Genomic DNA, 72,089 nt, shown 5'->3' with positions numbered 1-72,089 from the left:
ATTCATAAAACTCACTATTTTTATCAAATTTCTTTTATATGTCCGTTTGGTCCAAGAATAAACGACATAATGTTGTTAAATGAATATACAATCTTTATTTTTAGTTACTTTTTTTACTTATTCTACCTCCAATGTTTTTCTTATTCGTTTGATTGCACATAGATTTATTTACATACATATTTGACATTTTAACATATTTTCTGTTGTCGAAATCTCCCGGGAGGGAGAACTATTCTTTAAACAATAAGAATCTGAATTTACAAGTTTCTTCAAAATCATCTTACAATCTGAATATTCATCAAAAGAAACAGACAGATGAACAGGCATTGTTCTACTTTTTAAAGGCGTAGCTTTTCTATAATTAGGATTGGTCCGTCTGTTTGGACCTGCAGGATTATACCTGGAACCTGAAATGGACTTGAACACCTGTATTTAATACAAGGATGTACTACTGGAGGTTATTTTAGTATTTTGGTAAGATAAAATGCTTTGTTTAAGTCAAAACATATTTTTGCTTTTTTCCTGGATGACCCTGCCAGGTTTGCTGGCATCCTGTGCCCGCCAGGATAAAAAAGATCTAACTCTCAGTTATGTGTTATACCCTTACTTAAAAAGTCACGCAGTTTGGGCTTTTTATCTTTCACACACAGAAAATGATATAGAAAAAACCGGAGAGGGGGGGGGGCGTTCAACGAATTAGAAAGCTCAGAAACTTTATAATAGTTACCAGAAAGTCCATACGTCCATTTTTTACTTTTTTGACATGAACTTTTTTTATATTAAAATTATCCGATTCATCTATTTTTGGTATATTGATTCCTATTACAACAAGGTACAATGTTATAAGAGAAGCATATCCATAAACAAGTCCAAAAATGTATGTATGTCCCTAAAATTTATGCAATAAATTCCGCTTATTCAGTTCTGACAATCTATAATCTTAATCTTAACTTTAAGACATACATAACAAGGATGACAACATCCATAAAAGCAAAGCTCTGAAACGGTTGGACAAATGAACATTAACACTTGTAGAGTGTCAGAACTGAATAATATGAATGAAAATGTATAAAAGTCGAAACAAAATTGTAAGTAAATTTGTAGAAAAACTGCCTAAATACAGTATATTGTTTAAGGTCATACTTCAATTTTTAAGACTTTATAACATTGTTTTTTGTTGTCTTAGGAATCAGTATTCCAAAAATCAGATTAAAATCACCAAAAATTAGTTGTTAAAATCAACGTGTTTAAAATGGACGTACGGACATTTTGATAATAATTATAGAGTTGGTATGCTTTTTAAATTGTACCCAACTACTACAGGAATCACCATACAAAGTTTGGAATATATAGGACAATTTAAACCTGTTTAAATTGTCCAAAAAAAAGGTAACTGTTTGTGACATATCTAATTATAGAAAAAATCGCTTTTAAAATATATACCTTAGCTTATTTTTGACTCAATACCTTATCAATCAATTAATATTAAAAGTTAAAGCTTGAAAAAAATGATATCAACACTTGCTGAAATTTATTGGGTGTGGAACTAATTTCTACAAATAAAATTTTGATAAGAAATTATCAAAAATTTTAAAAGCAAAGCTTTTCTATAATTAGGGTCATTCTGTTCGTACGTCCGTTAAAGTTAGCTCTGTTTGTTAATTTAAGCAGGTTAGAATTGTTTTTCAAATTCCTAAAACAGTTAGGTACGACTTAGAAAGGGCAGCAACTCTATAATCGTCACCAGAAAATACGCCCCTAGAGACATCTAAGGGCACTTGAAGTTGGGTAAGTTGGGTAAGTAACTCCCCATTTTCAATTTTAGTTTTAAAGAACTGAATTTTTTAAATTTTTTTGGTGGGGGGGTTATTTTTTCTAGAGGCAAGTTCTCTTGGGAGGGTGGTGGTACCCTTCCCAAAAATAGTTGAAAACCTTCCCAGGACGTATGATAAGCTACCCTGTAAAGGATAACAATATCGGTTCAGCGGTTAGCGTGATTCTCCGATACAGACAGACAGATAGACAAACAGATTGACATCAAGTTACTTTACTATAAGTATAACAACCGACTGGTTTTACTCAACTGAAACTAAATTTAAAATCCAAGATGAAAGGGGACAATGGGCTGTTTATTACACTAGTCCCCAAAGTTTAAAAATATGTGTTATTACTCGTTGGCTTAAGAACTTAAGATAATTTTAAATGATTGGTTCATAAAGTTAAGTGTTCAAACGTTTTAACCACTATTTTTTATCTACAGAAGGGGTAATATTCTGTATCATCCTTGGGGATGTACATCAATTTATCGGCCATTGTCTTATCCCTTTAGATTGCTGATAAAAATGATTGTTATTGGACTAAATCGTCGCTATTCTATTATTTGTAAAATATGAAAGGAAGTATAATTCTTATCAATTATAATTTTATTCATATTTTTTAATTCTCTCTATGTCTCTTTCTCTCTCTCTCTCTCTCTCTCTCTCTCTCTCTCTCTCTCTCTCTCTCTCTCACACACACATGCACACACACATTCTCTTTCAACCATTCTCTCTAATCACTCTTTATTTATCGATCTATCTCTCTTTCTTTCTTTCTCTTTCTCTCTCTCTCTCTCTCTCTCTCTCTCTCTCTCTCTCTCTCTCTCTCTCTCTCTCTCTCTCTCTCTCTCCCTCTTTCTCTCTCTCTTTATCTTAATCTCTCTAATCACTCTCTATTTATTTATCTATCTCTCTTTCTCTCTCTCTCTCGCTCTCACTCTCTCTCTCTCTCTCCCTCTTTCTCTCTCTCTTTCTCTTAATCTCTCTAATCACTCTCTATTTATATATCTATCTCTCTTTCTCTCTCTTTCTCTTAATCTCTTTAATCACTCTCTATTTATTTATCTATCTCTTTCTCGCATTCTCTCTTTCTTTCTCTCTCTCTCTCTCTCTCTCTCTCTCTCTTTCTCTGTCTCATACTCGCGTACACTAAACCCAGGAATAAGGTATAACCAACAAGCGAAATAAATCTAAAATAATATTTGGGGGGCAGATGTAAAGGTTGTCAAGATATGTTGGCCCCCAAACAGCTAAAATAGACGTTTATATTTCGTGTTTTTTTTTCAATTAATTTCTCAGTTTGCATAAGCTGACACAGACAAAATTGCTGCAAGATCGTGTCAAAAATCATCAATGTGACGTCATAAAAATGAGGGATTTTTTTAGGGGCTTTCTTTCCCACTTCTCTTCTCATCTCTCTCATTTTTATGACGTCACATGGTTGATTTTTTTTACATAAGTGGTTTGTTGGCTGCTATGGCCGCAACATTGTCTTACATGGATCAATTTTACTAAGGTTCAAGTTTTCTAAAAATCCGCGTTACTTTTTGCGGCTTAATCAACAGTGAGAGAAAGAGGGGACAATGGGCTGTTTATTACACTAGTCCTCAAAACTTTCACAATAACGTTTTCTTATTTGTTGGCTTGACAACTTTGGGATTGGTTCTTTCATTAAGTTTGGTCTTCTAACGTTTCAACAACTAATTTTAATGTACAGAAGGGGTAATTTTGTATATTATCATTTAGGATGTACATCAAAATTCCCTTATCCCTTTAGATCCCTGGCTTAATCAACAGCGTGACTGAGGCTTCTCTGAGCCGTGCAACTAATTGTGGCTGCCGAGCCCTGCTACTTGCTTTGCCAACATTTCTATAAATGGCAGCTGAGCAGCCCATATAGCGTTACAGATAGATAGATAGATAGATAGATAGATAGATAGATAGATAGATAGATAGATGCTGAGCAACCCATATAGCGTTACAGACTGACAGACAAAGTGTTCTACAAAGTAGCTTCTTGTATCCTTATAATAAAGTAACAGGATGTCTGTTTTCGCTAACCGCTGAACCGATCGGGCTCTCCTTAACAGGTTAGCTTCTCATAGGTCCCGGGAAGGTTTATAACTATTTTGGGGGAGGTAACCACCACCCTGCAAAAAGAAATCACAAAAAAATCGAAATTTTTTTACTACGCAGAGACTTGAGCGCAATATAGATAGCTATTGTATTATTTTTAAAAGAAACCAAATATTTAAATTGCCACTAGAGGCCTCTAGGGGCATAGCTTTTTACATTTAGAATGTGTCCGTGTGTACGTCCGACTGTCCCTTTGTAATAAACAGCTGTTTTTTTCTTATTTTAGGATTGTCATTTCAATTTTGACTTTGCATGATGATTCCTGTAACAGTTGGGTACGATTTATAAATAACCAGAATTAATCTGTTTGGGGAGATTCTCCTTCGGTCAACCCTTTAATTTCACGGCCTTTATCTGAAAGTTCTAACTGAACATTGTCATTAGTTGCACCTGATTGTGAGCCTAGACATTCCCACTAATCTCAATTTTATTTACAGGGTTCTAGAAAAGATAAGACAATGGCCGATAAATTCATGTACATATCCAACAATGATAAACAAAATTACTCCTTCTGTAGATTAAAATTAGTGGTTGAAAAGCTAGTACACTCAACTTAAATTTGAATTAAAAATTTAATCAAAAGTCTCAAAAGTTGTTAGGGTAACAAATAAGAAAACGTTGATATAAAACTTTGGGGACTAGTGTAATAAACAGCTCAATGTCCTTTCACTCCCTAAGACAAAATTGTCACTGAGATTTCTAAATAAGGTTCAGTGTAACTTGTCAGTCCATTCGTAACGGATAGCTTTTTTTGTTAATTTAGGTATGTTAGAATTGTCCTATCGATTTCAAACTATACATGACATTCCTGAATTAGTTAGGTACGATTTAGAAAGCGTAGCAACTCTATAATCGTTACCAGAATGTCCGTAAGTCCATTTTAAACATGTTTTTTTTTACTTTTTTAACAACAATTTTGATGATAATCTTTATAGTGCTCGGTGTAAAATTTTTTTAATTAAAATTATTCAATCTTCAGTTAACAAACAATCAAATCTTTGACCCTTACAAATCCACAAACTCTAGTTTTTTCAATGTCATTTTTTAAGATAAGATAGAGAGTTGTGACTTCGTGACTTTTCAATTTTAGTAATTATACGTTGGAAAGAGTTGATTTTACAAGGATATATACAAAAATAAAGAAACTATATTTTTTTTAGGTCAGCTGCTAGAATCTTGCCTTCTTATATTACAGGGCTCATTTTATTCTGGGCTTATGTCTAATTAAGATCTGAAATTATGTTCTGTCAATACGACATTTACTCCCTCAAATCTCTGTCTATGTGTTTGTACCGAAGGATGAGATCTTAGCCGCTGAAGGATAGCTTCTTATAGGTCCTGGAAAGATTTTTATCTATTCAGAAATTGTCCCTAGAAAAATGACCCCACTTTTTTTCCTTTAAAATTAAGTTGAAAGTGGGGGAGGTTAACTTCCCCCTACCTCAGGGGACGTAGGCACTAGTCTTTATATAGAAGTAAAGGGACCTTGATATCCAATTAACTGGTATGGTTCTATCTATCTTGTTATAGGACCAGAGAGGGTTTAAAACTATTTTTGGCTCAATACCAGCTGAGTATCCACGTGGATATTCAGCTACTATTGGGGTCATTTTTGGATACTCAGCTACCATTGGGAAAATGTGTGGATATTCAACTACCATTGGGAGAAAATAAGTTTTAAAAAATTATTTTTGATTTTGTAACAAAGTTATTGATATATAATCTTATAAAATTAACTTATATTAGTAGCGCAGCATTTATATAAATAACAAAGAAATAAATTTAGCAGGTAATGACAATAAATATTGTTTTTGTCCTTAAATAACTATTAACTAAATATCAAAAAAGTGTTTTCTTTTTATAATTTATTAAAATAATGAACAAAAGTGAGTTGCAATCACTGTAAGTCATACAGACGAACGGACATACCCTAATAGAATAGCAGCTGCGCCTATATTAAACTTAATGGGAGGAGCGTATTATGCAATAAGTGTGACATGATTTAATAAAGGGGGTGGGATTTCAAGGAAGATTTTACTTTTTAATCCGGAAACATTAAATCTTTGAGAAAGTTAGGCTCTTCTATACTTAAAGTTAAAGTTGGTCTAGATTGGTCTGTCTAGAATGGTTAGCTTTTTTGTAAATTTATAAATGTTAGAATTGTCCTATTAAAAGGTACAATTTAGAAAGCGTAGCAACTCTATAATAGAAAGTCCGTAGGTTCCTTTTAAACATGTTGCCTTTTTAACAATAATTTTTTCATCTAATATAACAAATGGAAGCAAAGTTTTTCTACATTTCTAAGGTATTGTATCAACTCTATAAAATCGTGGGATTTTTTGTCCATATAAAACAATGGATTATTTACCCTGTAGATTGCTCATTTTTAAAAGCGAAGCTTTTCTATAAGCGCTGCAAAGACACCTCGCAGTTCAACAACCCTGAAGGGTTAAGCCATCCACTCGTGACACAGCTGCTCAGTGTTCATAATTTATAAACATGTAATCTTATATTTAAAATGTATGTGAATATAGGAGTGGACGTAATATTCAATACAGCCCTGAGCTGGTCATACTTAAACTTATTATTATGTATAATAAATAAACTGATAAAAATATACTACATTCCTGAAATCCTAAAATGTAATTTAATAGATATAATATATATATATTGCATTCTATTTCAGCCAGAAATTATTATTATAAACTGCAATCTTTTTCAGGAAGAAACCATAGTAAAACTATTGTAAACCTTATCAGTAACTCGCCCTAGTTGTATGCACCTTAGGAAATAAATCTTATCTTATCTTATCTTATCTAATAAGGGTTTTTCGTTGGTTTAGACATTTTAGAATTTTTGTTGTCGAATTCAAACTTGGCATTATGATTCCTGTAAAGCACATTTTAAAAAACAATCATTTTGGTGTATAATATGTATAGATTTGATAAAAGATTGATGAAAAAAATTGTTTTTTATAATTGTTAAAAAATGTTTTTTTTTTGTTTTTGTTACCTACCTTCATGGATAGCTAGACATCCAGGGACTCTGATTTTTTTTCTGCCACCTAGGATCCTTGAATCAACCAACGGACCAAAATTGGAAATCACTATTTTGATTCTTGTATGAAATAAATAAATCAAAAAGTAACACAAATAATTTAATTTCAAACATATATATAAATACATGGATTTAAAAAATTTCCAAGATTTTTAATCTTAAAACATTTTTAATAGCTGTTTGTTTTATTAGTATCGAAGCTACTCAATAATTTGGATGTTTGTCTGTAGAAAATTGTAGGTATACAAGACTTTGATGCCATTTCACTGAGGCGTAGATGCGGCTGGTTTAATCATGTCATTTTTTAATATATCTTACTATAGATATTTACATAGTTATTCCATTTTTTTAACGTGAAGTCACTGAGTGAGCCACTTTTTAAGTCGTTTTAAATGCGAAGCTTTCCTATAATTAGGGTAGGCCCGTCCATCCAAAAAGGATAGCTTTTTTCGTTAATTTAGACATGTTATAATTGTCCTATTGATTTCAAACTTTGTACATAAGTTATGTAGGATTTAGAAAGCATAGCAACTCTATAAACGTTACCAGTTATTCAGTTCTGACACAAGTGTTAATGTTCATTTGTCCTACTATTTCAGTGCTTCGCCTTTAATGGATGTTGCCATCCATGTTTTACCTAAACATATAATTTGATGAAGATTTTTCAAGTATTAAACATGTAAAAAAAAATCCGCTTAATAAAAAGAGAAAAATCCGTGAACTTTAAAGATTAAATTTTAGTTTTTATTGGCATCTGAAGAATGAAAATGTAATAAGCATCAACTAAGGTAAAATATTTAATAAATAAACAAGGATGACAACATCCATTAAAGCAAAGATCAACAAATTGTCGGGCAAATGAACTGCAAACAATTATAGAGTGACAGCCAGGGAGGGAGGAGACATTGGACTGTAAATTATACTGGTCCCAAAAAACATTTTTGTCTCTTTTTACACGTTTGGGACTTGATTTGTTTGTATACAAACTAGCATTGTCTAAACTTTTCAACCATTAATTTTAAAACCCACAGAATTGATAATTTTGTTAATTTGCCATCATAGTAATCTTATTTTATCGCCAATTTTCTTATAAGATCCAAATGGACAGCGCCTACAATTTAAACTAACCAAACAGGAATGTAAAGGGATAAGACAATGACCGATAAATTAATGTACAACCCCAATGATTATATACAAAATTACTCCTTCTTTAGATTACAATTTGTGGTTAAAACGTTAGGACACTCAATTTTAAAATTTCATGAAAGTCCCTAATGTTGTTGAGCCAACGAATAAAAACATTATTCAAAGCTTTGGGGACTAGTGTAATAAACAGCCCAATGTTCCCTTTCTCCCTACTAACTAACAGTATTTAAATTTTTCAACCAATTATTTTGATCTTAATTAGAGGTAATTTTATTTTAAGAAACATCCTGTTTGTCTGAAACCTTTAAACATTCCATTAAAATCTGAAAAAAAGATGTTATCAGAAAGTCCATGTGGTCATTTTAATCTTTTATTTCATTGAAATAATTGTACTATTTATTTGATTTCTGAAATGGCGAATGGCATCCTTATATGTAATCAAGTATTAAGCATACTGTATTTGAATTTGTATATATCTATATGAATCTATATTTTCTCCAAGATTTTCTATACCACTATATTTACCCACTAAAATCCATGTCGTCCTTGGAAGTCATACAGCGATTTTTTATGGGAGAATGGTGGTATTCTCTAATAGAAAAGTTATAAACTTTCCCAGGACCCAATAAAAGCTACATTGTAAAGGAGAACCATTTTGGTTCAGTGATTAGCGAGATCCTTAGATACAGACAAACAAACACACACAGACTCTATTCTGCATTTATATACGGATTTTACTTTCTTTCTATCACACTTCTCTATAATATACTAGAGGCTACACCTCTAGAAGCCTTTAGTGGCTCTTAGGAAGTTGACTCACTCTGCTTTATATTTTAGTTTTTAAAAAAGGAAATTTTTTATGGGAGAGTTGTGTAACTCACCCAAAGTTTAATTTTTCAAATTGTAGATTTTTTTGGTTGCAGAATAATGATTTTGTGTAATAATGTGTATTGTAATCCTATTATAAAACTAACAGGATGTTTGTCTGTGTATATAACTTTAGATCCTGCTAAATGCTAAAATTATGTCTTTTTTACTGTGTATTCACTATTTACTCAGTTTTGCAACAAATTTATAAACAATTTCTTTTAGACTTAGAAATTAACGTTCTGATTATTATGTTTAAACCTTTATTAGGACCTTGATTACCAGTTGCTTCTGACAGTAGGATTTTTACCTGTAACATCCAAGTATGTAAAGATGCCCATCTGGCAGTAATAATCAAAACTCGATCATCTGCTGCCACACAGCTAAACATTATAGTTTTGCTTTATTACTGACTAGCGGCACCTCCTAGAAGCCTCTAGGGGCACTTGAAGAGGGAAGAGCTGAATTTGATAACGCAATTTATTATTTTAGATTTTAAAAGAAAAAGTAAAATATAAATTTTTTTTTGGGGGGGGGAAGTTGCCCCCCCCCCCAGACTTTTAATTTTAGTTTAAAAAAATGTTTTCTCTTCGAAGGGTGGTGGTACCCTCTCCCAAAATAGTTATAAACCTTCCAGAGACCTATAATAAGCTACCCTGTTTAGGAGCGCCCGATCGGTTTAGCGGTTAGCAAGATCATTTGGTACACACAGACAATCAGACAGTCAGACATCCTGTTACTTTATTATAAGGAGAACATTCATTGAGTATTTTCATATCTTTTAAATTGATATATTCCAATGATAAAGTATGCACTACTAACATTAGTTGAGTACACACTTGAAATCTATTTAACCCTTGCCGCACCTTAATCGGTCAATGCCCCCCCCCTCCACTATTATCTCAATTCCTATTAGAGCTAGAGGGCTAAAAGTTTTTGTGCAAGTCCCCTATTTGATAATGAATTTCCGACCTTAAGTAAGTCAAAGTCAATTTTCACTTTCTTCACCCTTTTATTTAACAACCTTTGTTTTTAGGTCGTTTTTTACTTAAAAATTTCAAATGGCAGTAATTTTCTTATTTTTGAAGCTAGAAGAACAATTTTTTTTGCAATAAATTGCTCTTTATCTTTCACACACAGAAAATGAGATAAAAAAAAACGGAGTACGAAGCCCCCCCCCCTTACCGTTAAGGGTTAAAAGAGAGAGAGAGAACAAAGCCACTCTACAAGGCACTTCCATTCCACAATATTCCACTAATAAAGTATGCACTACAACGTTTGTTGAGAATCTTCATTGATTCTTATAATCAAATCAATATAAACACTTAAAACATCAAAAAAGCCTAAAACCATATTAATGTTTGAATATTAAAATATAACATCATTAAGGTATATTATCCAGGACCCTTATTAAACAAAAAAACTTTACCACTTTTTGAAATCTTAAATTTTCTATAAATAGAGTCTGGCCACAACTAAGGGTGAGCTCTTATCAACTTAAAACTTTGCAGGATGATTCTTGTAACAGTTAGGTACGATTTAAAAAGATAGCAACTCTATGAGCATTACCAGAAAGACCCAAAGTTCATTTAAACCATGCAGATCTTTTTAATTTATCTGATTTTTTAATATTGATTCCCAGAACAACAAGGTATAATATCTAAAGCTAAGCATATCCATAATCAAGTCCTAAAAATGTCCCTAAACAGTATATAAATATGTATTTAATAATTTAATAAAATTTTTTAGGCATAAAAAATAATATTCTGCTTATTAACCCTTACAGATCGGGCCCCTATTCCCACCTTAATAGATCGGTCATATTGACCCCCCCCCTCTATCTCGGCTCCTGTTACAGTTAGAGACATAAAAATTTTTTCTGGTGGTTTATGTGTATTTTTAGAGAAAATTACTATTTCTAGTCATGGCGGTCAGACCGCTCCTTAGCCGCTTTTTAGCGGCCAGCAGCTAAATATTAAAACAGCTGTAGAGCGGCCAATTTTGCAGCTAGGATGACCAAATTTTAGGACGACCTTTTATTTTTCATAACAAAAAAATTACTTTTTCAGATCATCGCCGAAAAACGGCAAATAACGGAAACCGCTATTTTCGGCGGTTACGGCGGTAAAACGGCGGTTGGCGGCACCAATTAATATTTTTATCTGTTGACTGTTGCTCTAGGATTTACCAAAAAAAATTTTAGGCCTCTAGCTGTAATAGAAGCCACGATATTCATGATATATGTCTGTAGTAAAAGCCGGACAAAAATCGGTCATAAAGTCGGTCAGGGAGCGGTCAAACGGTCATAACACCACTTTTCTCAGAAGGTCATTGATATCTAAGTATTCACCAAAAAAATTTTAGGTTTCTACCTTATAAACAAAAGTCATAATGTAGAAATTAAGATTTATTTAGAATTTTTTTCTAAATTTGGTTCCACCTAACCAACTTTGACCGGATGCCACGACCGACACAGACCAGATATCCTTATAAGATCAACTCTTGCCGACGTGTAATTACTAAACTTTAAAAGTCATGAAGTCACAACTCTCTATCTTACCTACAAAAAAAATGACATTGAAAAAACAGAGGGGGGGGGTCAATATGACCCTCCTCCCCGATCTGTAAGGGTTAAGTTCTGACACTCAAGTATGTATGCTTATTTGAAATAACCTCTATCTTTAGAGCTTTGCTTTTATGGATATTGTCATCCTAGTTATAATAGGATAGAAATGGCAATTCAACATTAGAGTACCAGCACTAAATATAACAATACAATATCTAACAAATCATATTATGAGTCAAGGATTGATTATATCCATAAAATTTTAGAATATAAAAAACATCTTTCTAAGACTTAAGTTAAAATACCTCTTTAAGACTTGTAAATTAAGTAAATTAAAAGTAGCTAAGCTAGTAAACAAAATCAAAATGATAAGTAAAAAACTTTAAAATCTAAATATTCTTGTTTTGAAAATCATGAATCATACAATAATCATTTTTTATATAAAAAAAGGCACAATATTTTAAAATAATAAAGCATTGTAGGTAATCATTCTGTTAACCCAAAGCTGTTCTGTTCTGAAATAATTGTTATATTAATAAATCAAAATTTTATTTGAATTAATAACAGATATAAGATATAAACAGATAGACTGGAAATATTCATTCATAGATAAAAAGAAGCTAAAAATTAGAAAGATTTTTTTTGTCTGTTTATTGAGATTTTTTGATTAGATATTTTGATATTTGAGGCAGATAAGCAAATATATATATATAAAGATATGTTAAGATGAATAAATATATTTATAGATAGAAAGATAAACATCTTCTGCTTTATACATTTTAATAGTTATAGATTTAGAATTAAGGATTATATTCTGAATAGTTTATGAGATAATAAGCAATACAAATAGCAATTACTAGATGTATATACAGATAAGATATAAATAGATAGATAGATATACAGGTATGTTGGTATAAAAAATTAATTGACTTCTTTTTTAAAATTTATTTCACAAATAAGGAGTGCATCTGTGCTCCCAAGAGAAAGCAAATATATCTGACTCTTTAGTTTTGTTAATAAACCTTATTATTACAATGATTTATTTAATTGTTTTACCTTGTTGTAAGTAAGACTAACAATTACGGTTACACTTTCCTCCTGAAAAAATTAATTTTAAATCATTTGATTTTTTTTATTGACTCCCAAGATTTATGCATAAAAGTTATTTTTTTTTATGGGAGAGGACATAAAAAAACAAAGCAAGACTTAAATGATAAACTGTAATAGCCTAAAACCATCCTAATGTTAAGTTTTCCTAAATTTTGTAACTAAACTTATTTAGTAGTTTTGGGACGAACCAAAACACCTTACAACTTTATATAATAATAGGAAGAAATTAGTTAATGACAATAATGATTTTCATTCTGATTTATACAGAAATATATATTACTCAAGGGTATTAGATGTTTTTTAATGTAAAAAGTCTGTTAGTTTTACATAACTCTCAATTTTATGGTTTCCATATATAGAAAACTATATTTGCATAAATTTTCCATGAAATAGAAAGATATTTCAAAACTGATTAATTGGGCTTGTGAAAAAACCGTTTCAGCAGCTGATGTCAAAAAAGGTCTGTTTTTTTTTTGACAGAGTTATAGCCAAATTCATGTAATGTTCTAATCGAACATTTAAAAACTACCAGACTTTAATACAAGAATAAAGACTATAGTATATATATATTTAATATCAAAATTTTTATATTGGTTTTGACTCTAATCCAAAGATTTACTTGATATAATTAACCAATAGAAAGAATTCATTAAAAGCCAAATGAAATGTTAGAATAACTACACTTATAAATATAGAATTATTAATTAAGCTTACCATGTTCTCTAAGTATTTCTGCTGTTTCTTCATGTTTTATAGCTAGAGCCCAATCTAGAGGTGTCCAACCTATGATATTTATTATTATTTAATGTATAGATGATTACCCTGTCAAACTTTGTTTATCATATGTGCGTACAGTCATAATGTCATTAGAATATTGTTAATATATCATGATATTGCATAGTTTTATAGAGAGAGAGAGAGAGAGAGAGAGAGATAGATAGAGGTAAATAGAGAGAGAGAGAGAAAGAGAAAGAGAGAGATAGATTGATGGTCCTGTGATGGTTTCAGGCTATTTTCTTGAGTGTGGCCGGGACACCCCAAACCCCCAAAAAAACAAAAAAAATCCCCTTCCATCCTTTTGCTGATGCATGTGATAAAGGCATTGGTGCTGCACCACCACTTTTTTTCTTTTTTTTTAAATCATCTCTTGTGGCAAAGCCCATAGAGGCTAGGGGCGGAGCCGCTAGTTCATTATAAAGAAAAATAAATGGATAGAGAGATATAATATACAGAAAGATAATAAGATAAATGGATAGATAATTAAACAGTTAAATAGCAATTAGAACTATTAATGAACTAAATAAGATGATAATACTTATTGCAACGTCAATATTTACATGAAATATATTATAGATACAATATATGGTATAATAATATTATGTAACTAACCTTCATTATCTTTAATGTTGACATCGGCTCCATATTCTAGAAGTAGTTTGACTACTTCTGTGTTTCCATTTCTTGCTGCAACCATAAGACTTGTCATTCCTAGATATAAATATATTAGTTATATTATATATTCTTTATCTCAGAGTAGAGTTATAGATTTACAGAGATTGGTGTACAGAGATATATGTTCAGACTATATATACATAGATAGATAGATAGAATAAACTAAAGATACAAATATAGTATAATTAAATTATGTAACTAACCATCTTTATTCATATGGTTCACATTGGCTCCATATTTTAAAAGCAGTCTGACTGTTTCTGTCTTTCCATACCATGCTGCCCTCATAAGACTTGTCATTCCTAGATATAAATATATTAGTTACTTTATATATTCTTTAGTTCAGAGTACAGTTATAGATATACAGAGAGAGGTGTGCAGAGATATATAGATATATATATACAGATAGAATGTACTAAAGATATACTAAATATATAGTAAAATGATATTATGTAACTTACCCTTATTATCTTTATGGTTCACATCGGCTCCATATTCTAGAAGTATTCTGACTACTCCTATGTTTCTATACCCTGCTGCAACCATAAGACTTGTCCTTCCTAGATATAAATATATTAGTTACATTATATATTCTTTAGTGCAGAGTACAGTTATAGATATACAGAGATGTGTACGGATAGATAGATAAATATATGATTATATAGATGGATAGATAAAATATACAAAAGATACAAATATAGTATAATAATATTATGTAACTAACCATCATTATCTTTATGGTTGACATCAGCTCCATGTTCTAGGAGTATTCTGATTACTTCTGGGTATCCATTCTCTACTGCATACATAAGACTTGTCTCACCTAGATATAAACATATTAGTTACATTATATATTCTTTAGTTCAGAGTATACCCTAGTCATCTCAAAACGTGTAAGTAAGCAATTAACATTTTTTTTGGCTTACTTAAATGTGCCATTGTGCTATTTTTGTGGTAAATTACTGATAAGCCATAAAAATACTAATTGCTTACTTATATCAGCATTCAACAACAATTTGGTCTTACTTGTGTGATAAAAGAGGGTGGAGTAAATAAATACTCAGTCATTTACAGTAAAAGTGGCTTATATAAGTTAAAGTGAAGAAAAAGAAGGAGGAGTAATAACTAATCCCTTCCTTCCTGTAAGCAAATTTATGAAAAAAAGAGAAGCTTTGGCTGATATAAGCCAAATAAGCAACAAATGTGATTGATTGCTTATAAGTAATTTATCAAAAAATTGGATTATTTGGTATATAAGCCAAATAAGCAATAAATGTAATTAATTGCTTATAAGTAATTTATCAAAAAATTGCACGATTTGGTATATAAGCCATATAAGCATTTATTGTGATTGATTGCTTATAAGTAATTTATCAAACAATTGCATGATTTGGTATATAAGCCAAATTAGCATTTATTGTGATTGATTGCTTATAAGTAATTTATCAAAAAATTGCATAATTTCGTATATAAGCCAAATAAGCATTTATTGTGATTGATTGCTATTAAGTAATTTATCAAAAAATTGCATGATTTAGTATATAAGCCAAATAGGCAATAATTTTCATTGATTGCTTGTAAGTAATTTATAAGAAAAATTGTATGATTTGGTATATAAGCCAAATAAGCATTTATTGTGATTGATTGCTTGTAAGTGATTTATGAAAAAATAGCATGATTTGGTACACAAAACAAATAAGCATTTATTTTAGTTAATTGCTTAAAAGTAATTTACCAAAAAATAGCATGATTTGGTATTTAAGCCAAATAAGCAATAATTTTCATTGATTACTTATAAGTAATTTATCAAAAAATTGCATGATTTGGTATTTAAGCCAAATAAGCATTTATTGTGATTGATTGCTTATAAGTAATCTATCAAAAAATTGCATGATTTGGTATAGAAGCCAAACAAGCATTTATTGCGATTGATTGCTTATAAGTAATTTAACAAAAAATAGTATGATTTAGTATATAAGCCAAATAAGCATTAAATGTTATGGATTGCTTGTAAGTAATTTATGAAAAAATAGCATTATTTGGTATATAAGCCAAATAAGCAATAATTTTCATTGATTACTTATAAGTAATTTATCAAAAGATTGCATGATTTGGTATATAAGCCAAATAAGCAATTATTTTCATTGATTGCTTATAAGTAATTTACCAAAAAATAGTATTATTTGGTGTGTAAGCCAAATCAGCAATAATTTTCATTGATTGCTTACAGGTAATTTATCTAAAATAGCATGATTTGGTATGTAAGCCAAATAAGCAATAATTTTCATTGATTGCTTACTGGTAATTTATCAAAAGATAGCATGATTAGGTATGTAAGCCAAATAAGCAATAACTTTTATTGATTGCTTACAAGTAATTTATCATAAAATAGAATGATTCGGTATATAAGCCAAAAAAGCAATCATTTTCATTGATTGCTTATAACTAATTTACCAATTTACTTGTAAGCAATCAATGAAGTTATTGTTTACTAGTGGCTATGCTCCTAGAGGCATCTAGGGGCACTTGAGAAGAGGAGTTGAATCTCAAAACCATAAAATGTTTTATATTAGTTTATTTTTGTTTATTTCTCTAAGGAGAAACTGATTGGTTCAGTGATAAGTGAGATCCTTCTGAACTTGTTCTTATGCCCTAGAAGCCTAAAAGGGTACTCGAGTATATGGGAGGGGGGGTGGTCATTAACCCTCCATTTATGATAATGTAGATACCCTTCCTGAAACATTCTCTGTACCTATACGAACCATCACAATTAATTAAGACAACCATATTGGTTCAGCGGTTAGCAAGATCCTTCATTAGATACAGACATACAGACATCCTGTTACTTTTAAAATAAGGTAATAGCAAGCCTAAATTATCGTGAATGAAGAAACATCCACCAAATATTTACATCACGCCTATTAACATTCTTAATACTGCTTTTGTTTAATTTCTTCAAAACAATGAGATATGGTAAACTGATAGCTAGCTGGATAGATGGATATATTAAAACAGGGAACTATAGGGATAAGATGATGGTTGATAAATTTATGTATATCCCCAATGATGATACACAAAATTACCCTTTCAGTGGATTAGTAGTTGAAACATTTGAACACCCAACTTAATGATCTAAACAATCAAAATCACAAAGTCCCCAAAGTTGTTAAGCCAACGTATAAGAAAACGTTATTATAAAAATTTTGGGACTAGTGTAATAATTTTGGGAGAGTACTTCAACCCTCCAAAGAAAAATTGCCTTAGAAAAAAATGAATCCTCCTCAAAAAAGTTTCTACTTTTTAAAACTGAAATTTGGGTGTGATTCACTATCTTCCCCTTTTTCTACGGGCAGAATGGTGGTGGTAACCTCCCTCCAAATAGATATAAACCTTCCCAGGACCTATGATAAGTTACCATGAAAAGGAGAAGTATATTGGTTCAGGGATTAGCAAGATCCTATAAAACAAACAGACACACACATACATAAATATCCATTTACTTATAAGGATTTGGTTTATATACCAAATAAAATTTTTTTTTAATAAATTACTTGCAAGCAAACACTCAAAAATTTTGTTTATTTTGCTTAAATACCGAAGCATACTATTTTTGATAAATTACTTGTAAGCAATAAATGAAAATCATTGCTTATTTGACTTATATACCAAATCATGCTATTTTTGATAAATTACTTGTAAGCAATTAATGAAAATTATTGCTTATTTGGCTTACATACCAAATCATACTATTTTTTTTATAAATTACTTGTAAGCAATCAATGAAAATTATTGCTTATTTGGCTTACATACCAAATCGTGCTATTTTTTGATAAATTACCTGTAAGCAATAAATGAAAATTATTGCTTATTTGGCTTACATACCAAATAATACTATGTTTTGGTAAATTACTTATAAGCAATCAATGAAAATCATTGCTTATTTGACTTATTTACCAAATCATGCAATTTTTTGATAAATTACTTATAAGTAATCAATGAAAATTATTGCTTAATTGGCTTATATACCAAATCATGCTATTTTTTCATAAATTACTTACTAGCAATCAATAACATTTAATGCTTTTTTGGCTTATATACCAAATCATGCAATTTTTTGATAAATTACTTATAAGCAATCAATCACATTTGTTGCTTATTTTGCTTATATCAGCCAAATCTTCTCTTTTTTTCATAGTATTTATTTACTCCACCCTCTTTTATCTCACAAGTAAGACCAAATTGTTGTTGAATGCTGATATAAGTAAGCAATTAGTATTTTTATGGCTTATCAGTAATTTACCACCAAATTATGCTATTTTTTTGATAAATTACTTGTAAGTAATCAATGACCATCATTGCTTATCTAGCTTATATACCAAATCATGCTATTCTTTTGATAAATTACTTGTAAGCAATTAATGAAAGTTATTGCTTATTTGGCTTACATATCAATCATACTATTTTTAGATAAAGCAATTTTAAGCAATTTAAGATACTTTTAAGATACTTTTTCGTGGGTCTTACTGTTTAAGAATCATTTTTTGTAGCTAGAAAGTGCTAAATACTTCATTTTAATCGCCTTTAATTGCTTTATAATATACAGATAATAATTTGGTTGTTTTAGAACAGTTGACTAAAAAATCGAGGTTTTGTGATAAAAGCACTTTTGTTGTAACTCCAAAAGTATATTTTTTCCCCAAAATTTTTGGCTGTAAAAAAGCTTTATATATTCATATAACATCCACTAAAATTTGACTTATGGTATATTATTCATAACATCACCAGAAGGAAATAAATTTTAGATAAAAAAGTTTACAATTCATTTTTTACACTGCTATGCATCGTTCAACGCCCGTCCCCTATTATCTCAGTACCTATTTGAGCTAGAGGGATAAATTTTTTTGTGCATGTCCCCTGTGTTATGATGAATTTCCGAACTTAACTAAGTCAAAGTCAATTTTTGCTTCCTTCACCCTTTTATTTAACAACCTTTGTTTTTAGGTCCTTGTTTACTTAAAAATTTCAAACAGCTGTAATTTTTTTATTTTGAAGCTAGAAGAAAATGATTTTGCAGAAAATGTTTTTCTTTATGTAAATTTTATATTTGAAATATCAAAGTAAAAATTTCAGAGGCCGCAGCTGTACTTGGCAGCTGCCAGCCGCCGCCGTCGGCGGGAAAACGGCGGCGGATCTTTATGAAATTTTAATACATTATGTAGACATGTAAGAAAAGCTTAAGTTTAAAATTTAAAGTCTCTAAGTCAAAAATTGCGGCCACAGGAGCCTTTTAAAGATTTCTAGAGAACTGGAGAATCAGGACCTGCGGGATTATACCTGGAACCTGAAATTGACACCTGTATCTAATATGAGGATGTATTACTAGAGAATACTTAGTATTTTGGTAAGATAAAATGCTTTGTTTAAGTCAAAAAAATATTTTTGCTCTTTACCTTGATGACCCTGCCAGGTTTGCTGGCATCTGTGCCTGCCAGGATGGAGACATTCAAAAAATTCCAACTCTCAGTTATGTGTCATACCCATACTTAAAAAGTCACCCAGTTTGGGCTCTTTATCTTTAACACACAGAAAATGAGATAGAACCCCCCCCCCCCCAACCGTAAAGGGTTAATTATGGGAATGTTGTCAAAAAGTTTCAGCCTTTTACCTTTTATAGGAGCTGAGAAAATCACGTTTCCCCCACTTTGTGACTGACAGACGGACGAACATTTTGAATTATAGAGTAGCTTCGCTCTACTAAGAATTATAGAGTAGCTTTGCTCTACTACTAATAATAAGATTAAAACTGGTTTAATGATTTTATGATTTTTTAATATGGTGGTGGAAAATTTTCTTTACGATGCTATCCTTATTTTTTTTAATATTGCTGAGAACCGGTTCTAATCCATCCAATACTAATCGGTTTCGAAGCCATACTGGAAATTGTGAATTTTTTTAAACAAAGCTTTTCTATAATTTGTGTCGGTACGTCCGTTCTTACACCGATATCGATTTAAAACTTTGGATTATTATAAGGTACCAGAATGATTGTTCATACATCAATGTTGATTTTTTAACCTTTTCGACAAAAAAAAATTATTCATCCTGTTCATTTTTTTGGAATACTAATTCCTGTTACAACTAGGTACAATGTTATAAGCATCTTTATAAACATGTCCTAACAATGTAAGATGTCCTGGAGCAGTATCATGTTTATTCAGTTATGCCACTCTTATACAATTGTTAATATTCATTTCAGAGCTTCGATTTTATGGATGTTGTTTCTCTGATATTTATCAGGTACCTGATGGGATAAAACAATGGCCGATAAGTTGATGTACATCTCCATTGATAATTCACAAAATTATGACTTCTGTAGATTACAATAAGAAGTTGAAACTTCTGGACTCTCAACTTAATAAACCAACCAATCAAAGTTTAATAAAAGTCCATTATCTGTCCCATTTTATTAAAGTCAGAATTTAGTTCATAACATTTTTCGTCCATTGTTCCATCCCTGTAGATATATGTATATACCAATATATATTCAAAATCAGTTTTTTTATATTGGACACCAGTTGTTTCCAGTATGGCTTCGTAACCGATTAATATCCGCTGGATTGGAACCGGTTCTCAGCAATGTATAGCATCTTGTTACATTACAGACGAATGAATATTAAATTGGTTATGTAATCGGTATATTCCTGCATTTTACTTCCAATTTACTATATTTATAACTAGCGGCTGTGCCTGAGCTAGGACCTTTGCCTTCATCTAACAATTTCTTAGATTATCATTATCTTATATTTTTATATCTTATTTATTATTTATCTTTTATTGACCTGTACCCTTTGTGTGCCATTGTATTTATTTGAAATTGGCATTGCCCTGTATTCCATTAAATCACGGATATCAAGGGATAAGGCATTGGATGATAAATAGATATACAATCCCAATAATGAAAAAAATAACACTTTTGGAAAATTCAAATTATAGGTTGAAAAGTTTTGAACATACCAATCAAATTTCAATAAAAATACCTAGAGTGTTTAGGCCAACAAACGTGGTTAAAAACTTTGGGTACTAGGGCAATTTACAGTTCAATAAAAAGCTTTACAGTAAAGGAGAACTATATCAGTTCAGATGTTAGCGAGATCCTTTGCTACAGAAAGACAGACAAAGACCCTGTTACTTTATTTATGACCCCTCATTGTCCCCAATTAGTTTTTTGAAAATTTAAAATAAATTCTAGGGGCGATTTCTCTTGGATGGATTTCTATGAGAAGCTACCCTGTAAAGGAGAACCATATTGTTTTAGCGGTTAGCGAGATCCTTCAGTACAGACAGATCAACCGCAAGTAAATAATCCTATTATATAAAGTAGTAAGCATTTTTTGTTTGTCCCGAAGGATCTCGCTAACCGCTGAACTCAAATATAAAATGGGATGAGGTCGACTTTCCCCCTCCTACCTTAAGTGCCCCTAGAGGCTTCTAAGGGCGTAGCCGCTAGTAAAAATATAAAACATAGAGCAATATAAAAAAAGAATAGATATTATCGATATACAAAATAGAAAGTTTTTTTTTCTGTAGCAAAGGAGTTCTTTTACCGCTGAACCGATATGGTTCTCTGTATGTATATCTGTCTGTCTGTCTATACCAAAGGATCTTGCTAACCACTGAACCAATATGGTTCTCCTTTACAGTGAAGCTTCCTAAAGGTCCTGAGATGGTTTTAGGCTATTTTATTTTTATTACTTATAATAAAATAACAGGGTCTTTATCTGTATGTATGTCTGTCTGTCTGTCTATACTGAAGGATCTCGGTAACCGTTACCGATATAGTTCACCTTTACATGGTAGTTTCCTATTGGTCCTGATATGGTTTTAGGCTACTGTATTTGTATTCCTTATAATAAAGTAACAGAAATTCTGTCTGTATGTATGTATGTCTCTAAGGATCTTGATAACCCCTGAATCAATATGGTTCTTCTTTACTGTGGAGATTCCTATAGATCCTCAGGTGGTTTTAGGCCACTTTTTTTATTCCTTATGATAAAGTAAAAGTTTCTAATCCAAACACTTCTATATAAAACCCCCGCCTATTTCCTATATTTGTTAAGTATTATAACAAGAAAATGTTAATAACAAAATTTTTAGCTTATAAAAAATGTAAAAAGGTTTGTGTCAAATCGTTTTCAAAAATATACAAATAACGGACAGATTGACGGACTATATGTAGAAAGATACAATTTATAAACTTTGAAATAAATACATTCAACCCCGAGATGACTATATAAAACTGTTTTTAGTAGCAAAGCTACTCTATAATTCACTTTGTCCATCCGTCCGTCAGTCAGTCCGTCAGTCCGTAACGCTATGGGGGAAATGGGATTTACTCAGCTCCTATTAAAGATAGAATGCTGAAATTTTTTGACAATATTCCTATCAATAAGGAGCACAATTAAGTATAAAACATCGATGGCGGTAGGACCGCTTTTTAGCAGGTTTTAGGCTATTTGTGTATTTTTCACATTTTTCTCAATATCTTCTGTGTTTATGGTGCGATTTTCAAAATTTTTTAAGTTATAGATATCTAAATAAAATTTACAGTCCTTTAAAGAAACAAACTATGACGGTCAGACTGCCTTTAAGCAGGTTTTAGGCTATTTTTGTATTTTTCACATTTTTCTCCATATCTTTGGTGTTTATGTTCCGATTTCCAAAATTTTTTTAGTTATAGATATCAAAATTAAATTTTCTGTCCTTTAAAGAAAACAACTATGACGGTCAGACTTCCTTTTTGCAAGTTTTTGGCTATTTTTAAATTTTTCCATTTTTTTATGTATATAGTGCAATTTTCAAATTTTTTTAAGTTAAGGATTTAAAAATTAAATTTCCTGTCGATTTAAGAAAACAAGCATGGCGGTCAGACTGCTTTTTAGCAGGTTTTTGCTATTTTTATATGTTTTACATAATTCCTCATATCTTTGATGTTTTTGGTCCAATTTTAAAGAAACAAACTATGACGGTCAGACTGCCTTTAAGCAGGTTTTAGGCTATTTTTGTATTTTTCACATTTTTCTCCATATCTTTGGTGTTTATGGTATGATTTCCAAAATTTTTTCAGTTATACATATCAAAATTAAATTTCCTGTTGTTTAAAGAAAACAACCATGACGGTCAGACTTCCTTTTTGCAAGTTTTTGGCTATTTTTAAATTTTTCCATTTTTTTATGTATATAGTGCAATTTTCAAATTTTTTTAAGTTAAGGATTTAAAAATTAAAATTCCTGTCGATTTAAGAAAACAAGCATGGCGGTCAGACTGCTTTTTAGCAGGTTTTTGCTATTTTTATATGTTTTACATAATTCCTCATATCTTTGGTGTTTTTGGTCCAATTTTAAAACTTTTTTGGGATATCAGTATCAAAATAATTTTTCCAATTGTTATGAGCATCTTTTATGTTATTTACTTTGATTGTCATCATTATACAAAATAAAACAGGGTTTTGTGTTTATTTTCTCCAATAAATCAATTAATTTTAAATCTACTTGTACGTATTACCACCTATGATTTTATTTTTTGTGCTTCGCTACTTATGGATGTTGTCATCCTTGTTAATATTACATTTTACATTTTTAAATTCATATAAAACTGGATATATTACAATATGATACATGATTTTTCAGTATAGCTTAGAACCGGTTCTAATCCAGCGGATATTAATCTGTTTCGAAGCCATACCGGAAAATCAATTAAGTTACAAACTCATGACAGACAAAGACGTGAATTGTAAAGTAGCTTCGCTCTTAATTATTGTTTTAGTTATTATTTGTTACTAGAGAGAAAAGAGAGGGGACTATGTACCCAAAGTTTTTAAATTGACCAAAGGGCGACGTGGTTATTACGGAGGGAAGGGTCAATAGACTGTATATATTACACTAGTCCCCAAAGTTATATAATAACATTTTCTAATTCGTCGACTTAACAACTTTTATGACTTTTACTAAATTTTGATTAGTTTATTAAGTTCAAACGTTTCAACCACCAATTTACAGAAGGAATAATTTTGTAAGTTATTATTAGAGATATACATCAATTTATCAGCCATTGTGCTATCCCTTTTCAATCCTAATATTTCATAATTTTTATTTGTTTGCTTTGTTTTTGTAAATGCATCTATCCTTGTTTTCTTTTCCCGACGACAAATGTTTTTTTTACAAAACCTCATGTATGTGAAAAAATATAATATGTGTTAAACTTTCTCTGGGAAGGAGGGGACAAAGTGTTTTTTTCGTCGTATTTTTTAAATAGCACTTAAGTTATTTTAGTTTAGGTTAGGTGATTGCCCTGCAGGGTTAGACAATTAGCCCTGCAGCGTTAGAGCCCCCCACAGGGGATAGAAGTAGGAGAATAGCTACTAAAAAAATACGAAGAAACGCCCCTTAAGGGGCGTTGCCATGAAAGGGGCTATACCCAATTTCCTAGTTAAAACGAAATTTCCAGTATGGCTTTGAAATCGATTAATATTTGCTGGATTAGAACCGGTTCTCAGCCACACTGAAAAATACCTAAAACCAATTTTCTAAGCTTGGGCACCGCGGGTTGAAGAAAACTGGTTTTAATCTTAATTTTTCATTCTGATATCCGCGGAAAGCTGTCTATAATACGATGCAATAAATAATTATATTCTTTCTTTTACACTTACATGGAAACTTTACAGTATACTGGTAGTAATATGATTTTTTAATATTCATGAAAAATTGTCTGTAATACACTGCTATACATATTTTTTAGTATATCTAATAACCGGTTCTAATCCAGCGGATATTAATCGGTTTTGAAGCCATACTGAAAATGGATTTATTAATATTTAAAAGCAAAGCTTCTCTACAATTAGGTTTGGTTCGTACGTCCATATTGGTTAGCTCTTTTTGTTAATTTAAACTGGTTAGAATTGTCCTGTCGATCTAAAACTATGCACTGTAACACTACAATCAAGTCCTAAAAATGTAAGAATCTACAATACAAAGTAGAACGATGTCTGTCTGTCTGTCTGTCCGTCCGTCCGTCTGTCCGTCCGTCCGTCCGTCCGTCCGTCCGTCCGTTCCTTAAGATCTCGGTAACCGCTGAACCGATCAGATTCTACTCTTCAGGGAATATACCTACTGGTCCTGTAGTGGTTTTAGGCTATTTTCTTGGGGAGTGGGACACCCCCAACCCCCCAAAAAACAAAAAATCCCCCCCATTTTTTTTGTAGGGGATTTCCTTGGTCCTTTTTTTGTAGGGGATTTCCTTGGTCCTTTTACGTATTTCGTCCAAATTTTTTTTATCACCACTTGGGGCAAAACCCCTAGAGGCTAGGTGCGAAGTCGCTAGTGTCCTTAAATAGTATCATGCTCCTTTCATAGCTTTGATTTTATAGGTTTGTCATCCATGTTTCTTTGATATTTATCAGGGATCCAATGGGATAAGACAATGGCCGATAAATTGATGTACATAAATTTTGATAACTTTAAGGATTTTGATTAGTTGGTTTCAAACTTATTTTGCCCAAACTTCAATCAATTCAATTAACGATTTAAATCCACATAAGAGGTAATTTTATTTATCATCATTGTCTAATCTCTTAAGATCCCTGAATTATACACTACTCTTAAAAATGGGATTCTCCTTCAATTTTTAAGTAATCATCTAGGGTTGTGAGGCGAAAAAAAAGAAATTATGAAACTTTGGGAACTGGTGTAATAAACAGCTAAATGTCCCATCCCTCCCTGAAAAAAAACTCGTTCATTGGTCAGCTAAAAACTTTAAAACTGTAGAATTAGATCTAAATGTTATGTTTTGATATAGTTTAATATTAGATTCAATTGACTTTTATTGTCCTATCTCTCTCTGAAAACATAAAATTCTTTGTAAAACCAAAGTTGGTAGTGCTAGCACAATGAAAGATTAATCATACTATTGCATTATTGCAAAGAGCGGGTATAGTCCCTTTCGAGGCAATGCACCTTAAGGGGCAATTCTTCGTAATTTTTCACAGTAGCTTTACTCCTATTTCTAGCTCCTGCGGGGACTCTAACCCTGCGGGGCCAATTGCCTAAACCTGTGGGGCAATCACCTAACCAATTATAACCTAACCTTACCTAAAATATCCTTTAAAGAGCCATTTTTTAAATACGACGCATCGCCCCTTAAGGGGCGTTGCCACGAAAGGGACTATTCCCCAAAGAGCTGTAGATTAGATTAACTATGGAAAAATGGCGAAGGACAATGAAATATTAATTATCATTAACCAAGCAAATGTTGCACTATGTTTTAAGTAAAATAGGTATTGTTATTAACTTAACTTTGTCCCCTCCTTCCCAGAGAAAGTTTAACACATATTATATTTTTTCACATACATGAGGTTTTGTAAAAAAAACATTTGTCGTCGGGAAAAGAAAACAAGGATAGATGCATTTACAAAAACAAAGCAAACAAATAAAAATTATGAAATATTAGGATTGAAAAGGGATAGCACAATGGCCGATAAATTGATGTATATCTCTAATAATAACTTACAAAATTATTCCTTCTGTAAATTGGTGGTTGAAACATTTGAACTTAATAAACTAATCAAAATTTAGTAAAAGTCATAAAAGTTGTTAAGTCGACGAATTAGAAAATGTTATTATATAACTTTGGGGACTAGTGTAATATATACAGTCTATTGACCCTTCCCTCCGTAATAACCACGTCGCCCTTTGGTCAATTTAAAAACTTTGGGTACATAGTCCCCTCTCTTTTCTCTCTAGTAACAAATAATAACTAAAACAATAATTAAGAGCGAAGCTACTTTACAATTCACGTCTTTGTCTGTCATGAGTTTGTAACTTAATTGATTTTCCGGTATGGCTTCAAAACAGATTAATATCCGCTGGATTAGAACCGGTTCTAAGCTATACTGAAAAATCATGTATCATATTGTAATATATCCAGTTTTATATGAATTTAAAAATGTAAAATGTAATATTAACAAGGATGACAACATCCATAAGTAGCGAAGCACAAAAAATAAAATCATAGGTGGTAATACGTACAAGTAGATTTAAAATTAATTGATTTATTGGAGAAAATAAACACAAAACCCTGTTTTATTTTGTATAATGATGACAATCAAAGTAAATAACATAAAAGATGCTCATAACAATTGGGAAAAATTATTTTGATACTGATATCCCAAAAAAGTTTTAAAATTGGACCAAAAACACCAAAGATATGAGGAATTATGTAAAACATATAAAAATAGCAAAAACCTGCTAAAAAGCAGTCTGACCGCCATGCTTGTTTTCTTAAATCGACAGGAAATTTAATTTTTAAATCCTTAACTTAAAAAAATTTGAAAATTGCACTATATACATAAAAAAATGGAAAAATTTAAAAATAGCCAAAAACTTGCAAAAAGGAAGTCTGACCGTCATGGTTGTTTTCTTTAACCCTTAACGGTCGGGGGGGGGGGGGCTTTGAACGCCCCCCCATCCGATTTTTTCTATCTCATTTTCTGTGTGTGAAAGATAAAGAGCCCAAACTGCTTGACTTTTTAAGTATGGGTATGACACATAACTGAGAGTTGGAATTTTTTGAGGATGCCAGCAAACCTGGCAGGGTCATCCAGGTAAAGAGCAAAAATATTTTTTTGATTAAAACAAAGCATTTTATCATACCAAAATACTAAAAAATCCTCTATTAGTACATCCTTATATAAAATACAGGTGTTCAAGTCACTTTTAGGTTCCAGGTATGATCCTGCAGGTCCTGATCCTCCAGGTCTCCAGAAATCTTTAAAAGTCTCCTGTGGCCGCAATTTTTGACTTAGAGACTTCAAATTTTAAACTTAAGCTTTTCTGACATGTCTACATAACGTATTAAAATTTCATGAAGATCCGCCGCCGTTTTCCCGCCGACCGCCGACTGCGGCGGCTGGCAGCTGCCAAGTACAGATGCGGCCGCTGAAATTTATATTTTGATATTTCAAATGTAAAATTTACATAAAGTTAAACATTTTTTGAAAAAAAATTTTTCTTCTAGCTTCAAAAATAAGAAAATTACAGCCGTTTGAAATTTATAAGTAAAAAAAGACCTAAAAACAAAGGTTGTTAAATAAAAGGGTGAAGGAAGCGAAAATTGACTTAGACTTATTAAAGGTCGGAAATTCATTATCAATCAAGGGACTTGCACAAAAAAATGTAGCCCTCTAGCTCTAATAGGAACTGAGATAAAAAGGGGGGGCGTTGAACGCCCCCCCCCCCCGACCGATTAAGGTGCGGCTAGGGGCCCGACTGTAAAGGGTTAAACAACAGGAAATTTTATTTTGATATGTATAACTGAAAAAATTTTGGAAATCATACCATAAACACCAAAGATATGGAGAAAAATGTGAAAAATACAAAAATAGCCAAAAACCTGCTTAAAGGCAGTCTGACCGTCATAGTTTGTTTCTTTAAAATTGGACCAAAAACACCAAAGATATGAGGAATTATGTAAAACATATAAAAATAGCAAAAACCTGCTAAAAAGCAGTCTGACCGCCATGCTTGTTTTCTTAAATCGACAGGAAATTTAATTTTTAAATCCTTAACTTAAAAAAATTTGAAAATTGCACTATATACATAAAAAAATGGAAAAATTTAAAAATAGCCAAAAACTTGCAAAAAGGAAGTCTGACCGTCATAGTTGTTTTCTTTAAAGGACAGAAAATTTAATTTTGATATCTATAACTAAAAAAATTGGAAATCGGAACATAAACACCAAAGATATGGAGAAAAATGTGAAAAATACAAAAATAGCCTAAAACCTGCTTAAAGGCAGTCTGACCGTCATAGTTTGTTTCTTTAAAGGACTGTAAATTTTATTTAGATATCTATAACTTAAAAAATTTTAAAATCGCACCATAAACACAGAAGATATTGAGAAAAATGTGAAAAATACACAAATAGCCTAAAACCTGCTAAAAAGCGGTCCTACCGCCATCTATGTTTTATACTTAATTGTGCTCCTTATTGATGGGAATATTGTCAAAAAATTTCAGCATTCTATCTTTAATAGGAGCTGAGTAAATCCCATTTCCCCCATAGCGTTACGGACTGACGGACTGACGGACTGACTGACGGACGGACGGACAAAGTGAATTATAGAGTAGTTTCGCTACTAAAAACAGTTTTATATAGTCATCTCGGGGTTGAATGTATTTATTTCAAAGTTTATAAATTGTATCTTTCTACATATAGTCCGTCAATCTGTCCGTTATTTGTATATTTTTGAAAACGATTTGACACAAACCTTTTTACATTTTTTATAAGCTAAAAATTTTGTTATTAACATTTTCTTGTTATAATACTTAACAAATATAGGAAATGGGCGGGGGTTTTATATAGAAGTGTTTGGATTAGAAACTTAAATAATAATCAAAACTTTTTTTTATTTATGTGATGAATATCTTTGAGCATGGGAGGTGTCATTAGACCATAAATTACACTGGTACCCAAAGTTTTATAACAATTATTGGGGGCGGATAGTAGGATCCTTAGTAACAGACAGACAGAGAGACACACATAGATCCTGTTACTTTATTAAAAAAAAAGGATATAGAGCAGGGTTATACAATCTATGATCAAATAAATAATATTTTTTTATAACATCGTATTATAGTCAGCTTTCTGCGGATATAAATATGTACAATTATTACCACCATTTTTTTATGTTTAATCTTTTGATTGTACATTTTATATTCATAGAAAACTGACTATAATAATTTTTCAGTATGGCTGAGAACTGGTTCTAATCCAACAGATATTTATCGGTTTCGAAGCGAAACTAAACATATTTTTCCAGTATGGCTTCGAATTCAATTGATTTCTGCGGGATAAAAAACGGTTTTAAGTGAGACTAAAATTTATGTTTATCACCCCTAGGGATCTAAAGGGATAAGACGATAGCCGATAAATTGAAGTACACCTTCTGTAATTTACCATTAGTGGTTGAAAAGTTTAGACACCATACACCAATCTAACCAAACAAAATTCATTAAAAGTCCCCAAAGTTGTTAAGCAAACAAAATGAAAACATTATTATAAAACTTCGGGAATGAGGGGGGACAATTGGCTGTTTATTACACTAGTCCCCAAAGTTTTACGATAATGTTTTTTTATTCGCTCTCTTAACAACTTTGTTGACTTTTGCTAAATTTTGGTTGGTTGGTTTCACCACTACCATACTTAATAACCTAACCATTCAAAATCTAATAAATGCCCCCAAAGTTATTAAGCCAGCGAATAAGAAAATGTCATTGTAAAATTTTGGGGACTAGTGTAATAAACAGCCCATTGTCCCTTACTTACTTAATAACCTAACCAAAAATTAAAAATTAAAAATTCAGTAAAAATCCCCAAAGTTCTTAAGTTAACGAATAAGAAAACGTTATTATAAGACTTTGGGAACTAGCAGAGAGAGAGAGGGAGGGAAGATTGTGCTGTTTAATACAAAGGTTAAAATAGCGTTTTCTTATGTGATGGCCTAACAACTTTGGGGACTACAGAAGGGGAATTTTGTGTGTCATCATTGGGAATGTACATCAATTTATCAGCCATTGTTTTATCTCTAAAGATCCCTATATTTTGATATAATTTCAGTATTTTAATTGAGTATTTAGTCAAATTTAGTTTAAAGTAAAAACAAGAATAACATTATAGACAGATTTCCGCGTATAGAGGAATGCTATTGGAGCTATGTAACTTTAAAAATAATCGTTTTTTTCCCCGCTTTCAACTGTTGAATTAAGGGATCTAAAGGGATAGGACAATGGATGATACATTAATATATATCTTCAATGATTATAAACTACCCCTCATTAATTGTAATTTTATTGAGTAAAACGTTTGCACATTGCAAGTAAATTAAAGTGTACACAAAGCTGGGAAAAAGTTGATATATGTCACTGATTAATGTTTTTTAAGAGTACTTTTTTGAGAATTAAGTCTTAAATACTTCCCATTTAAAAATAAATCAAACTTTAAAAAAACGAATTTATTCCCTTGAAAACATCGTTGTATTTTGAGTTTTATTATACAGCACCCCCAAAAATTTTTTCATTTTACCCCCCCCTCATTTAAAATTTACCCCCAACCATTTAGGAGAGGGTATTTACCCCTCCCCCAAACAATTTTGGGGGGGGTAAATTACCCCCCCAAAAAAAAAAATCTCTGATAAAAAAAAATCTGACTATCTGTCTATTTTTTACTCTATCCATTTTTCTGTCTGTCTATCCATCTGTCTTGAAGTCTTTCTAACTGTCCATCTGTTTGCATATCCATCTGTATGTCCATCTATCTATTTGTCCATCTGTCTGTCCGTCTATCTATTTGTATTTAAACTGTTTTTCTGTCTGTCTGTTAGTCTTCTGTTAAGATTAATTATTTTTTAAGTAGTGCAACAATAACAATTTACACCTTTGTAAACAAAGATAATTATATCAATAAGTAGCACAAAAAAACATTCTATACTTTTTAAACAAAAATAATTATTTTATAAGTAGCACAAAATAACATTCTATACTTTCTTTAACAAGAATGATTATTTTATAAGTAGCGCAGCAATAGCAAGGTATACAATAAGTAGAACAAAATAACATTCTATACTTTCTTAAACAAGAACAATTATTTTATAAGTAGAGCAAAAATACCAAGCTATACCTTCCAATACAAGAATAATTAGAATATAAGTAGGGCAACATAACAAGAATACCCTCTTAAACAAGAATATTAACCCTAATAAATTGGGGGTAGGGGGGGGGGGGGGTTGCTATCTGTTTGAAAGTATATCTAAATGTCTGTTGATTTGTCTGTCTACATTTACATCTGTCTGTTTGACTGTCTGTCCATCTGTCTGTTTATCTTTCTGTGTAAGGTAAATAAATCCTTTTTTTAATTTTTAGAAGAAAAGGCATCAAGTTTTCAATTCCACCAATTCAAAATATTTTTTCAATGCTTTCATGTTATTTTGTCTGGTTTTTGGGACATTTGTCTGTCTGTTTGTTTGTTAGTTTGTTCATTATGTTTATTAGGGTGGGTTCATATTGGCAATTTATCTGACACCAAAGCAGGAACTAGAACTTGATTTTTATAACTACAATACACCTCTGGATTTTTTTTATTCATCTTAAGTCATTTTAAGTCTAAAAACTGTTGGTTACCACACATTCAATTGAATAGCTATTTGTGAATTGCCATAAGCTCTAGTTTTTGGATACGTAAGAACTATTCCTGAGCTAAGTTTAGTATAGGAGCTATATGGTAAAATGTTCCACCTTACTTAAAACTTTTCAACTTTTTTCTCACATTTTCAATATAGCTCCTAAACTACAAATAGCTGAAAAAACTGATATTCAAGGCACAATAATAATCAAAATGTTTAAAAGTTTCCTTATAAAAGTTCTACCCTAAATTAAAATACTTTTTTTGAAATTTATTCAGGTTTATTAACAAACAGGCATTGGAATATTATTTGTCTCTATATTTGATATATTTTATTAGTATTTATTGTTATTAAATGTTGATAAAAATTTTTTAATTGTTTAATTGGAAATTGTTAAGAAATATTTTTATGTAATCCTATTTAGTACATTTGAATATATTTTGTTTGTCTGTAATTATTTTTCATTAGATTACTTCAGTGAAGAACATAAACTTATCACCTGAAAAAATAATAGGGTGCATTTAGAATCACTTTAAAAATAGATTGTTGTTTTTTTATTCAGTCTGTTGTTAGAGTGGTTTTGCTGGAACTCCTATAGACTTCATTTAATCAGAAACATCAAATTAATTTGTATCAACTTGAATACATTTTCATCAGAGTCTTTTGTATTATAAATAAATATATAAAATAATTTTTAAAAATGTTTGAGCAAGTTTATGTGAGGTTTTAGTAGCTCAAAAGAAAGGTAAGTAAACATAAGATAGCTGGTTTTCAAGCACATATTTCACAGTAAAAAGGTTGAATTAAAAAAAGCATAAAATAAATAAATGGATGACTTAAGTAAGCAATCAACCCCAAAAATGGCTTATTTAAGTAAGGATTTTGCAACAAAAATGGATGATTTAAGTTAGTACTCAACCTCAAAAATGGCTTATTTAAGTAAGGATTTTGTAGCAAAAATGGATGATTTAAGTAAGCAATCAACCCTAAAAATGGCTTATTTAAGTAAGGATTTTGCAACAAAAATGGATGATTTAAGTAAGCACTCAACCCCAAAAATGGCTTATGTAAGTAAGGGTTTTGCAACAAAAAAGGATGATTTAAGTAAGCAATCAACCTCAAAAATGGCTTATTTAAGTAAGGATTTTGCAACAAAAATGGATGATTTAAGTAAGTACTCAACCCCAAAAATGTCTTATTTAAGTAAGGATTTTGCAACAAAAATGGATGATTTAAGTAAGCAATCAACCCCAAAAATGGCTTATTTAAGTAAGGATTTTGCAACAAAAATGGATGATTTAAGTAAGTGCTCAACCCCAAAAATGGCTTATTTAAGTAAGAATTTTGTAGCAAAAATGGATGATTTAAGTAAGTAATCAACCCCAAAAATGGCTTAATTAAGTAAGGATTTTGCAACAAAAATGGATGATTTAAGTAAGTAATCAACCCCAAAAATGGCTTATTTAAGTAAGGATTTTGTAGCAAAAATGGATGATTTAAGTAAGCAATCAACCCCAAAAATGACTTATTTAAGTAAGGATTTTGCATCAAAAATGGATGATTTAAGTAAGTAATCAACCCCAAAAATGGCTTATTTAAGTAAGGGTTTTGCAGCAAAAATGGAGGATTTTAGTAAGCAATCAACCCCAAAAATGGCTTGTTTAAGTAAGGATTTTGTAGCGAAAAAGGACAATATAAGTAGGACATTAATCACAAAAATGGCTTGTTTAAGTAAGGATTTTGTAGCAAAAATGGAAGATATAAGTAGGACATTAATCACAAAATGGCTTGTTTAAGTAAGGATTTTGTAGCAATAATGGAAGATATAAGTAGGACATCAATCACAAAAATGGCTTGTTTAAGTAAGGATTTTGTAGCAAAAATGGAAGATATAAGTAAGCAATCAACTACAAATATAGCCTAAATGGCTGAGAAGGGATTAAATTTTGAGGAAAAATAATCCAGATTAAAATCTTAATCTGTAAGACATTTACATCAAAAGCGTCCGATTTGGCTGATTCTTATCAGCCACCCTTATTTTTGGGGATTTTCAGGGGTTTATAGGGCAATAATAGTTCTTCAACACACCCCACCCGAAGACGTGTTAGGTAAGAAAAAACCCCCCGTAGAAACGGTTTACACAGGATGTACTGGGACCTCATGGTGGTTTCAGAACATGCTTTCCCTAAATTGAGTTAGTAGCTTCCCATAGTAGAAAATTTTAAAATTACTTTTAGTGATCAATTTTTACTTTTATTTTTAGACTACCTTCACCTAACCTGCTTTATTGTCTTATTTTGCCTTTCATTTTTATTATGCAAATTCGCTCACATTACAGTTGAAATGACAGATATTGGAGCTTTCTAAAAAGGTCTCTAACATTTTTCTAGCTGTAATACTTTTTGATATATCTTATTTTAAAGTTTTGTTGTAAAATCTTCTTTTATACAGCCAAAAGTTGAAATATAATATTAGTTATTTTAGAGAAAATTACAAGTATCTTCATCTAAATCTCTCTAATATTGCTCCAAATTGACCAAATTGGACAGTTAAGGTGCCTAAAACCATCTACATTCAATGGAAAATCCAAATACATACTTTTTGAGACTATATAAGCCAACAGGAGCATACTGAAGTGATTTTTAATAATGCTAAAGGAAAAAATATTTCCTATTTTCTTTAAATAAATTGAAATATAATCAACTTTAGCAAGGATTTTAAGGTAAGTCATGGTGTATAAAGTTGTCACTTTGTAATTAGAAAGCCAATAAAACACAATCATGTGATATTTTGAACAAATAGAAACATATCATAAGAAAAATAGACATAATCATAGAAAATAAACCAAAAATTGGTTAGAAATTTAAGCATTTCCAAGCAGTTTACAAATGTAATCTACTAATTCTAGTAATTTTTTCTAAGAATAGTTTATTGGCCTTTTAAATTTCTTATAACCTTATGAAACAAAATAATTTTTTGACACCTTAACAAAGAAAACATAGTAATTAAAAGACTTTCATAAATGATCTCATATATGATAAAAGACACAATTTATTCTTAGGCCACATTTTTTTTTGTTAATATACACTATTAGGTACTTTAAACTAGTACTGTGATTTGTAAAATCATAAATCATAATTAATTAGGAGTTTCTATTAACTAAAAACACCTTTTACATTATTAAAAATGACTTAAAAGTGATTTATAATTAAAATTAAATTACATTTGTTTTTTTGATATTACATTTTAGCGTTCTCCAGTTGACTTACAAAGTCTCAAAAAGTGTGGATTTGGATTGTCCATTGAATGTAGATAGTTTTAGGCACCTTAACTGTCCAATTTGGTCAATTTGGAGCAATATTAGAGAAATTTAAATGAAGATACTTGTAATTTACTCTAAAATAACTAATTTTATATTTCAACATTTTGCTGTGTAAAAGATGATTTTCAGCAATACTTTGAAATAAGATATCTCAAAAAGTATTTGAGCTAGAAAAATGTTAGAGACCTTTTTAGAAAGCTGCAATATCTGTCATTTTAACTGTAATGTGAGCGAATTTGCATGATAAAAATGAAAGGCAAAATAAGACAATAAAGCAGGTTAGGTGATAGTAGTCTAGAACTAAAAGAAAAATTTGATCACCAAAAGTAATTTTAAAATTTTCTACTATGGGAAGCTACTAACTCAATTTAGGGAAAGCATGTTCTGAAACCACCATGAGGTCCCAGTACATCCTGTGTAAACCGTTTCTGCGGGGGGTTTTTTCTAACATAACACGCCTTCGGGTGAGGTGTGTCAAGTAAGCAATTAACCTAAAAAATGGCTCGTTAGTCCGACATTTCCGATTTAAGTAAGCCACTTTTGTTGTAAAGTGCGGACTTTCCCGATGTGAGCACGTCCTACTTAAATCTGACAAAAATGCTTATATAAGCACAAAAAAAGGTAAATTGCTGAGACAGAGATTACTAGGGATAGTTATAGTTATACACAGAGAAAATGTTGAGAGATCGATATAGATAGATAGATAGATAGATAGATAGATAGATAGATAGATAGATAGATAGATAGATAGATAGATAGATAGATAGATAGATAGATAGATAGATAGATAGATAGATAGATAGATAGATAGATAGATAGATAGATAGATAGATAGATAGATAGATAGATAGATAGATAGATAGATAGATATATAGATAGATAGATAGATAGATAGATAGATAGATATATAGATAGATAGATAGATAGATAGATAGAAAATAGATAGATAGATGCTACGTTTAGTTAGGGAGCTATGTGTTGAAATGCCCCAATTGACTTAAAACTTGACTTGAGAGTAAATTTTGGGACATTTTACCACCTATCACAGTGGGATCTTTTGCCAAAAAACGGGACATTAAGGGTAGACAAAAGTAAACATCAATAAAAAAGCTTGTATTTGACGAAATGATGTAATTTCTTTTGCTTTAACTCAAAAATAACATAAATTTTGCTCCTGTTAACTTCTAATGTGCATTTGGTAAGTACGTCTGGCGGTTTTGGAGGAGCGAAGCTACCCTATTTTTAAAAAATCTATAAACCTTCATAACTTTAGTTAGGATAGGAATATTTTAACAAAATAAACGTCTATGTAAATATTTCTTCAATGCAAACAATGTTTGTGAACATGAATATAGCGTCAGGTGCACCCAGTTCGAGTCCCGGCATTTTTAGGTAGGTCCAGTATAAGTAAAATAGGACACTAATAAGGCATGTTTTCTAATGTTTTTTTTTACAGATATAAACAACAATAACATAATTTTCAAAACACTTTTGATTTTGTGTTAATACCTTTATTCTAAGTCTAGCTATCTTCATTTAAAGTTTGTATAAGAATATAAACATAATTGCTCATATTATATTCTCTCTCAAATGTATATTTCTCTCTCTCTCTCTCAGACGCATATATAATGTTTTTGCAATATTATAATTAATCCCAGAATTTGAATTTCTGCTGAACCAAAACCAGTTAGAAATACAATTTTTTTCAGAACACATGAAATTTAGCAAATTTAATTGCTAAAATAAAAGTATTTATAAGTCATCTTTTTTTAAGGACTCCTTGTTCCCTTAAATGTCCATTAAAACCGCGAGAACGGCAAAAATCGTTAAAAATCACACCTACGGCGGCAAATAACGGCGAAACGGTTGGCCGGAGACAAATAATGCATAGGTAAAGAAAGTTTCACCTCAAAAAGTTAGAAAACATTGCAGAGATGACTTTGGGCTCTAAAATGACTCCTTCCCCCTCTAACGAGGGAAAATTTCAAATTAACAAGAACGAAATTGTTCAAACCATGCAATGTAAAATGCTCAATTACTCAAAAACGGCCGGCAGGCCCCAGGTTATGAAAACTGTTTTAAACACAATACATGTTGCATATTAATATTATAATTGCAAAACCCGGGGCATCCTGGCCGTTTTTGGGTAAAATGGAGAAAACTGATTTTTTGGGGTTAAAAATCTTAATATTTTTGGTGAAATTTTCTCACAAAATGTCAATTTACACCACCAAAAAAATATTTTTTTAAAATTTTTCTTTAATTAGACATTGGTACAGGTATCTGAAAAGTACCTCAATCAAAAATTATTTTCATAAGATAAACATAAATGTATTTTTTGTTTCTTTGAAAAAATTGTGTAAAAAAATCTGGAAAATCATCAAAACTGAAAAGAAATTTTTCACTACCTTTTTAAAAATGGCATAAATCCGCCAAAAATGAATATTTTTTAAAAATTTCTTTTCTAGCTGTCTACTTACAGCCATTATTAATTCCTAGGATAGATAAAAGTCGATTTTAAATTTTTTGGATGTCCCACTGGATCCCACTGTGTATTATCTAGATTATTTGTACATAGGAACCGTTCTTATATTTCAAAAAATAGATTTTATAGCAGATCTAACAGTATGCGTAACATTTTTCTACTGTTAACACAACTTGCGCAATTTTTTTTTTTGATAATAATCTCTAATATTTATGTAATTTCATAGCGGTTCTAACGGTATGCTTAACACTATTATCACAAGCTGCGCAATTTTTATTTTTAAAATGTCCGCATTTTTTTTCACACCCTGTAGATAGATAGATAATAATTGAAAGGTAGATGGATAGATAGGTAGATAAACAAATTTAAATTGTCACATTATTTAATAGATAATGAATATGATTTTAACTAATCTTAATGTAACAGCTTCTGTGACTGCAATTTCTTTACTCTGTCTAATAAATATTACCTTCATCGTCAGTTTGATTAACAGAGAAATTACCAGATTTCAATATATTCTCTACTGCAAAAATGTCTCCAAGTTCTGATGCTGCAAACAAAGCTGTAAAAAAATTATTATATTAATAGCCAGGCTGTAATAAGGAATGCTTTATTTAAAGTTACATCAGTCTTTAGTACATTACAATCTTTATGAAATTAAGGAGGAAAACATGAATTGGAACAGATTTCTAAATATTGTTGAATGTTAATTTATACATTATTACTTTAAATATGTCAATGTTCATTTGTTGCATCCTGGCACACCCCACCCGAAGGCGTGTTAGGTTAGAAAAAAAACCTGCAGAAACGGTTTACACAGGATGTACTGGGACCTTATGGTGAGTTCAGAACATGCTTTCTCTAAATTGAGTTAGTACCTTCCCATAGTAGAAAATTTTAAAATTACTTTTGGTGATCAAATTTTACTTTTATTTTTAGACCACCTTCACCTAACCTGCTTTATTGTCTTATTTTCCCTTTCATGTTTATCATGCAAATTCGCTCACATTACAGTTGAAATGACAGATATTGGAGTTTTCTAAAAAGGTCTCTAACATTTTTCTATCTCTAATACTTTTTGAGATATCTTATTTCAAAGTATTGTTGTAAAAACATCTTTTACACAGCAAAAAGTTGAAATAAAAAATTAGTTATTTTAGAGAAAATTTCAAGTATCTTCATGTAAATCTCTCTAATATTGCTCCAAATTGACCAAATTGGACAGTTAAGGTGCCTAAAACTATCTACATTCAATGGACAATCCAATTCCACACTTTTAAAGACTTTATAAGTCAACAGGAGCATGATGAAGTGAATTTTAAAAATGCTAAAGGAAAAAATATTTGCAGTTAATTTAAATAAATTAAATTTAATTGACTTTAGCAAGGATTTTAAGATAAGTTATGGTGTATAAAGTTGTCACTTTGTAATGAGAAAGCCAATAAAACACAATCATATGATATTTTGAACCAATAGAAACATATCTTAAGAAAAATAGACATAATCATTGAAAATAAACAAAAAAATTGTTAGAATTTTAAGCATTTCCAAGCAGGTTACAAATGTAATCTACTAATTCTAGTAATTTTTTCTAAGAATAGTTGATTGGCCTTTTAAATTTTTTATAACCTTATGAAACAAAATTAGTTTTTGCCAATTTAAATAAGAAATCATAGTATTTTAAAGACTTTCATGGATGATCTTATATATAATAAAAGAAACAATTTATTCTTAAGCCACATTTTTTTTTGTTAATATACACTATTAGGTACTCTAAACTAATACTGAGATTTTTAAAAATAATAAGTCATAATCAATTATGAGTTTCTTGTACCTTAAAACACATTTTACATTATTAAAAATGCCTTAAAAGTGATTTATAATTAAACTTAAATTACATTTGTTTCTTTGATATTACATTTTAGCCTTCTCCTGTTGACTTATAAAGTCTCAAAAAGTGTGGATTTGGATTGTCTATTGAATGTAGATAGTTTTAACTGTCCAATTTAGTCAATTTGGAGCAAAATTAGAAAGATTTGCATTAAGATACTTGTAATTTTCTCTAAAATAGCTAATTTTTTATTTCAACTTTTTGCTGTGTAAAAGATCATTTTACAACAATACTTTACAACAATACAACAATACTTTACGGGGGGGGGGGGGGGTTTCTAACCTAACACGCCTTCGGGTGGGGTGTGCTGGTATATTTTTATTTTCCGTCCATATTTATTAAGAAAAATTTATCAAATTTATCAAGAAAAAGGTTTATTTATCAAAGTTTTATTATTGAATGTTTACCTCCTGTCTTGTAGTTTACTTCAGATGCTAAGAAATAAATAATTAATTATTTAATTTTGCTTCAAAATCTATTAAGATTGCTTTTTCTTATATGTGTGTGCTTTAAAATAATTTCAAATAAAATATTTTTTTTTATAAAAATAGTCATATACCTCCACATTGACTTTGTCCAAAATCACCACCATTCTGTTTAATTTTCAACATAAAATGAGAATCACCACCAGCCTTCTCAAGAGGTGTTCTTCCTGATTATAAACATTTTATTTTAATAATGAATCTTGTGATTTTTACCAAATTTAAAATGTATATAAAATCATTTCTCGTATTCATTCGAATCCAGTGGATAGAAACCGGTTCTCATCAATACGAAAAAACTATGTCTAGAATCGTATTATATCCAGTTTTCTACGAATATAGAAATGTACAATCATAAGATTAAAACTAGTTTTTTTAGCCGGCGCCTTTGGCACCTTGGGGCTAAAAAACTAGTTTTAATCTTATAATTGTACATTCTAAATCCACAGAAAGCCGTTTATAATACGATACGAGAAATAACTATTCTCGTATTCATTCGAATCCGGTGGACAGGAACCGGTTCTCATGAATACAAAAAAACTATGTCTAGCATCATATTATATCCAGTTTTCTACTAATATAGAAATGTACAATCATAAGATTAAAACCAGTTTTTTAACCGTGCCTCCGGCACCTTGGGGCTAAAAAAACTAGTTTTAATCTTATAATTGTACATTCTATATCCGCGGAAAGCCGTTTATAATACGATACGAGAAATAACTATTCTCGTATTCATTCGAATCCGGTGGACAGGAACCGGTTCTCATGAATACAAAAAACTATGTCTAGCATCATATTATATCCAGTTTTCTACTAATATAGAAATGTACAATCATAAGATTAAAACCAGTTTTTTAGCCGGTGCCTCCGGCACCTTGGGGCTAAAAAAACTAGTTTTAATCTTATAATTGTACATTCTATATCCGCGGAAAGCCGTTTATAATACGATACGAGAAATAACTATTATTGTATTAATAAATTTCACCTTCTTCATCTTGTATGTTTATATCTTCTTTGTAAACCATTACCACAGTATCAAATAAGTTGATACATTGGGAAAGATACTTTCTACAATCCTCTGAAATATATTATAGAAAATTTTATAGTTTTTACATTTTAACCCTTACAGATAGGGGAGGGGGTAGGGGGGTTATATTGACCCCCCCCTCTAGTTTTTTCAATGTCATTTTTTTTGTAGTTAAGATAGAGAGTTGTGACTTCATGACTTTTTAAGTTTAGTAATTATACGTTGGCAAGAGTTGATTTTATTAGGATATCTGGTCTCTGTTGGTCGTGGTGTCCGGTCAAAGTCAGTTGGGTAGCACCAAAATTTAAAAAAAATTCTAAATAAATCTTAATTTATACATTATGACTTTTGTGAATAAGGTAGAAACCTAAAATTTTTTTTGGTGAATACTGAGATATTAATGATCTAATGAGAAAAGTGGTGTTATGACCGTTTGACCGCACCCTGACCGACTTTATAACCGATTTTTGTCCGGCTTTTCCTACAGACATATAGCATGAATATCGTGGCTTCTATTACAGCTAGAGACCTATAATTTTTTTTGGTAAATCCTTGAGCAATAATAAACAGATAAAATATTAATTGGCACCGCCAACCGACGTTTTACTGCCGTAACCGCCGAAAATAGCGGTTTATGTTGTTGGCCGTTTTTCGGCGATGATCAGAAAAAGTAATTTTTTTGTTATGAAAAATTAAACTTCGTCCTAAAATTTGGTCATCCTAGCTACAAAATTGGCCGCTCTACAGCTGTTCTAAAATTTAGCGGCTGGCGGCTAAAAAGCGGCTAAGGAGCGACCTGACTGTTATGACAAGAAAAAGAAATTTTCTCTAAAAATACACATGAACCACCAGAAAAAAAATTTTACGTCTCTATCTGTAACAAAAGCCGAGATAGAGGGGGGGGGGTCAATATGACCCCCCCCTCCCCCGATCTATTAAGGTGGAAATTGGGGCCCGATCTGTAAGGGTTAAGCATGCTTAAATGTTGTAATCTGCATCATTTGGTTGGCCAACCAACCTATATTTATTAGTGCATTTTTCCAGGTAGTAAGGGAGGCTACAATGGATCAAATAAAAGGGGCCAGTTGAAAGTGATCATGAAAGATTTAGCAAGATTTTGGAGACTTAGGCTACTTTTGCATTTAATACTGAAATTGTTATGATCCTAGCAGACAAAAATCTATAAAAATAATAAACACAATTTCTAGCAGACAAAATTATTTATGTCTAATAAAATTATTATGGCTGGTTCTAAAAATATTTTTTCCAAGAAAATATCATTTCATGTATTGAAACTCTACTGTGATATTTATGTAATAAACAATCTAAGGACCCTAATCTGTTAACTTGAATCTAGGTGGCAGATAATACTATAGGGGAAGGGATGACAAAGTTCTAAGGGCGATTTTTCTATTGATTAATTAAAGAAAGTTTTCTACATTGTGATGCACTGGTAACCTAATTTTATCCTGGATGAGTAAAAGGGGTTATAAAGATACATGAAAATGGTACATACCGCTGATTTGTCAACTGAATGACATGAATAATTAGTTGAGGGTTTATTGTCTACTGAATGTTACTTAAAGTGAGGCTGCAAGAAATACACCGCTCTTACTTCTGTTAGAATTCCGTTAATCAAAAGGCTATATCTGCTCAAAAACCAATCACAGTTGTGATGGTTTTAGAGTTAATTCATGGGAGTGTTTTAAGCCATTTCCTGCATAGAATCTAAAAGCGCATCTAATATTCTATAATACATAATAGAACAATAGCTGTTAATCAGAAGCTTGGTATCTTGGTAACCACTGAGCTGATTAGGTTCTACTCTACAGGGAATATACTTACTGGTCCTGTAGTGATTTTAAGCTATTTTCTTGTATACAAGAACAATTAATTACATCACTATGGGGCGAATTTGAGAAATTTTAGATAAATTTTTAGATAAAATCTCAAATACATATTTCACAAAAGACTTTGGTGATCTTTAGAAGCTTGAGGTCAACCAATTTTATAAATGTACTTGTTATTGTACATGTTTAGGTTGACATGTGGAAAAAAAGGTAGAACTGGGCTTTAAGATCGATTCTATATTTATAGGAGTTGGACTTTCCATGAACTATGAGGGAAGCATGTAGGTAACAAATCCACAATGTAGCAAATTTAAATCAACTATTACCTCGAACAATAGGATGTATACGATTACAATCTCTAATTGATCTGCATACATCAATTGTTGTATGAAAAGCTGTCAAAATTTTCACATCATTCCTAAATAATTTTATAATGATTCAAAGTTTTTTATTGGCAGTTTTCTAATTTAAAATTTATTTTCTGTGCAATAACTGCTTGCAATATTTTATTATATATAATTAGCTGTGTAAATCATATTTTCCCTGTAAAATGACTGTCATAGCTTTACTGACAAATAAATGGACTAAATAATGTTTAAATTGGATGTTAATTTTCAAAATGATAGATTGAGTAGCTTTGCTAAAAAAAAATATAAACTTGCCCTGTTTTTGTCCACATTTTGTGTTTTGGTCTGCATCTTGAAATAATTTTCTCTGCCCAATCAAATTTGTTATCTGGTTTCTCATAATTGGTGCTGGCACTGTTGATAATTTCATGGAGAGTAGATACAACTAATAATATGAGTATTTTTGTAGACGTAAAATGGAAAAGCTTTTTTGTAATGAAATTTTACATTTTCAAGCTTTATATTTGGCTAATGTTAGTTTACAAAGTCAAGATAGATTTATATTTTAAGATATCATACAGAGCAGCTAGTCAAATATATAAATCTTGGAATTCCCCTGTTTGCACACATAAATTTTAAATCGATACAAGGTGTTTTCCCTCAAATCTACAAGGTGTTTCAATAAACTGCGTTTTCCAGATTTTGAAATGAACCAGAAGGAGCATGAAAAAAATAATTATAGCTCCATATTCTCTGTAAAAATGTACATACCATTTACCTGAGTTTTTTTTAGATATCTCTAAAAATGCGGCTGTAGTGAAAGGTAAATGTATGGTTAAAATGATGATCTTAAATCTGTGGCTTGGCTTTAGTACTCCGGCAAAGTAAAGCGTGACAGATTTAGAGATGTCAAAAACGTCAAAAATCATGTAAAATCATGAAAATTTCTTGTTTCTTGACGTTAGAGATCCATATGAAACTTAAAAACTCATTTTGGACTATAGACTATGGACTGAAAACCCAGGCTGAATCTTCATGCCATTTCTAAAAAGGTATAAAACATCGTTTTAGCCCAACTGTGGTCCAAATAAAGGCCTCCGTGTCAAAGGGTAGCTTGAAAGTTGGATGAATTTTGATCCTGTGGTTACTCACGTTTCTAAGGAAATGGGGCCTCCCGGCAGCCGATCTTCATTCAATGGACTTTTGGGCCTGGGGCTACTTTGAAGCATGCATTGATACATGTGCCCATGCCACAAAGACCTCCCTCATTGCCACTATCAAGGAGAACTTTGTCAGCTTGGACAGGTACATTTTGACCTGGGCATGCCAGCAGTTGAGGAGGCGGGTAGAGGCGGTGATTGATGCTGGCGGTGATTTTATTCAATGATCTAATAGTCATATACCTATTTTGCTTCCCAGTTTTTAAAATTTAATAAAATCTTTAAAATTGACGATTTTATGTTCATTTGTTTGCAATTTAGAAAAAGTCTGGTTATATGTGGCGCACCCTGTATAATCATTTTTTTCATACTCCTACTGGTTGTTTCCCAAAACCGGAAAATGCAGGGTTTTTTTAAAACACCTTGTAGTTTTCACCATAAATATAATATAAATTACAAGAAACTCTAAAGGATATGGCAAACAATCCATTTAATTATTTTCAATACCACCCTAAAGGATGCAAACATTTTGTGTGGTAAATTTATATTTTAATTTATATCAGGGAATGATTTCCAAATTAAACATTCAGATGTTATTTTATTTTTTAGCTGTAGCTGTAAATAAGAATACTTTCCTAGTGACTCTGGTTTGTTTTCCAAAAGATTACATACACTGTCATTTCTAAATAATAAATTTTATAGTGAAGTAAAATATATGTTGTCTGTTCTGTATATCCAATATTATATATATATATATATTACAGCTACAGCTACACTGACTCTACCCTATTTAAAAAGTTGGATATGTTCAAAGAAAATTATTTAATTTATAATGTTATTGTCTATAAAAAAAATGTGGGATTTTTGCTTTTGGTTGGGGTCAATATAATAATAAATTAATAATACTTAAAGAAACTAGTTTTAAAATATCTTTCTGATTAAAGTAAAACTTTGAATATACTTAACCCATTAGTGCCGAACCGGGTTTTAAAACCCGGTGCCAGAAAATGTAAAAAAAACGGTTTCCAGCTTCATAATTGCATCATTCTCAGTATGAATCCCCCCTCTACTACCCTGGCTTTCATTTCCCCCTGGAGCAGGCAGTTTTGCTTACCTCCGTTTGCCGGTATAGATCAACAAAGTTTGAAAATAATGACAATTCAAAATACCCCATCTAACTTTTTTGTTTTTATAGTAAAGTTGCTGATTTTTTTCGTTAAATCTAAAGTTTATTGACAAGTACATCTATTTGTGAATTTGTTTTATTTAAATTATTATTTTTATATGATTTTTTTATCGTTTTTTTACGCCCTATATAGGCCCGGTTCGGCATTTCCATTTTGAGTCTGAAATTTTTATTACCCGGTTTCACTAATAGATCTTTTTTGACAACAACAACAAAACAGGGTTTTTTTACCCGAAATCGCCGGCTAAACACGAAATTTGAAATAAATTGCTTCGTATTATACTTGTAGCTCTTTAGATTACATGAGGTTGTGTAGTTTTCAATTACGGATCGTATCAAAGTTCTAAAAAGTGTTCATCTCACTTTTGGCGTTCAAAAATTACATTTTTCGATTTTTGGTCAAAATAACCGGGTTTATACAGGTCAACCGGGTTTTAAAACTGGGGGAAAGCACCAAAAACGGGTGTTAATGCCTGGTTGGTATTTATGGCCAAGCCGAACCGTGTTTTTTTGCAACTTTCCTGTGCACGCCACTAGAGCAAAACAAAAAAATACAAATTCCGTTTTGACCATTATAAAGCTTCCCTGAAACTTACAGCTCGATCGGCCCATAAAAGTGGCGCTCGTCACTAATGGGTTAATAATACTCGAGTGTTATTCAAATACCATAAAATCAAAAATAATAATAATTCTCCATATTTTTTTACCATTCTAAAGTTGGTTCTGTTCAATTTACTAATTTTTAAGAAATAGGTATAATATTAGGTAAAAATTAATGATTTTTTAAATAAGAAATTTTACTCATATCACTCTAAATGACATCTTCTACCTTCTAGTTTTCTGGATGTTGGTTAATACGTTAAAGATAAAACAAGTATGCAAAATAGTTTTTGGAAAATTTTGATAAAGTGAATAAAATTCTATTGCAACCAAAAATATTAAAAATTAAAAACAAATCTTCCTTATAAAATAGAAAAATCTTTTTATTTTTAGTCAATTGCAATCTGAAGTTTTTTTTTTGTAGTTCAGAAAAAGATATACATATACCCCATTTTTGGGTTAGCCATAATTATGACATTAAATGTGTACATTATAAATGAAATGTACAAATTGGAATCATAGATTATATTTGATCTAGAAATTATACAGCAAATATTTTGGCAGCTCAGTAATAAAACTTTTTGATGACAATTTTTCAAATGTGTGAATATTACAGAAAATGATTACCCTGATTTTTCAATTTTTTCTGTGAGGTGGGCAATTTCTGTTTTATTCATGTTTTCTTGGACTTCAACAAATCCTGTTTCCCTGTGAGTTTGAACAATTGCCAGCGAAATAGCTGAAATGATGAAACCAAAAAGAAGAAGACCTAAACATGGAAATAAGCTTCATACTGAAAGGGCTAGCACTAAGTTATTTTGTCAAAAATATAACAAAAATGAATAGATATTCGTTGTAACTTTATACTTCTACTGTTTCAAAATAGTTTAAAGATGAGTTAAAATAAGCATAAATTTTAATTTAATTTTAATCGACATTAGGAAGTAACAATAAGAATTGAATTCTCCATCATTTTTTAGTGAAAAAAAAATTATTTCTTATATTCAAATATTTATTTATCACAATACTTTTATATATTTTTAAATTTTCAGCTTAAAGAGTGTTTTGCTTTGATTATATTGTTACTGTAAGAATTTTAACCTCACCTTAATAAATTCCCCTCCCCCACCAAAACAATTTTTTTTTTAAATCTTGCATTTCTTGTTGTGCCAACCAACAGCCATTTATCCTACCTGCGGCTATGTCAACAATTCTTCTTTTTTCAAGAAATCTAAGCAAGATAACTCTGAAGATTATTCATAAAATTTTAACACAAGTCGCACACTATTTTTTACGCAATTAGAATGAGAGGCATAAAATTTACAATTAACATATCTCAAAATATCAAACTGGTAGTAATCTTAAATTTGCTCTAACTTCCCAAACTGGAATGGTTAGGGGGTTTTGCTTGCACTTGATGTAGTTGCCAAAAAAAGTATTACTTGGAAAGGTTGAAATGATATGAAGTTTTGGAGGGTGTTAAAACAAATATATACCTTTTCAGATTTTCCATTCTAGAGGTGACAATATTTTCTTCTAAATAGGAAAAAAATGTTAAATGATTTGATTCCTAAGAGAAATAGATAGCAACAATATTCAAAGATCTAGAGTTACAAAACAAGAAATTTTAGCATAAGAATTTAGCAAGACTCACACCCTTAAGACTTTTGAAGCTAGAAGAATATTTTTTTCAGAAAAAAGTATTATTGACATAAGTAAGGTTAGGTAAGAATGGCTATTTGGTAGCTATGCAAGATAAGGCATTTTTTCTTGACATTGTAGGTTCTTTGCTGAAAAAGCAGATTAGTTTTCGAACTAACCTGTAGTTCTTTCTAGTGGTTCCAGAGTATTTTCATTTCTTTCAAGAAACAAGAAATTGATCCAACATGTCTTGAACATCAAGTATTGAATAAATTCAACACTTGATATCCCAAGACATGTGGCAATTGTCACCAATACAATCTTCTGAAAAGACAGTAACTTTCTGGCTCTCTCTGCACAGTTCCACCTATCAACAAAAAATCTAATTCTAAATTTAGGATATTAGAAAAGGTAAAATAAATCAAATGTATTTAATCAACTAAATGTCCAGGTAAATTTAGGTAATCTTCTATACATTTATATACTAGAAAAGTAAGCCCTTTTGCAAGATATATATTTCTATCCTTAATTTAAAATTAAAAGTAAAGTAATCTAATAGTTAAATAATAAATTTTAACTGTATGAGGTCAGGATACACATTTTGATATCATCTATGAGTCATGATGTATGTCAACATATATATACATGTAAGGCCATTTATAATAAAATTTTAGAAGCTTACCACAAATCAGGTTCAACAAAAGGAAAAACTTCTTGCCAATTCAGGATTTGCAGGACCACAACTACTACAATCAGAATGAAAACAACAAATTTGTTGTACATTCTGGACAGGACGATGTTGTTAGGATCTTCAGCCAACTTGAATGTAGGAACAGGCATGAAAACAGTTGAACGGTCAGAAAGAGAAGTTTGGTGTCTAGAGTGTTTATTGTACCACAGAGCCAGTGAAGGAATGGTGAACACAAACAAGCATATACAGGATGTTGATATAAGAACCCCATACTTCCAACTGAGACTGAATACTATGATGCTAATCAACATAGCCAATCTAAATAAAGAACAAGATATAATGCTATTGTAATTTCTCCCATAATAATTTCCAGAAGTACTCTTTGTTGAACCAGATTCATTTTCAATTCAAACTTAGATTATTACCAAACCTACTTGCATTCTTGAAGAAAAAGAAAAATTTTATTAAACACTAAATGTGAAGAAGTGGTATTTATTTGTTTCAATATGATCAATTTTTTGTAAAAGCATATTTCTACAAAATAATAAAATGGTATATATAACCATAATTAAAAGATTGCAAATTATCCACATAATTTTATTTATTTCAATAATTGTTTTTGTCTTACATTTAATTTGTTTATAGATATTTTTCTTTATTACAAATAATCAATGAAATCAAATACTTATTTTATTTTACAGCAAAATGCTTTGAAAGCTGAGAATTTTTATAAATATTAAAAATGATAGTGATAAAATATCCATTGGACTTTTATATAGGTAATTATAAGCAAGGGGAAAAAACTTTTTGAAACCTTTAAAAACATTTAAATACAATAAAATAATAGATCTGACCTTGCAATGATATCAACAGAGCTTCTCACCATCAAGACAAGCTTGTCCAACAACTTAGGCTCTCTCTGAGTCACATTTATCTTGAAACTGCTAAGGCCCCACAAGATGCTGATGAAGGAGGTTGTTATACTCACCAGCTCCACTGTGTAATCATCGTCTTTCATGAATTCAAATTGTGATGGTGCAGTGTAGAAGAACTTGTACAGTAGAACTCCAGACTGAAGGAAAAACTGTAAAGTTGCCTCAGTACTAGTTTCATACACCTACAATTTATGAAAATAAATGAAAAATTATCATAGTTGGGGGAGGGGGGGGGGGCGTCGAACGCCCCCCCATCCGGTTTTTTCTATCTCATTTTCTGTGTGTGAAAGATAAAGAGCCCAAACTGCTTGACTTTTAAGTATGGGTATGACACATAACAAAGAGTTGAAATTTTTTGAATATATCCATTCTGGCGGGCACAGGATGCCAGCAAACCTGGCAGGGTCATCCAGGTAAAGAGCAAAAATATTTTTTTGACTAAAACAAAGCATTTTATCATAGCAAAATACTAAAAAATCCTCTAGTAGTACATCCTTATATGAAATACTTAAGTCACTTTCAGGTTCCAGGTATGATCCTGCAGGTCCTGATCCTCCAGGTCTCCAGAAATCTTTAAAAGGCTCCTGTGGCCGCAATTTTTGACTTAGAGACTTCAAATTTTAAACTTAAGCTTTTCTTACATGTCTACATAACGTAATAAAATTTAATGAAGATCTGCCGCCGTTTTCCCGCTGACTGCGGCGGCTGGCAGCTGCCAAGTACAGCTGCGGCCGATGAAATTTATATTTTGATATTTCTCATGTAAAATTTACATAAAGATGAACATTTTCTGGAAAAAAAATTTCTTCTAGCTTCAAAAATAAGAAAATTACAGCCGTTTGAAATTGTTAAGTAAAAAAAGACCTAAAAACAAAGGTTGTTAAATAAAAGGGTGAAGGAAGCGAAAATTGACTTAGACTTATAAAAGGTCGGAATTTCATTATCAAACAGGGGACTTGCACAAAAAAATTAGCCCTCTAGCTCTAATAAGAACTGAGATAATAAGGGGGGGCGTTGAATGCCCCCCCCCCCCCCAACTGATTAAGGTGCGGCAAGGGGCCAGACTGTAAAGGGTTATAAGGACCATCGCCATAAAAACACATTTTAACCCTTTACAGTCGGGCCCCTTGCCGCACCTTAATCGGTGGGGGGGGGGGGCGTTCAACGCCCCCCCTAATTATCTCAGTTCCTATTAGAGCTAGAGGGCTAAATTTTTTTGTGCAAGTCCCCTGTTTGATAATGAATTTCCGACCTTTTATAAGTCTAAGTCAATTTTCGCTTCCTTCACCCTTTTATTTAACAACCTTTGTTTTTAGGTCTTTTTTTATTTAAAAATTTCAAACGGCTGTAATTTTCTTATTTTTGAAGCTAGAAGAAAAATTTTTTCCCAGAAAATGTTTTTTTTATGTAAATTTTACATACGGATCTTCATGAAATTTTAATACGTTATGTAGACATGTAAGAAAAGCTTAAGTTTAAAATTTGAAGTCTCTAAGTCAAAAATTGAGGCCACAGGAGCCTTTTAAAGATTTCTGGAGACCTGGAGGATCAGGACCTGCAGGATCATACCTTGAACCTGAAAGTGACTTGAACACCTGTATTTTATATAAGGATGTACTACTAGAGGATTTTTTAGTATTTTGGTATGATAAAATGCTTTGTTTTAGTCAAAAAAATATTTTTGCTCTTTACCTGGATGACCATGCCAGGTTTGCTGGCATCCTGTGCCCGCCAGGATGGAGATATTCAAAAAATTCCAACTCTCAGTTGTGTGTCATACCCATACTTAAAAAGTCAAGCAGTTTGGGCTCTTTATCTTTCACACACAGAAAATGAGATAGAAAAAACCGGATGGGGGGGCGTTCAACGCCCCCCCCCCCCCCCCCCCGACCGTTAAGGGTTAATAGCCCTTAATCTTATAATCAGAAATTTTTTTTTTTTTAAAGGAGTGTGTATGTAAAAATCTCATCATATTAACTAAGCACCTTTCACTATAATAATGAACCAAAAACATCAACCAAAATATTGAGTATTTATGCCTTGATTTTGTGGTATTTTGGGAGGGAAAACTGAAAAAAAAACAAGAAAAATCTAAACATTTTTATGTATTAAAATGTATCTAGGGATATTTAACTTGTTGGCATTATCCTCTTAGGAATTTTTTTCTTCAATTTTATCCTCCAAAGTCAAGAAATTATATTTTCATTTTATGTAGAACTGATATAATTCTAGTACTTGGAAGAGCTAATCTCCTATTTAGAATTATTTTGTTCACAGGAAGAAATTTCATAGATTATTCTAAAAGCTTCAAAATCTCACTTTTCGCTCTTGATATCTTTTCTTCTGGTCATCATCATGTGGATTCAAGAAACAACATAATCCCTTAGTAATTAAATATTATTAGAATGAAACAAGGATGACAACATCCATAAAAGCGAAGCACTGAAATGGGAGGACAAACAAACTTTAATACTTGTAGAGTGAAAGAACTGAATAATCAGAATATAAATGTATATAATTGAAACAAATTATAAGTAAATTTGTTGAAAAAATTTGTAAGTACAGTTTATTGGTTCAGCTGTTTGTGAGTCATTAGGAACACAAAGACAGACAATCATCCTGGTACCTTTATGCAGTAAGACCCTCAAAGAAGTATTTTTAAGGTTTAGAGCCCTCATTTCCTAATGTATCATCAAAATTAACATATATCCGTGTTCTCTGTACATTTCCACACAAGCATAAATAAAAATTTTAATTTGAAAAATTGACAGAGAAAAATATTTTTTTTGTTTCTCATAATTTTTTGATGGATATTTTATGTTTTTTATATCAAGTTACGATATATGCACGGCTGAAATGTAAACAATTTTTACAACATGTAATTTGATTGCCCTGGGCCAAAACAAAAACTTAATCTGTTAATGGACTTTCATGATTATTTTGTATGGATGTTTTCTAGTTATAAAAGTTCAGCCAAAAGTTCAAATTCTGGCAGCCAGTTAAAATGAGCACCATGTTACAAAAAGATTTTAACTTAAAACCTAAATTTTTTATCACCCTAATAGATACTTTTTTGGGGGTCTTGCTATATAAATACAATCCATTTTTACATATTTACCTTGTACACCATCACTGGCTGATAAGCAAATGCCATCAGAAGCTTCTTGCTATTCCATGTTTTCTCCAACACAAGGTCCAGAATGAGTGATATACTTGGGAGAAGTAGTATGATCACTAAAAATAGATACAAATCAAAAAATTGTCAAAAAAAGTTTTAACTTGGACAAATATACTTCATAAAAAAATATGCCAATTTATCTAGCACCTGATGCAATAAATCCAATGGAATTCATCTGTTCTTGTCCAAACTTTGTATATCTGTATGTGTAGTTGGCTACAGCTGTATGTCAAGTTAACAATCAAGATAATTAAGAAATCTTATTTTGTTGTGTCACTTTTGTTTAATCAACTTATTTGCTCCTGCATTACTCTATGGTTTTATTTATTGAGGGTTTTATCTATAAACATAATTTTATAATGTAAGTATAAATTGACTATTGTCAGTATCAAAATAAATATTATATATAAGATTCTGAAAATTTTTAGGGTATTTAACCCATTAGTGACAATTCTACTTCCCGTGATCCGATTTTTGTGAAATTTTCAGGGTTTCTTAGTTTTTATCAAACTTAAACAAGTCTCAAAATAAGTTTTTTGATAATATGTAAGACAAAAAAGTTTTTTTTTTGTTCAGTACTGCACGATTCGGATTGAACACTACTGCATGACACTAAAAATTGAAACACAATTGCACAAATAAACCATAATTATTCAGGGGATGGGGGAGGTGGGGGAAGGGGAATATTATGCTAAGATAAGTTGGCTTATATATATCTCCAGAGGCATCTTGATCACACATTGGGGGGGGGGGGGGGTATGTATAAAGTAGAACAAAAAATAAGCTGCTTCATTTCTAATCAATTTTCATTTAGGGATAACATCATCCATAAAAGCGAAACCTTGAAATAGTAAGGCAAACAAAAATTAACACTTGTAGAGTGTCATAACTGAATAAGCAGAAAATTAATATATAAGTCTAAACAAAATTGGAAGCAAATTTGTTCAAACTTCTTAAATACAGGATACTGTATAAGGACATACTTACATTTTCAGGACTTGAATATAGAGATGCTTTGCTAATAACATTATTCCTTGTGGTAATAGGAATCAGTATTCAATTCTAACCTGTTTAAATTAAAGAAAAGAGTTAACTGTCCCAGACGGACGGACAGACCAACCCTAATTATAGCAAAATTTTAAAGCTTAACCTTTACAGAATGGTGGGGGGGAGGGCTTAATATGCCCCCAAAAGGATATTAAATATTTTTAGGGTACGTAAAAATTGGTTAAATTCGCCATGAATTTTGGGCATTCTCTATATGCGCAGCGACTCTATAACTAACAGGGAGGGAGGGGACATGGGCTGTAAATTACACTGGTACCCAAAAGTGTATACCTGTGGGTATTTTTATTGCATTTTGGTTTGTTGTTTCCAAAAGAGTTGTGTATAAACTTTTAAACCATTATTTTTAAATTACCAAATCAGTAATACTGTTTATCATCATTGGAGATATAATTGTATATCAATGTATCGTCCCAATGCATTATTCCTTTAGAATAGTTTTAAAATCTATTAATCCATCTTAACCCAAGAATACCTTATCAAACTAACATCTTTGTACAGGCCAAATATATATTTCAAAAACAAAAGTTTTCATTCTCAATCGTCCTGTAAAGGAAAAAAGTATATTTTTGAAAAATCTGAATCAGATATTTAACCCTTAACGGTCGGAGGGGGGGGGGGGGCGTTGAACGCCCCCCCATCCGGTTTTTTCTATCTCATTTTCTGTGTGTGAAAGATAAAGAGCCCAAACTGCGTGACTTTTTAAGTTTGGGTATGACACATAACTGAGAGTTGGAATTTTTTGAATATCTCCATCCTGGTGGGCACAGGATGCCAGCAAACCTGGCAGGGTCATCCAAGAGCAAAAATATTTTATTGACTAAAACAAAGCATTTTATCTTGCCAAAATACTAAAATATCCTCTAGTAGTACATCCTTATATGAAATACAGGTGTTCAAGTCAATTTCAGGTTCCAGGTATGATCCTGCAGGTCCTGATCCTCCAGGTCTCCAGAAATCTTTAAAAGGCTCCTGTAGCCTCAATTTTTGACTTAGAGACTTCAAATTTTAAACTTAAGCTTTTCTTTCATGTCTACATGACGTTTTAAAATTTCATAAAGATCACCGCCGTTTTCCCGCCGACCGCCGACTGCGGCGGCTGGCAGCTGCCAAGTACAGCTGCGGCCGCTGAAATTTATATTTTGACATTTCATCCAGGTAAAGAGCAAAAATATTTTTTTGACTTAAACAAAGTATTTTATCTTGCCAAAATACTAAAATATCCTCTAGTAGTACATCCTTATATGAAATACAGGTGTTCAAGTCAATTTCAGGTTCCAGGTATGATCCTGCAGGTCCTGATCCTCCAGGTCTCCAGAAATCTTCTACATAACGTTTTAAAATTTCATAAAGATCCACCGCCGTTTTCCCGCCGACCGCTGACTGCGGTGGCTGGCAGCTGCCAAGTACAGCTGCGGCCGCTGAAATTTATATTTTGACATTTCAAATATAAAATTTACATAAAGATAAACATTTTCTGCAAAAAAATTGTTCTTCTAAGCTTCAAAAATAAGAAAATTACAGCCGTTTGAAATTTTTAAGTAAAAAAGGACCTAAAAACAAAGGTTGTTAAATAAAAGGGTGAAGGAAGCGAAAATTGACTTTGACTTACTTAAGGTCGGAAATTTATCATAACACAGGGGACTTGTACAAAAAAAATTAGCCCTCTAGCTCTAATAGGAACTGAGATAATATGGGGGGGCGTTGAACGGCCCCCCCCCCCAACTGATTAAGGTGCGGCAAGGGGCCCTACTGTTAAGGGTTAATATTTCTTTTTTTCTTTGATTTAATGAATCGTAGAGATGCATCGCATCATTATAAAATGTTGGGTAGGTAAAACTGCTGATTAAAATTAAATCTTTATAATTTATAATAGTAAAAACACATACCTATACAATTTTTTGACATTTTAAACATATTTACACTTGCGCTACATTTTTAATAGTAGGCCTAACCAATACAAAACAAACAAAAAAGTCAGCTGAAATAAAGGGTTGAACAGTTAGGGAGTTGAATCCATTTTTATAGAAGCAGAAATATAATCTATGATTACGGTTATGACCCTCTAAAAAACGTAATCTACCATTCAACTTTCCGACGAGAAGGAAACTGTCCCAATTTTGTATAATTTTTGTGGAACAAGTTCTAATTACGTCATATAAATAGTAAGAGTTGATAGTAATAAAATTAACAACTTATTTTAAAATTACCAATTTTAATGCTTTAAAAAACTTTAAAAATCATAAAAACAATCAATAATTTAAAAAAAATGTATTTGCTTCCTTCGTTTGTAACAAAATTATTTTTTTTGCTACTTTTTAAATAAATTAAATCTTCAATTTTCATTGCTGATCAAAGATCAACAGCTGATCTTTATTTTTATTTTTGTTTTTATAGTTAAAGGGGCGTGTTATAATTTTCATAACAATTTTAAAATTTGTTGTAAATATTAAAATTATTTTAGAAATGCATTATTTAGATATCTTAATACTAAAGTAACAGGATGTTTGTCTGTCTGTGTGTCTGTCTGTGTGTACCAAAGGATCTCGCTAACCGCTAAACCGATCGGGTTCTCCTTAACAGGGTAGATTCTCATATGTCCTTGGAAGGTTTTTAACTATTTTGGGGGAGGGTACTACCAACCTCCCAAAAGAAATGACAAAAAAATTTAAAAATTTCTTAAAATCTGGGTGACTTCAGCGTCAAATAAGGTGGTATCGTACATAAAAAATTACCTTTAACAAACTACGCCACTAGAGGCCTCTAGGGGCGTAGCCGCTAGTCCTATATTATAAAGTACTAAGCTTTTTTGTTTGTAGCGAAGGATCTCGCTTAACACTGAACCGATATGGTTCTCCTTTAGAGGGAAGCTTCTTATAGGCCCTGAGGTGGTTTTTGACTATTTTATTTTTATAAATAAGCCTGGGTATGGTTTTAAGCTATTTTTCTCCCCTTCCATATCACTTTGAATATAGAGCCCCTAGGCCCTAGATGCTAGGGGCGTAAACGCTAGTTTTAAGAAAAGTGATTGTTCTCATAATTATTTAATCATATGGTCTTGCCGTCTGTCTGTTTGTAACGATTAGTTTTTGACAGCGGAAATAAGGGAAAGAACCCATAAATTGGCGGGGCTTTTGGTGAAAACCATTGTACACAAGAGGTACTCTCTCCAGTGTACGGGGGAAGGTCAAGTGAGCAGAGCGTCGGGGAAGGGGGTTACTGAAAGCCTTTATCTCTTAATGTGTTTTCTGCGGCCAAAAATAAATGGTGGGGTATTGGATGAGAGGGGATGACCTTTCCCCCTAGTTTAAAGTATTAAAGGGAAGGGGGATTCCCATTACGTGCCTAGTGTACAGAAATTAATTACAGTATCAGCATAAAATATCTTATTGCAGAACTTAGAACAATGGTAAAATATTCATTGATAAATAAAGTGCTTGAGCTAAAAAGAAGAGAGAAAGAAGGAAACTTACTCTTCATGGTATGTTAGGATTAAAGGGATAGTTTCACAAAGTGCATTTAAAACAAAATAGTGAACTGTAAGTTTTTTCTATTTTAAATAACGTAGTAGTGCATAATATAAAGTTATTGATTAAAATTAAAAGATTTGACCAGGGATTTTCCTTAAAAAATGAGTTTTTCATTTTTATTTTTAACTTCGTTGCATGTTATATATGGCAAAAACTTTTTTGTCATAATTACAACTTTAGATAGCATTAACTAGTTAATAGAACTTCAAACTTTTTATACAACGAAATACACATAACAACAAAGAATGACCAATAAAATATTTAGTATAGTACTTGGAGTAGTGATCTTTTTATATGTCTTAAAATATATATTAAATATATTAGGCATTAGATAGATATGATTGTGATAAAGAATTCTAACATTAACCAGACCAAACTTTTTTTATTTGACAATATCCAAAAAAAGTTAGTGATTTGCAACATAAATTACATGAGAATGGTCTTATTATATATATATATGGTGCATTATTTGCCAAATGTACCACTTTTCTGCACTTCCTCTCCCATTTTGTTAATACTCTATATTTTGGTCTGTTGGGTCATTCAAGGATGCTGGATGGCGAAAAAAAAGTTTCAGAGTCCCTGGATGTCTAGATATCTAGCTATCTATGAAGGTAGGTAACAAAAATGTAAAAAAACACCCATTTTTCCACAATTTTAAAATTAATTTTTTCATCAATCTTACATCCAATCTATACATTCTATACATCAAAATGATCTTTTATTCATGTAAAAAGCGCACATAATGCTATTTTGGCCAAAACTCTAATTTTACAGGGTGTCCAACAAAAAGTGTATTTTGGATATCTAGCGTAATACCCAAAATACCTGTCCGAAAAAAATCATTTTTTTTTTTGCTTAAATCCTGTGTTTTATCTGTGTGCATATGTGGTATATAATAATTCGGACCACCCAGGACTATAAGGTTGTCAAATTTCACTTTGGGACACCCTGTAAATGTGATTTTTGTATCTGTAGAGCTAAAACTTGGTCCAAATTGGCTATTTTTTTCAAATTACTCTAATATGTGTCTTAGTATGTTTGGCCATAGTGTTTTCTGACCAGATCAATATTTTCATATTTTTTGGACACCCTGTATTTTCAAAAAAAGAGAAAATTTTTTTTTTTTTTTTAATTTTTTTTCTATTTTTAAGTTACTTAAAACTGTCATATAGATACAGATTTTGACTAATAACAATAATATTTGCCTATTTTACAAATTTTTACACTTTTGGGACACCCTCTGCATGTTTTTGAAAAATGATGGTTTTTGCCCATTTTTTGGGGGTAGGAGTCGTTTTAGGGCCATAGACTATTTCTTCATTTTTGTAGAACTTTTCACGACTCATCATTTGTTATTTATACAAAACCGCAAAAACCGAACCGTTTTGCCGTTATTCACTGCCAAAGGCGGAATTTTTTTACGTTTTTGCCGTTCTGGAGGTTGTAATGGGCATTTGTGGTAAGAAAACGTTGATTTATCGAGATCCCTCTTAAATACTTTTATTTAGGTAATATAATTTACTAAATTTCATATTAAGTAAAATTTTTTGTGCAGCTAACCGTTTTTCGTCGAGATAAATTTCAATTGTTAAAACAAGAAAATGAAGTGAATATAACATAAATAATTGCTATAACATAAGTGATAAAAGAAACATAAATCATGTGCATTTGAAATTCCTTTTGACAAAAATCGGTTGGATTTACAAAAAAATTTACTTCACATGAAATTTAGTAAATTAAAATGCCTAAATAAAAGTATTTCACAGTTATCTTGATAAATCAACGTCTTCTTACCACAAATGCCCATTAGAACCTCGGGAACGGCAAAAAACGTAAAAAATTCTGCCTTTGGCGGTGAATAACGGCAAAACGGTTCCGTTTTTGCGGTTTTTGCATAAATAACAAATAATGTGTCGTGAAAAGTTCTACAAAAATGAAGAAATAGCTAGATATCTAGACATCCAGGGACTCTGAAACTTTTTTTTCGCCATCCAGCATCCTTGAATGACCCAACAGACCAAAATATAGAGTATTAACAAAATCGGAGAGGTAGTGCAGAAAAGTGGTACTTTTGGCAAATAATGCACCATATATATATATATATATGTTGTATGGTTAGTTGGTATTTCCACGTGAGATAATGTGTATATTGTAAACCGGACGGTTTTCTTTATTTTTTTAAAAAGAATCTATAGAAAACCTGTCCTATAATTAACCGGACGTTATTTTTTATGTTTTTTAAGTAACTTGTCCCAAGGGGAACCCCTGTTCAATTTTTTTTATAACTCTTGTGAAATATGTGGAAAAAGATTCTCTGATATTGGTGTTTTGGCTATACATATTTGGAAAAAAATAGACCATTCTCATGTAATTTATGTGGCAAATCACTTTAACTTTTTTAGATATTGTCAAATAAAAAAAGTTTGGACTGGTCAATGTTAAAAATTCTTTAATCATATCTATCCAATGCCTAATATATTCAACTAAGACATATAAAAAGTTCACTACTCTAAGTACCTTTACTCTTTAAATACACTTCGTAGAACTATCCCTTTAACTTTTTTAAAGTCTTCCAAGATAATAGCCTAAACTTATGTTCAAACATATTAAGGATTTTAAAATAATACTAATGAAGTGTGACGAACTGAAGGGGGCATTTGGGGCAATCGCCCCCACTAGCGACCAAAACGCCCCCCTGCCCCCCCCTAGCCACTGTCCCCCATGCCCCCACTAAATGTTGAAAAATGTCCTGTTTTGTCCCCCTCTGGTAAACAAAAATGCCCCTTTTTGCCCCCTACCCTCCAGAAAGCAAATTTATCACAGTTTCCAAAAGATCAAGAAATACCCCAAAAAAATTTGCTACGCTTTGCACTTTGATTTTTTGTATACTGGTTCCTGGTACATCAAAGTACAATATTATAAGCAAAGCAACTCTATAATTAAGTCTAAAAATGTAAGTATGTCCATAAACATTATTCTGTATCAAGCAGTTTTTTAACAAATTTACTTACAATTTTGCATTGACTTTTATACATTTATATTTTGATTATTCAGTTCTGACACTATACAAGTGTTAATGTCCGTTTGTCCTACCGTTTCAGCGCTTGGCTTTTATGGATGTTGTGATCCTTGTTAAACATCAAATATTTAATCAAAAAGTTATTCTATATAAAAAAATACAGCATTGATATTTAACTTAGCCTTTTTCTCAACACTGTATGTCTGTCTAATTGAATAACTATACAGCATGACCCTCGAAAAAGTATTTTTTAAGCATCTGCAGCCCTTATTTCTCAATGAATTATAAAAAAGTGCATATGTCCTTGTTCTCCATAGTATTCCACATAAGTAGATATAAAAATATTATTTTTTACCTTCATTAACACCGGAGATTTTTAGAGCTAAAGTTTTGAAAAAGTGACTGAGGAAAAAGTAACTTTTAACATGAAACGACTTTTTTAGCAAAATTAAGGTAGAAATCCTTTTATTTTTGTTACTAGCAGAAATTTTATACAAAAATGAAATAAAAAATTTAGTTTTTGAGTAAAAAGCATTTTTTTACACATATTTCTGGAGTCTTTTTAGTTTAATGATATTTTGAAAAACTTACTTATTAGGCAAAATTGTTTAAGATTAAAAAACCAAATAAATCTTTATGAATATAGCACGAAAATTGTTTTTGTTTCACAATCCTAACTTTAATAACAAAAAAGTTATAAAGAAAATAAAATTAAAACATAATGATTTTTTTGTCTAAAAAGCTTTATTAACCCCCTATTAAATTATTGAGATGTCAGAAAACTGTCATAATTAATCCTTTTCTCAAATAAGGGTTAGTAAATAACCTAAAATTTGCAAATAATCAATTCATTCAGTAGTATTTTTTGCCATTAAAAATTTATATTTTTTGGTGGAATAAAAAAGAAATAATTAGATAACTTGTTTTTCTTTGTGTATCATTATTCAGTTGCCAGAAAAACATAATATAACCATCCAAAAAATAAGAGAAACAAAAAAAAATTCTTTTTCAAAACTTTAGCTCTAAAAATCTCTGGTGTTAATGGAGGTAAAAAAAATATTTTTATATCTACTTATGTGGAATACTATGGAGAACAAGGACATAAGCATTTTTTTTATAATTCATTGAGAAATAAGGGCTGCAGATGCTTAAAAATACTTTTTCGAGGGTCATGCTGTATATGATGTTAAATGATATTCAGGAGAAGTTTATCTTTTTTTGTGTACTTGTCCTTACAAAAAAAAACATGTTTTGTTTCTGGCAATTTTCATTAAAAACCCTTGAAACTAACTCATCTCTATATTTCTTGATAAAATACGCCACTCTTGTTGTCTTTAATTGTTTTTAGTTCAAAGGGGGAGTGAATATTTTTAAGTGCGCTTTGCGCACTGCCCTAATAAATCCTTGGAAATACCACTTTATGAAACATTGACAGATTTTAAAGTGCCATTTGAAGAGGGTAGGATACGTTGATATATCTCAATATGGCTGTCTGTTTGTAAGGGGGGAAATATGATTTTCTCAACTGCAATTAAAGATAGAAAGCTAAAACTTAATGTTAACATTCCCATCATTATGGAGTATAATTAACTATTAACAAGGATGACAACATCCATTAAAGCGAAGCACTGAAACGGTAGGACAAACGGACATTAACACTTGTATAATGTCAGAACTGAATAATCAGAATATAAATGCATAAGAGTCGATGCAAAATCGTAAGTAAATTTGTTTAAAAACTGCTTGATACAGAATAATGTTTATGGACATACTTACATTTTTAGGAATTAATTGTAGAGTTGCTTCGCTTATAATATTGTACTTTGATGTCCCAGGAATCAGTATACAAAAAATCAGATCGATCGGATAATTAAATCATATAAAAATTTGTTAAAAAAGTAAAAAAAAACAACATGTTTAAAATGAATGTACAGACATTTTGGTAATGATTATAGAGTTGCTACGCTTTCCAAATCGTACCTAACTACTACAGGAATCACCGTGCAAAGTTTGAAATTGATAGGACAATTCTAACATGCCTAAATTAACGGAAAAAGCTATCCATTATGGACGGACGGACATACGGACAGACCGACCCTAATTATAGAAAAGCTTGGCTTTTAAAAATTCATGGAGGTCGGACTACTTTTCAGGACGTTTTTGTGCTATTTTTGTATCTTTCACAATTCCCCCATTGTTTGGTCCACTTTACAAAATTTTTTTAGATACGGGTATCAAAATCAAATTTTGGGTACAGTCCCTTTCGTGACAATGCCTCTTAAGGGGCGTTTTGTCGTATTTTCACAGTAGCCTTTCCCCTGTTTATAGCCACTGCGGGGCCAATAGCCTAACCTTGCGAGGAAATAACCTAATCTAATTTAAGCTTTAATAATCTATTAAAAGCTACTGTGAAAATACGACAAAATGCCCCTTAAGAGGCGTTGCCACAAAAGAGACTATACCCTGAAGTCTAGCATATTTCTAAGAGATTTTTATATCTGTAGATGAAAGGACAAGTATTTTTTTTATTTTAACATAGTTCTTTATATCTTTGTTTTTTATGGTACGAAATTTTTGTAGTTGATTATAATATCAAAAAAATAAAATTTCTCATTGTTCCGAGCATCCAGTTTTTAATTTACTTGACTGTCATCACACAACACATATGAAAAAGGATTTGTGACTTTTTCTTCCTAAAAATATATTTATTTCAACAAATGCTCTTGAAATCTTCTTGTCTGTATTCTTATTCATGATTTTTTGTGCTTTGCTCTTACAGATGTTGTCATGCTTAATGTCATACACTAAAGAAATATTTAAAATCAGTTTTACATATTAGGTAAATTTTTAGTAAATTATTTCAAAATGATTGTTTTATCTCCCCCACCCCCCTAATTTTTTTAATGGGGTTATTCATCCTTCCTGCTGAGATTTTATAACATCCCCCTCCACCCATAATAAAAATTTTGTGTGGGGGAGGGGGAGGGGAAGGTTAAATTATCTTCTGTATTTTTTTGAAGATGCTTATAAACTTATAAACTATATTAGGAACTTGCTGCAAAGTTCAAAACTCCAGAACAAGCTTCAATCCAAAATACAGGTAACATTAGAGATATAATGGATGTATATCATCACCTATGATGATAACCAAAATACAAAATCTCTTGATTAGAAATATTTGTTGAAAAGTTTAGATACTGCAATCAACATTTATATTTACAGTAAAGTTGCCAACCAACCCCCCCCCTCCCTCCTCCCATCTGGGCGATTTCATAAATATAGCATTGTGGAGCCAGTAGCCGTGGAACCGCCATATTTGCCTTAAATGACAGATTTAGAATAAAATCTTTTTATGAAACATGTTTATCTATAAGTTTAGAACATAATTAAGGCAAAAAAATTTCTTTAGTGTTACTTTTTTCACCTTATATAGGAAAAAAGCAGTTTCTCACAATTTATTTATCTATAATACAAAGTAGCTTGATGTCTGTCCGTCTGTCCGTCTGACCGTCTGTCCGTCTGTCTGTCCGTCTGTCTGTCTGTCCCTTAAGATCTCAGTAACCACTGAACCGATCGGATTCTACTCTTCAGGGAATATACCTACTGGTCCTGTGGAGGTTTTAGGCTATTTTCTTGGGGGGTGGGACACCCCTAACCCCCCAAAAAATAAAAAAAATCCAACCCCCAAAATTTTTTTTTACATTTTTTTGTAAAATCTCAGTAACTGCTGCATGATCAAATTGGGCTCTACCCTTCTAGGAATATACCTACTGGTCCTCTGGTGGTTTTAAGCTATTTTCTTGGGGGGTGGGACACCCCAACCCCCCCAAAAATAAAAAAATCCCCACTTCCCAATTTTTTTTTAAATTTTTTTAAAACAAAAACCAGTAATTGGGGTGGGGGAACCCCACTGCAACATGGGGTGAAGCCCCCATGAATCCCCCCCCCCCAAAAAAAAAATCTAAATATTTTTTTTTGAATTTTAATTTTTGTGTATGTGAACAACTTAGGTCTAATTTTTACGAATTGAAATTTTTGTGTATACGGCAAACAACCTGGGTTTAATTTGTACAAATTAAAATTTTTGTGCATAAAGCGCACAACCTGGGTTTAATTTTACCACAGAGTAATTAAACAAAGAATATTTTTTTGAATATTTCTATTAAGGAGGGTTGACTTCCCAAAACTATATAGGGCAAAGCCCCTAGAGGCTAGGGGCGAAGCCGCTAGTGATAAAAAAAGTTATAGGTATATGTTTTTTTTAAGTAAACACAATAATTAGCATAAAATATATTATCCTAAATGTAAAAATCAGATATAGAATCATTTTTATAGTCAATATAGTGCAAAAAGTAACCAAGACATTTTTTCATAGTATGAAAATCTAAAGAAAATAGTTCTTTTTTCTTTTGATATACATATCAGATAAATGTATATAAAATTAGTGATCAAAAACTATAAAACATGTTATAAGTTTTTTCAACACTGTCATTGATTAAATTGCACTTTTAGGTTTAAGAATTGCCAAAGTAGTGCATAAAAACTCTTTTTATGTAGTAATTAAACAAAATAAATGCCAAAACAACAACTACAAAATGGCCTACTGCATTACAAAAAACGCCTTATTGTTGATTTGAATTTATTTTGTTTAATAACTTTTAAAAAAAGAGTTTTTATGTGCAACTTTGGTAATGAGTAAACCTAAAAGTGCATTTTAATCAATGATAGGGTTGAAAAAAGTTATAACTTGTTTTATAGTTTTTGATCACTAATTTTTTAAACATTTATCTGATATGTATATCAAAAGCAAAAAGAACTATTTTCTTTAGATTTTCAAACTTTGCAAAAATGTCTTGGTTACTTTTTGCTCTATATTTGCTCTAAAAAGGAGTCTATATCTGATTTTTACATTTAGGATGATAGATTTTATGCCAATTATTGTGTTTACATCAAGAAAAAACATTATTTTTATTCCTATATTATATTATTATATAATATTTAGAGCAAACAAGGGGTCTATGGCTGCCGAGTATACTGCTAGTCTCAAGAAAATTTATACATTCTCTACTGCACAGGGTTTTTGGTAAGTATTTGTTAAGCATTGCAACATAATAAATTTTTGGGCAAAATAAAAATATTCGAAGACAAATAAGTTAGGTTATTTGATTTTGAAGTCAAAAGAAAAACCGAGAGTTTTATTCATTCTCATATTTTTTTTATTTTTTTGGTTGAATGTTGATTTTTAATATTTTTTTTTCAATCAGTATACTGAGCGTCTATAGTATAATAATTGTCCTTTACAAGGATATTTTACATGGGCTTTATAATAGTTTAATGAAAAAAAGATTGGTCTGTATTACTAATTTTTAAAACTAAATCGACCAGACAAAGGGGGATTATTATACATACTAGCATTTTAGTTTATTCTAAATTAGACACACCCCACCCAAAGGTGTGTTAGGTTAGAAAAAACCCCCCGCAGAAATGGTTTACACAGGATGTACTGGGACCTCATGGTGGTTTCAGAACATGCTTTCCCTAAATTGAGTTAGTAGCTTCCCATAGTAGAAAATTTTAAAATTACTTTTAGTGATCAAATTTTACTTTTAGTTTTAGACTACCTTCACCTAACCTGCTTTATTGTCTTATTTTGCCTTTCATTTTTATCATGCAAATTTGCTCACATTTCAGTTGAAATGACTGATATTGGAGCTTTCTAAAAAGGTCTCTAACATTTTTCTAGCTCTAATACTTTTTGAGATATCTTATTTCAAAGTTTTGCTCTAAAATCATCTTTTACACAGCAAAAAGTTAAAATATAACAATAGTTATTTCAGAGAAAATTACAAGTATCTTCATACAAATCTCTCTAATATTGCTCCAAATTGACCAAATTGGACAGTTAAGGTGCCTAAAACTATCTACATTCAATGGAAAATCCAAATTCATACTTACAAAGACTATATAAGACAATAGGAGCATACTGAAGTGATTTTTAATAATGCTAAAGGAAAAAATATTTCCTGTTTTTTTTAAATCAATTGAAATATAATCAACTTTAGCAAGGATTTTAAGGTAAGTTATGGTGTATAAAGTTGTCACTTTGTAATTAGAAAGCCAATAAAACACAATCATCTGATATTTTGAACAAATAGAAACATATCTTAAGAAAAATAGACATAATCAGAAAATAAACCAAAAATTGGTTAGAATTTTTAGCATTTCCAAGCAGTTTACAAATGTAATCTACTAATTCTAGTAATTTTTTCTAAGAATAGTTTATTTGCTGTTTAAATTTCTTATAACCTTATGAAACAAAATTAGTTTTTGACACCTTAACTAAGAAAACATAGTACTTAATTAAAAGACTTTCATAAATGATCTCACATGTAATAAAAGAAACAATTTATTCTTAGGCCACATTTTTTTTGTTAATATACACTATTAGGCACTTTAAACTAGTACTGTGATTTGTAAAATCTTAAATCATAATTAATTAGGAGTTTCTATTAACTTAAAACACCTTTTACATTATTAAAAATGACTTAAAAGTGATTTTTAATTAAAATTAAATTACATTTGTTTCTTTGATATTACATTTTAGCGTTTTCCTGTTGACTTATAAAGTCTCAAAAAGTGTGGATTTGGATTGTCCATTGAATGTAGATAGTTTGAGGCACCTTAACTGTCCAATTTGGTCAATTTGGAGCAATATTAGAGAGATTTAAATGAAGATAATTGTAATTTACTCTAAAATAACTAATTTTATATTTAAACTTTTTGCTGTGTAAAAGATGATTTTACAGCAATACTTTGAAATAAGATATCTCAAAAAGTATTAGAGCTAGAAAAATGTTAGAGACCTTTTTAGAAAGCTCCAATATCTATTATTTCAACTGTAATGTGAGCGAATATGCATGATAAAAATGAAAGGCAAAATAAGACAATAAAGCAGGTTAGGTGAAGGTAGTCTAAAACTAAAAGTAAAATTTGATCACCAAAAGTAATTTTAAAATTTTCTACTATGGGAAGCTACTAACTCAATTTAGGAAAAGTATGTTCTGAAACCACAATGAGGTCCCAGTACATCCTGTGTAAACCATTTCTGCGGGGGGTTTTTTCTAACCTAACACGCCTTCGGGTTGGGTGTGTAGACTTTTCTTTACTTTAGGTCTGTGTTTAATCATATCCCCGCATGTCATGATCTTCCAATCAGAAGTTATTATCACCTGATGAGGGAGGAGAGACAGCCCCTGTGGGAGGACCCCGTCATCTCCAAGGGTGGCACCTGGAGGCTCAAGTGCTACAAGAAGGACACTGTAAGTTAGATGTTTGTCATTATGAATAGGGTGATGTTGGCGAATTTTTGACAAGCTGAGTAATTTTCGCCGGGGATAAATAACGATGTAGGCCTCCTGTAAATTGTTGGAGAACATAATAGACAAGGAAAAATTTTAATATTTTAGATCAACGTTATACATACCTACCCTTTGGATCTTTTTCTTTTTTTTTGCATTAATCTGCCAAAATTAAGCGCTTTTCACGTGATTTTCATCAAGTTGTTGTTAAAACAAATAGTCATTCTATGTGTTATCAACGAATCCAAATAAAAGAAATAGATACGTTTTACAGAAAAAATCACCCTGTTGCATTTTTAGGTTCGTGTCTGGAAGGAGCTTCTATTGGCCGCCATTGGAGAACAATTTGACTCCTCCCTGGCCCCTGGAGACAATATTGCGGGGCTCTCTGTTTCCCCTCGCCCCAGGGATGATCTTATACAGGTCTGATAAACTATTAGGGTTCTTTATACCCCTGAAAAAATTTGAATTGCTAACAATTGTATAGTATAAAAACATAAAATAAAACACTTTGGGTCAAGGGGGGGGGGGAAGTTTTGACACATTTGCGTAAAAATATTTGGCAAAGAATATTGGTCTAGTTATTTGAGACATCTTTCCACGGATAATAAAATGAAAATTTGTAAGATTATTTCCAATTATGATTTTATTTTATTATTCATAGAATATGATTAATATAGCCAAAAAATAAATTGCGAGCATATTGGTCTAGAATTTGAGACATCTTTCCGCGGATACTAAAATGAAAATTTATAAGATTAATTCCAATTATGATTTTATTTCATTATTTATAGAAAATTGTCTACATAAATTTTAGTATTGCTTAGAACCGGTTCTAATCCACCGGATAAATTTTAAAGCTATACTTAAGTAAATGTCAAATTGACATTAATTCCAAAAAATGACAATTAAACTTGTATGTATTCTTAAAAATCTTTTTATTCAATTTTAGGATGGGTTAAGTGCGGCCATTATGGAATCCCTAAACAACGCTGCCACAGCCTTATCAAAAACCACCGAAGCTGGCAATTTTGTTGGCCTACCACAACCCACCATGTTGACATCACAACCACAACAAATGGACACAGGTATGGAAGAAGCTTGTATAGTACCTAGTGCACAAACTTCATTAATATTCCGTTGTTCCTCCATAACATCATATGCATTCTATTTCAAGTATATTTCTTAGATTAAGACACCGTTCATTTGTTAATGTTATTTAATTGTTATTTATTCCGTGTCCCATGAAAAAATTGTGTTTAACTTACAGGTTCCACGATGCCCTGATCGATGTGTTGCGCCAGAGGTACAGAGACCATTGGTTCCCTGAGAAGCCAGTTAGGGATCCAGTTTCAGGTTAGGTCAGTTATAAACCTTCCTGAGGAGGGGGGGGTGTCTAAACATTTGAATTTAATTTAGCTAACAGCATATTTTTTACTAGTTAATTTGTTAAACTTTATTTGTATGGCATATGTTTGAAAGAATTTCAATTTTGTACCACGTAGTTTTGAAAATATTAAAACTTAAAAATCTTCTTTTCATAATATGCAATTTAAAAAGACGATTTTCAAGTCTTGATATCTTAAAAACTACGTGGTAGAAAATTGAAATTCTTTCAAATATATGCCATATAAATGTAGTTTAACTAATTAACCAGGAACAAATATGCGGTTCACTAAATTAATTTCATATGCCCTTCGTGAAACTACCCCTTTACAAATTAAACCTCTATTTACTCCAAGACAAGGATCTAATAATATTTTAAAGCAAATTTTACATAAAAAACGTAAAAAAAATCTGAAGTAAGGGGGGGGGGGTTTAATGGAACCATCTCGTTTAAATAATTCTTGATAGGGTAGTACAAAATAGCAGCGTGTGCAAGCTGTAAATCAATAAATAAAAGGCGTATATCAATTAATCCTTTATTGTCTTATCCCTTAGGATCCCTGATTATGATAATAGGATATAAGTGGATATTATGACAGGAGAAAATTAGTTTGCTAACATGAACATCTTTTATTAGTAAGTTCGTTCATCCAGTGGGATGGGATGGGATTTTATTTTAGCCAGCTACAATTTTCACTTTATTAGTTCATTTATCCAGTTGGAGGGGAGGAATGGGGAGAATTGTTATTTAATCCAGCTACAAGTTTTACTTTATTAGTTAATTTTTCCAGTTGGAGGGGAGGGGATGGGGAGAATTGTTATTTCAGCCAGCTACAAGTTTCACTTTATATAAAAGTAACAGGGTAAATGACTGTCTGTGTATATCTATATAAAAGTTTGGGTACCAGTAAAAATCAGTAAGAAATAGGGGACAATGAGCTGTTTATTACACTAGTCCCCGAAGTTTTCTTATTTGTTGACTTAAAAACTTTGAGGATGTTAGTCAATTTGATTCATTGATTCATTAAGTTGAGTGATCAAACATTTTAACAAGTAATTTTAATCTAAAGAAGGGGAAATTTTGAGTATCATTATAATATTATTGGGGTTGTACATCAATTTTTCATCCATTGTCTCATCCCTCTAGATACCTGTTAATTCACTCTCCAAAAATTTCCGTCGAAAGTTTAAAAGAAATTAAAACTGTAAGTGGATGGGGGTAAATATTCTTTCTCTCTCCCCCCTTTGTTATACCATGAAATAAGAAAACGTAATTATAAAATATTGGGGACTAGTGTAATAAACAGCCTAATGACCTAATATTTTTTTTTTTTTTGGGGGGGGGCGGGTCCTAGGGGCGCTTTCTCTTTCCTTTCTACTTTCTTTTCCCTCCCCTAAAAAAAGAACCTTAGGTCCTTAGATGCTATCCTGTAAAAGAGAACCATATCAGTTCAGGGGTTAGCGAGATCCTTTGGTATAATCAGACAGACATCTTGTTACTTTATTATAAGGATATGATTTAAGGTTGAGGAAGGAGATGGTATATCCGCTGGATTAGAACCAGTTTTCAGTCATACTATCTGCATAATATCCGAGGAAAGCTGTCTATAATACGTTGATATAAATAATACATAAAACTTAGGGATCTAAAAGGGATAAGACAATGACGGATAAATTGATGTACATCCCAAATGTTAAGACACAAAATTAACACTTTTATAGAATACAATTATTGGTTGAAACGTTTAAAAACTCTACTTAATGAACCAACCAATCAAAATTCATTAATAGTTAATATTTTTTTTCAGAAAAGCCAACCAGAGGCCGTGGGAGTGTCCTACAACTGCGCATGTTGTAGCGGTCATGGTGGTAACGGTGGAGGCGGCAGTGTAACATTCAACGCCGCATTTAGAAGCCGTTTTTGTGACATGCAGTACGCTGGAAAAAATGCGGAAGTGTTTAGTAACCGGACAACAGTTAAAAACACCGCCGTCTATAAGGGGGAGGGGGGTTAATGCAACCATCTCGTAATCAGTGAGCAAATGGTACTTAGAATTCGAATTGCGATCTTAACTTTTGTATGAGCAAATCCTTGATAGGTCTATTTTCCCTAAATCGAACAAAAAGTTGGAAAAGTAACGGCTAACAGCTTGCGGATAGCCGTTTTGCCATTTTTTGGATATCTATATTGCAAATTAGTCATGAAACTTATCTCCACATAATACTCTTTTCCACTCCAAAACGCTATTAAACGGTTCTAGACGGTAGCTGTTGGTACTAGAAGTTTTAAAAATGGTTATTGCTATCATTTAACATGAATTAAACCAAAAATATGTTTAAAAAGTTGATTCCTACATAATTGATGATGGATTTACCCTGAAAATACGCAAAAAAACGACTGAACGGCTGAGCCGCCAGCCGTTACTTTTCCAACTTTTTGTTCTATTTAGGAAAAAATATACCTACCAAGGATTACTCATGCAAAAGTTCAGATCGAAATTCGAATTCTAAGTGCCATTTGCTCACTGATTACGAGATGGTTGCATTAACCCCC

The 72,089-nt window shown here is 31.3% G+C and overlaps 2 protein-coding genes and 1 long non-coding RNA gene across 3 annotated transcripts; 1 reads left to right on the top strand and 2 right to left on the bottom strand.

Moving 5' to 3' along the window:
- Positions 1-12,039: 12,039 nt before the first annotated feature.
- On the bottom strand, positions 12,040-14,446 carry LOC145307113 (uncharacterized). The gene is made up of 5 exons (XR_013875304.1): positions 14,355-14,446; positions 14,089-14,187; positions 13,414-13,482; positions 12,646-12,687; positions 12,040-12,104 (listed from the first exon to the last, which is right to left on the bottom strand). It is a non-coding gene; the product is annotated as an uncharacterized LOC145307113 (long non-coding RNA).
- A 223-nt stretch (positions 14,447-14,669) lies between these two features.
- Positions 14,670-53,380, bottom strand: LOC145306947 (uncharacterized). The gene is made up of 16 exons (XM_080149286.1): positions 53,322-53,380; positions 53,115-53,230; positions 52,316-52,378; positions 49,916-50,178; positions 49,053-49,379; positions 48,550-48,737; positions 48,226-48,265; positions 47,923-47,960; positions 47,357-47,498; positions 45,575-45,625; positions 43,763-43,854; positions 40,637-40,729; positions 40,485-40,511; positions 38,656-38,748; positions 14,898-14,974; positions 14,670-14,711 (listed from the first exon to the last, which is right to left on the bottom strand). Exons 1-16 carry the CDS (start codon positions 53,347-53,349, stop codon positions 14,670-14,672), a joined length of 1,680 nt encoding a protein of 559 aa, XP_080005412.1. The 5' UTR covers positions 53,350-53,380.
- A 14,577-nt stretch (positions 53,381-67,957) lies between these two features.
- Positions 67,958-69,505, top strand: LOC145306869 (eukaryotic translation initiation factor 4E type 3-like). Its single transcript, XM_080149214.1, has 4 exons — positions 67,958-68,110; positions 68,450-68,572; positions 69,102-69,237; positions 69,420-69,505. The coding sequence occupies exons 1-4, from the start codon at positions 68,024-68,026 to the stop codon at positions 69,434-69,436; spliced, it is 363 nt and encodes a 120-aa protein (XP_080005340.1). The 5' UTR covers positions 67,958-68,023; the 3' UTR covers positions 69,437-69,505.
- Positions 69,506-72,089: the final 2,584 nt, after the last annotated feature.

This window comes from Acartia tonsa, chromosome 15, assembly GCF_053477335.1.
Source record: "Acartia tonsa isolate MP-2025a chromosome 15, ASM5347733v1, whole genome shotgun sequence".
Classification (NCBI taxonomy): domain Eukaryota; kingdom Metazoa; phylum Arthropoda; class Copepoda; order Calanoida; family Acartiidae; genus Acartia; species Acartia tonsa.
This window is presented reverse-complemented; position numbering and strand designations above follow the sequence as displayed.

What these genes read in the sequence shown, in the direction of transcription:
- LOC145306947 (XM_080149286.1), bottom strand. Translation starts at nt 53,349, where the DNA reads ATGAATTCCATTGGATTTATTGCATCAG. An exon ending in TATACATCCTATTGTTCGAG is followed by an intron (nt 40,730 to 43,762) that starts GTAATAGTTGAT and finishes GTTTATAATCAG; the next exon opens with GAAGAACACCTCTTGAGAAG. An exon ending in TAATCAAACTGACGATGAAG is followed by an intron (nt 14,975 to 38,655) that starts GTAATATTTATT and finishes GTTTATATCTAG; the next exon opens with GTGAGACAAGTCTTATGTAT.
- LOC145306869 (XM_080149214.1), top strand. Translation starts at nt 68,024, where the DNA reads ATGAGGGAGGAGAGACAGCCCCTGTGGGAGGACCCCGTCATCTCCAAG. An exon ending in AGTGCTACAAGAAGGACACT is followed by an intron (nt 68,111 to 68,449) that starts GTAAGTTAGATG and finishes TTGCATTTTTAG; the next exon opens with GTTCGTGTCTGGAAGGAGCT. An exon ending in CCAGGGATGATCTTATACAG is followed by an intron (nt 68,573 to 69,101) that starts GTCTGATAAACT and finishes ATTCAATTTTAG; the next exon opens with GATGGGTTAAGTGCGGCCAT.